Below are 71866 nucleotides of genomic sequence, written 5' to 3' on the forward strand. Positions count from 1 at the left end.
AGATTCGGAAATTTATAACTATTTCCTGGAATAAAAGGTGTTCCAGAAACCTACATCCTTTCTTAAAATCCTAAAATGCTAAAAACGTTCAATTCTCACCCCAAAGGAATTGAGTCTTTGTAACAAACTCAAATTTTCTAATCCCTATATCTTTGCAACCTTGCATACCTTTGAGACTTCAAACCAACCTTCAAACTTGGATTATTTGATTTAACTAACAAAATTCATAGTTTGAAATATCTAAGGTCTACAACATTGGGATATAAAAATATAGGGATTAGAAAGTCAGAGTTTGTGGCATAGACTCAACATGGACACAATTCCTTTTTCGATTCTTATCTTTGCAAGTAAGTTATAACGACCTCCTCAGCGATCAAATCCAATTTTAAACGGAAATAGTTTTTGGTGAGGGCTTCTGAACCTGGACACTCAGCTGTCCGCGTTCTTATCTAAACAAACAGAATTCTACAGTCTTATTCTTAAAAATTTCTCTCAGTTTCTAGTTAATTCGCCTCACATCTTAATCTACCTATAGTTCGCTATGTGAGTAACGATCGTACTTTTTGGGGTTGGATTAGTTTTCTCATCACTTCACCTTCCGCTTTAGTTTGGCGAATTTTCTCTTCTTTTTCTTTCCACTTTAGAAACTATATCCAACCTGAAACCAAATCTGTATGTTCGTAGATTTTGTTCTATTCGATTGTGCATAGTTCTCATAAATATAATTTTTATTAAGATCTTTATTAAATTAATTCTAGAGATGTTTCTTTCACAATGACAGTACGGAGCTAACAATTAGCGTTAATATTGTTAAGTAAAGTGCTAGAGTGGAACTAGAGTTAATCTGAAAAGAAGCCAAGTTTTAAATGCAATGTTTTCAACCGAACATGGAATAAAGTTAAAGAATAAGAGTGCAACAGGTTTACATCAACATGTTGCTATCTTTAAATCAAACCTTTTTTAGTTCTGCTAACCCTGTAGATTTAAAATCATATCAAACACGCTAATATCATTGATTTATCTAAAATCATTTATGTGAATTATTTAAAAAAAAATACAAAAACTTCAAATATTTTTAGAGGAAAAGTAAAAGAAATTTAAGAAAACAGAGAACATTCATCCAGATATCGAATCTAAAATTTTGAAGAATCTATAATATCAAAGTCCCGACACCGACAGCCTTTAATACCGCTAGGAGCAGACGAGGATTTAGAGATATTGTAATTGTAAAAAATGTCGAATTTGGGTTGTTATGTCAGACCGAATAACAGATACCCGATACAACAGTTAAAGTGATTAACAGATAATATTTAAGTTTTATTTTGTTAATTTTCTACAGAGATAAATTAAAAAATATTAGGGTTTAATTGTTTCTCCAGGATTGGATTTAGATTATCTCCAAGGATTGGATCTTCCTGGTTATATATTGAGGTAGAGAGAACTCAGATAGCTCTGCAACCTGTTCAATCTCAACCTGCACAACCAGATAGGATTAGTCAGAGTATACAAATATTTATATTTGCAATGTACAAAAAATTTCATGAAAGAAATCCAAGAAAAAAGACAAAATGAAGTTTTTTTATTTCAAAACATCAATGTATTTATAACATATCTCAAGATCATTATGTTGTTGGATTGAGAAAGAAAACAAAATAAATAATTTAAAAATCCAAACATGTGCATCGTTAAAAACCATAACTACAATGTCCATAATTTTTTTTTTTTTTTGGAGGGGGTCATTCATACATTATGCTATCAAACATTCAATTTGTACTCTAAAAAATTAAAAAAAAAATTTAATGTGTAATCTCTTTTCATAAGATTTTTAAAAATTCAAATACATTTTTATGTCCTTTATTTTGAAAAATTCTCTATTTAATTCTGTTGGATAAAACATAAAAGTAAAATTATGATTTAATTTTTTTTGAAAATCTTTAGAACACTGACCGAGCACATTTCCGAATATTAGACCTACTTTTGAAGGTTAAAACATTAAAGCATTTTAGAGAAAAATATTTAATCTACGACCCCCCATTTTTTAAAAATTAATCTGCTAGGGGCACTTTTTTACCCAATACAAAGATATTTAGTGGGCTAAAAAACCTAACATTAACTAGAAATATATGAAATGATGATTTTTTACATGTATGTTATTCTGACTGACGCGACGCAGCTGACAGAATAACTTAAAGATAAACAATGAGCAGTTCATTAACTCTATATGTTAGCCTGGAAAAATATATTATTAAATTTAATTGACATAGAACCCGGAGAAGATCAATCATTTCTTGACAGAAGAGAAATCATTCAGTTCTCAAACTTTACAATTCTAGAACAGCCTATTATTTTGTCAGGAATTCTTCAAATTTTGATGTTTTACAAAATTCTCTAAAACTGGGAAAAACAATCAGAAATAATTTGTAAAAGCAATTGATTCTTTGCTACAAACTCTGATTTTTCAATCCTTTTATCTTTGCAACCCAATGGGTTAAACCTTAGATATTTCAAACTATGAATCCTGTTAGATCAAATAATCAAAGTTTGAAATCTCAACGGTTTACACCATAAGATTGCAAAGATATAGAGATTAGAAACTTTGAGTTTGCGGCAAAGACTAAATTCCATTGCACAAATATTTATTTAAAATATATAAACATGTCCAAAATCCTTTCTTCAGGAAGGTATAATTAATTTAGATCAGAAATTGTATCTGATAAATTCATTTTAAACACAAAAATTTAGAACTTTGAAAAATATCTACAACATCTGTATTTACTAAGTAGAACTGTAAGTAAGTTTGTACTTAATAGGAAAAATTTAGCAAAACTAGTTTTTATCAATTTTTCACTTAGAACTTCAGCCTAAAAATGAGCCTAAATATCTTCGGAATGATAAATTTATCAAAATGTTTAGAAAATAGCGAGCTGAGAGCTATTTTAATAAAAAATAACATAAAAGTTACAAGTAAGAAAAAGTCTCCAAATATATGAATACTAGGCTTTTTCGCGTCCATCTTCTATTTAAATTGTGAACATGTTCTTTTTGTTTACATTTTAAAACAAAAAAGAAAAAATTTTTGCGGATTTTTAAAAAAAAATTCGCGGATTTTTAAGAATTTAATTTTTTTTTACAAAATTAAAAACCTTTAAAAGACATTTTTTTAATTTTTATAATTCATAAACCTTCCCTGTGGTCACGTGATGTCTCACAAAAAATTTGGGCCCGATCGGTTCAGCCGTTTTGACGTTTATTGGATACAAACAAACAAACAGACAGACAGACAAACACCCAGACAAGCCAAATTTATATATAGACTAGGCTTTTAGGGCGCTTCGCGCTCATCTTCTATTTAAATTGTGAACATGTTCTTTTTGTTTACATTTTAAAACAAAGAAGAAATTTTTTTGGCGGATTTAAAAAAAATTATTGGATACAAACAAACAGACAGACAGACAAGCCAAATTTATATATAGAAGATGGGTATTAAAAGATCCGTCTTAAGGCACTGAATTCAGAAAAGTTGATTTCACTGTGATTCGTTAAATATTAAACCAGTTCTTTGGTCTTAAATCAAGCATATTCATAATAATATAAATGAGGGGGATGAGGAGGAATGTTTATATGGGAGGGGGATGAGGAGGAATGTTTATATGGGAGGGGGATGAGGAGGAATGTTTATATGGGAGGGGGATGAGGAGGAATGTTTTTCTGATAAATTAATAGAATAAATAAACAAATGCGGGAAATGCAAGAACATTTGAATGTTTGATTGAACAAGGGATTCTACAAGCAAATTATCTTAAAGTACGTCCTTACAAAGTGACTAATATTTTGATTTTTTTTTTGTTTAATTTTTTTTAAATTGAGGTATTTTTAAAAAATATGAAACTTTTACTGTTACACTCTCATGTATTTTTGAAAACGAACTCACACGTTAACAATCTAGCTTGATTTATTAAAATTTCTCATGGGGTTTTAACATTATTGAATTAAAATTGAAATTATAGAGTTCAATTTTTGTGTTCAGAAAAGTCAGACCATATTTCGGTATCTTGGGTAATTCCATAATATTAACTTTACGGGTTGATTACCTCAAAGTAAGAAACATGTGTTCATGGAAGAAAAAAACATTAAATTGATCTCTATCTTCAAATCTTATGCTAAAATGAACTTGGGCATGATAGTAGTTGATTTAGAAAACATAAAATATGTTACAGGGCCCAAAAGGTTAAAGAGAACAAAAGGGTAAAGTATGGAATGGTATGGAAACAGTACAACAAAATGGCGGTTTTACACTTTTTTTGATTTAATTCCATTCTATATAAATATTCCCTTCACTGTGATTAAATCCATATGGCAGAGAAAATTTGAATTTAATAAAATATCAGATCCTTTCTTTTTCTTTTTAACCTACATTTCACATTCATTGAAATTATACATAAACTTTTGTAGCAGGAAATAGCTCTGAGAGATGTTGGTTTATAAAATTAGGTTTTAGATTTATGTTGGCATCTCTAAAGTTATCTAGATAATGAATATATTTAGATATGAAATTAATCCCACCTTATATCCTAATCTCCACAAGGTTTCAAACTCATTCACCAATCCAACCATAGACCTAGGAAACCAATCTTAATATATTCATACTTAATTTAGTCCAGAGGTGGAGGGTGGGGGGGATGAATCAGAGACGAAACAAATACTTGGGCGCGCTTGCGACGCCTCCAAATCTTTTATTAATAGTCGTTAGAATCTATTTATATATCTAGATTATCCTAAATCCGTTGTAATTTCTTGTTCATGTATTTTTTGAAGATTGTGACAAAACCAAACACCCTAACTTTTCCTTTTTTTCTTCATTTTTCCCCCAAAACCCAATGAAAGCTAAAATTTTTGCCGGCAAACGGAAAAATATACACCCCTGATCTCACTAGAAGGGATCATTCAAGTACTGTACTATACTATCCCGTTGTGCCGTCTATAGTCTGTAATCTGTATGTATACTATACATACTTTCTCTAGCTGCCTAAAAGTTGCTCTGGTACTTCAAATAAGTTGGAGTTTTCAGTGATATAGGCTTAGAAAAAAAATACTTTATAAAACTTTTTCATTATATTCATATAAATGGGATAAATAAATGTAAGGAACTGAAAAGAAATAATCCTCCTTTACAAAAATATTTATTGAAGAAGAAAAGATAACAAAATTCTTTTCTTCAGACAGGGATAGTTTATTTAGATCAAAATTGTTTTCGATAGATAGTTGCAATTTCAAAAACTAAGTGGACAAAGGGTGGGGGCCGTTTCCGTTTCCGTATTACGTCACAAGAACTCCATCCAATGAGAGTGCAGTATACTGGTCACATGATAAAGACAGAGACATGTGACCAGTATACTGCAGGCGGGGGAAGGCAGGCGGCCATGAGCAACCACTATTTCTCCTTCCATGCCACCATGCACATTGACTCTTCCGGGCAAAACTACTTTTTTAAATGGTATAGTTAGGGCCTTTAAAGTGTGATTTTAAAAAATCCAGCCGTGTCACGCAAAAAAGCACAACTCAAACCATTTTTTTCAATTCTACTTAAGATTAATATTTTGTGTGTTGAATTCTTAACCTGTTTTACAATGAAATTTTTGACAAATTTGACTGAGTATTGCATCTTGAAATATCACAAAGTTGGTTAATGAGTGATTTTAAGATGGATTTAGTATAATGAGTCAGTAATTGAATAATCATTCCTCTAGAATATCCTTGTTTTCAGATTGGTTGCGTATTTGCTGAATATGATCTGTTTAAACAGCTACCTTTTCTATACAAAATTGAATACATATATATGAATTTCCATATAAAATTGACACAGTTTTATATCAATTTCTCGAGACAGGAACTTCAGATAGACGTTTCATGGGTCGCAATTAAGAGGTTGTTATGCAAGCTCACGCTTCGTTATGAAGTCTATAATGCACCCTTGTTCTACCAGTATTCACCCCTGTTTTCAAGATGAAGATGCTGGAGATGAAACCAGATTTTTGCCGACAAATTATTCTATCTACGCATGCACGAGAAACTCGCGTGTTTTTCTTTCAGTTTTTTTCCAGTATTCCAGTAAAATTATTATTCGTGTCATGTTTTGCTGATTATCGTGCTAATATCGGAGGACTAATGTGGTAAATATCTCCTTTAAATATTTAAATTCTTTTTATGTTTCTTGTATGATTATATACGCGTATTTTCCAGCTTAATGCTACAGTTTTTAATGCCTGAGACATGAGATGGTTTGATTTATGTATTGGATGAATTGTATTGATCATGTTCCTCAAAGCTTTTCTGTAGTGTAAACAAGTTTTATTGTTTAAGATTGAAGATCTGTGCCTCAATAAAACTTGAAGCTTTCCTGTCTTTGATTCATTATGAGAAGGAATAAAAGTAGAGGATCTTACGGTCAGGCCCGACGAAATACAGCACGGTAGTTGTCTATTTATCATAAGGTCTTTAGGAAATCGCCGAGGTTGTGTATCAGAGGTAAAGTAATAAGCTTTCAGCATGTACCCCCTTTCATTTTTCCTTTACAATACCTTTCAGCTAATATTCTTTATTTTTCTAATTTGATACAGCCTTTATCCACCCAGAAATATTCTTTAAGTAATATATTTTTTATTTCTTCGTATTTTTAATTATAAACAATTACATGTATGTAGACAACCCTCTTTGTCTAAAAACTCGTACTTTGCAAGCTTTAACATTATCTAAGTATGCAAAAGCAATAAAACAATAGTCGAGAAATAAATAAATAAATAAATAAATAAATAAATAAATAAATAAAGTGAAACAAAACTCACCTTAAATAGGGTCGTTTGGATATATCCTTGAGCTTTTTACAGTCGGCCTGGGATAGTTGAAGACGAATTTCAGGGGGAACCTGAAATAATATCCTGATCTGTCAGGTTCCTAATATATATCCTGATCTGTCAGGTTCCTAATAAATTAATATCCTGATCTGTCAGGTTCCTAATAAATATCCTGATCTGTCAGGTTTCTCATTAATATCTGATATGCCAGGTTCCCAATAAATATCCTGATTATCAGGTTCCTGATAAATATCCTGGTTTGTCAGTTTCATCATAAATATCCTAGTCTGTCAGGTTCCTTATAATTATCCTGATCTGTCAGGTTCCTAATAAATATCCTGATCTGTCAGGTTTCTCATTAATATCCTGATCTGTCAGGTTTCTCATTCATATCCTAATCTGTCAGGTTCCTAATAAATATCCTAACCTGTCAGGTTCCTCATAAATATCTTGATCTGTCAGGTTCATGATAAATATCCTGACCTGTCAGGTTCCTCATAAATAACTGATATGTCAGGTTCCTCATAAATATTCTGGTCTGTCTGGTTCTTCATAAATATCCTGGTCTGTTAGGTTCCTCATAAATATCCTAATCTGTCAGGTTCCTCACAAATAACCTGATCTGTCAGGTTCCTCATGAATATTCTGATCTTTCAGGTTCCTCATGATTATATTGATATGTAAGGTTCATCATAAATATCCTGATCTGTCAGGTTCCTAATAAATATCCTGATCTGTCAGGTTCCTCATTAATATCCTGATCTGTAAGGTTCCTTATTTATATCTTGGTCTGTCGGGTTCCTCATTAATCTCCTCATCTGTCAGGTTCCTCATTATTATCCAGAGCTAACAGGTTTCTAATATATATCCTGATCTGTCAGGTTCCTCATGAATATATTGATCTGTCAGGTTCATCATAAATATCCGAATATGTAAGGTTCCAAATAAATATTCTGATATGTCAGGTTCCTAATAAATATCCTGATCTCTCAGGTTCCTTATTTATATCTTGGTCTGTCAGGTTCCTCATTAATCTCCTGATCTGTCAGGTTCCTAATAAATATCCTGATCTGTCTGGTTCCTAATAAATATCCTGATCTGTCAGGTTCCTCATAAATATCCTGATCTGTCAGGTTCCTCATTAATCTCCTGATCTGTCAGGTTTCTCATTAATATCCTGATGTGTCAAGTTCCTAATAAATATCCTGATCTGTCAGGTTCCTAATAAATATTCTTATCTGTCAGGTTCCTAATAAATATCCTGATCTGTCAGGTTCCTCATTAATCTCCTGATCTGACAGGTTCCTCATTAATATCCTGATCCGTCAGGTTCCTCATAAATATCCTGATCTGTCAGGTTCCTCATAAATATCCTTATCTGTCAGGTTCCTAATAAATATCCTGATCTGTCAGGTTCCTCATTAATATCCTGATATGTCAGGTTCCTAATAAATATCCTGATCTTTCAGGTTCCTCATTAATATCCTGATCCGTCAGGTTCCTCATTAATCTCCTGATCTATCAGGTTTCTCATTAATATCCTGATCTGTCAGGTTCTTAATAAATATCCTGATCTGTCAGGTTCCTCATTAATATCCTGTTCCGTCAGGTGCCTCATAAATATCCTGATCTGTCAGGTTCCTCATAAATATCCTGATCTGTCAGGTTCCTCATTAATATCCTGATCCGTCAGGTTCCTCATTTATTATTCGTCACAAAATAAAAATTGGGTGTCGATATCCACCCAAAACATGTCCATAATCTGACAAGAAAACTAGACCTTATCTGATATCAGAACTTATTATCATTCCTCTCTCAACCAAAATTTACGGCTTTGTTTCAAATCAAAAATCTGAAGAGGAGGATTGTTGACCGTTATTTACGTTAAAATTGGTTTCTTACTAGAATATTTGATTGAATTTAATGGGTCAGAATTAATGTAAAAAATATCCATTCCTGTTCCCTGGTTTACAATAAATATCCATTCCTGTTCCCTGGTTTACAATAAATATCCATTCCTGTTCCCTGGTTTACAATAAATATCCATTCCTGTTCCCTGGTTTACAATAAATATCCATTCCTGTTCCCTGGTTTACAATAATTATCCATTCCTATCCCCTGGTTTACAATTTATAGGAAACAAAAACCTTCCCTTCAAGTCTACAACATGATTGTACAACAGAGCGACATAAAATACAAATATTTAATCATAATAAAAATGTTTTGTCTATAATGTCGATTGAGGGCTTTTAGAAAAGTAGATTGACCCTAGGGAATACATTGTAATAGGGAACATTGTAACCCTCTGTCAACACAATACAGTCAATTATTTTAAACAATTCATGCAGATACTTATTTTTACTTAGCACAGCGGTCTAAACATGCATGAAAACAATGCATCAACTTTCAGAACCCTACCTGGAGCAAAGGAATATCACTGGGAAGAACCTCTAGTTAGAACCCTACCTGAAGCATAGGAATATCCCTGGGAAGAACCCGTAGTTAGAACTCTACCTGAAGCATAGGAATATCCCTAGGAAGAACCCGTAGTTAGAACTCTACCTGAAGCATAGGAATATCCCTGGGAAGAACCCCTAACCAGAACAAGGACGGAACTGCTAATGTTTCTCCACACAGTGCCATACTCCTTGATCCAAATCTATAGAAATATTAATGTTGCAGAATCTTGGAGTATATACTATAAAAAACATACAGTGACAGGTAAATTTGAAGTATTTAGAATATGTTTAGACCTTAAATGCAATAAGAAGGAGGTAAAATTTTCGAATCAGTTTACTAGGAAACTTTTTTTTATTATAGAAAAAATCCTCCTTTCTATTAATTAACAATAAGAAATTCTTTTTTTAACTTTTAAACATAATCTGATTTGTCTTCAAAACGATATATGGAGGACATCTGTTTTCTATTGCCTATCTTTTATATATACTCTAAGAGTAGAACTGTTGGGGGTTTCCTTGTTTATTGTCTATTGTTTATACAAACAAGAAGGGAATGGGAGGGGGGAGGGAGGACTAGAAGGAAAGTTGGAGTGTAAGGGGTTGTACAAGTGGATTTGAAATAAAAAAGGAATTATATCAAAAATCAGAAAATTAAAATTGTCAACCCTAGGTTAATTCCGTATAAATTTTGCTAGTCTGTCTGTTTGTTTCCAATAAACGTCAAATCGGCAGAAAGATCGGGCCTAATTTTGGCGTGGCAACTATCATGGCTCTAGAGAAGGCTGATCGAAATAAAAAATTATGTCTGGAAAAATATTTGGAGTTTTCGCAATTTTCAATATCCATCTTCACAGAAAAATCGCGAGATTTTGAATTTTACAATTATAAAGACAAAATTGTGGTCTGACACGCATCATTTAAACGCTAAAATGGTTAGTAGGCGAAAGACATTGTTTGGGTTGCAGGTCCCTTATTTCTGGGCAATTTTTTTCAGCTATACAGCTTTAAAAAGGTGCTATTGACTCGCATATTGGTTTATTTAAAACCAATTCATTTCTAGAACTATAACATCGATGTTTTCCCAAAACAGAATTTTTTGCACAGTTAAGCATTTTTAAAAAATATTAAAAAATGCTAAGAATAGCCATAAATGTACATAAAAGCTAGTAGTGACAGTTTTTATTTTTATTTGAAGTAAAACCTGTACGTACACTATACCACGTCTAACTAAAGTAAATTGCACTTTAGATTGGAATCTTATATGTTTCAATCCTTTAATTAAAGAGTTTTGGAGAATAATAAAAATGTTATGAATTTCTAATTTGTAACTTAAACTTGTGAATACAATCAAAACTACGAGGCGCTACTTTCTATTTTGTAGTGTACAGGGTATAATATACACTACGGTGTATATCCCTGTACAGTGCAGCGTACAGCAGTTCATATAATACCTGTACGTGAGCATAATCTCAAACCCGAATGGATCACAATCTGTAAGAACTAGAACCGGGAGCTGGAAAAGACTTGTTAATCTGTGAAGAAAACTCCTAAATCCATTTATTATTTCCTGGCTGAGATCTGGAATTTCAATCAGAAACTTGAAATGAACTTGGCATTACATTTACAGCTTCATTTGTTTCTTGAAACTAATGGACAATACACTCAAGGTTATTTATTAAAACCTTTTGTCTGATCTATAAGATTTTGATTTGATTAATAAAAAATGAATATATAAATATATATAAATATTATGCAAATATTTCTATTGACAGGCTAGAAGAATATTCGATATTTATTTTGTATATTTTACAGAAAATGTATGAATATTATAATTAAACTTTGTACAGAATGTACTCCTCAAAAAGATAAATACAAAATATTTAGTTTGGTCTCAATAATTAAAGGCGTCGTTTCAGGTCAGTAGTATATCACTTTTAAAGGGACCGTTCACTTATTTGGGTAATTTCAGGGTAAACTAAACAGCCTATTCGCTGTTGATTGGTATTACACTTACTTTTCAAAGACAACTGTGGCCGGAGAAAAAGCCGATTTTTCGTTCAGAAAGTAAATGAATATTCCTGGTTGCTAGGTCTGGAACCCCCTTTCCAGTTAGAAGAATTATATCTCTGCACACAAACAATAGTGAATGGAAACATGCTTTATATATTAGATTTTTCAGCTCTACAGATTTTAGAAATCAATAGAATATGGGGTTAGTATTACTACAGAAGTTGTGGAACCCCCCCCCCCCCCTCCCCCTTAGTTTTTGTTTTCAACCTCGCGTGATTATACTATTTCAGGTCAAGTTAGGTTAATAGATAGATAGTCACGCGAGGTTTTCAAGAACTATGAGACGGGGGTCCAAGTCACCTACATTCAGATGTTACCAATTTACGTATTTTAGTGGAATTAACCAAACCCTGGATTTTGAGATCAACTCACTAAAAGTTCTTGTTCCCAGGAAAACACCGTTCTCCAAGAAGAAATGATATCAAGGCAAAACTACATAATACTTTCTTTTTTATCTTTTTAATATATAACTTCATTATCTACTTTCTTTTTTATCTATTAAATGCCTTTGTTATCTGTTATCTTAATTTTATTAAATTTAGCTTTCTTTTTTTTATTAAATTACTTCATGCTTAATATATTATTCTATCTTGTTTAAACAAGGTAGCCTCATTAACGTATATCCAAATAGATTCTAGTACAATAGATGTCAACGTAGAATTTGTATACTCTCAGTACAGCTATTTACAAAATTGTTAATAATAGTGATAATTTTTTTTAGAATAAAGTGCTTATCTTACAGAAAAATAATTGCAATTTTTATGTGTTCTTTGTTTTCTGTTTTTACACTTTTTATCTTTTTAATGTGAGAAAATTTCATTTTCCCTGTTATATTTGACACTTGTGACGTCTTCTATAATTTCCATTTCTCTGTTGCCACTTATTGTACTTGATAATCTATATGCTTATATCTATCTTACTGTCTATTTCAATTAGATCATTTATTATCATAATATTATATATTTTTTTTTCATTTCTTCCCTTTTTCATCTATTTTCTTATATATGCTTTTTCTATTATCTTATTTTTCTTTACATTTCCTTCCATTGTGGTATTTTGAAAACAGTGGAATGACTGTCGTCTCTTTTCTTTCTTCCCTTTTTTAAAGGGAGTGTTCGCGAAAAATAAAAGGGGGTATATGATTATGACTAAAAATAAGCGCTATTGATCGCTACTTATCTTACTTCTATCTGTTGCGTCTGTCTGTAAGGAGAAAATTGTTAAAAACGACTTATACTGAAAAACGTAACTAACGTCCATACAAATTGAGTTAGTTTGAAATATTTAAGGTCTACAACATTTGGTTTGAACAATTAAAGGAATAGAAAATTAGAGTTTGTTGCAAAGACTCAATTCCTTTCTCCTTATAGACGCAACAGATAGAAGTAAGATTAGTAGCGACCAAAAGCGCTTTTTTATCGCATTAAGCCTATACCCCCTTTCATTTTTCGCGAACACTTCCTTTAAAAGAAAGTGTAAGTCAATTATGACATTTCTTAACTAAAAGATAAATAACACAAAAATCTTTCCATAGCTTCAGGTTAACACTGCACTGTAAAAAAAAACTAGAGTTGGAGTCCACCTTAACTAGAGTTGGAGTCCACCTTAGCTAGAGTTGGAGTCCACCTTAGCTAGAGTTGGAGTCCACCTTAGCTAGAGTATGAGTCCATCTTAGCTAGAGTTGGAGTCCACCTTAGCTAGAGTTGGAGTCCACCTTAGCTATACTTTTTTTCAATGCTCTTTTCATCTTTTCGACAATTTTCCAAATATTGTAGATAAATTTTAGATAAATTTTATCCTACAAGCAACCTTGAATATTTCAACTAGTTTAACTCAGCATCTGAATTCTGGGTTTATTCGTATCTTTCTTTTCAGTTATATTTGGAATAATTCTCCAGAACTTAATATATTTGGTTTGGTAAAATACATTCATCGGCGCCACGACATCTGATCCAGCGACATGTCATCCAACAACTAGTGTTCCAACAACATATGATCCAGCGACATGTGATCCAACAACTAGTGTTCCAACGACAAGTGATCCAGTCATTAATTGATCAAGACAAATAATCCACGTAACAAATAGATCAAATTTTGTTTTTTATTACTGGATCAAATGTCGACTTGATCACGTCTCGTAGGATCAAATGTCACGGCGTCACAATCACCATGTTTGCCTGAGTGAATCTTGTTTCAGGTATTCCTGGATCAATCTTTGGAAAACTGTATCCTTCTCCACCACCAGTATAAGCTGGGCTCCCGTCTCTACCCCTACAAATATCTGATACAAAACCTTCTCCACCACCAGTATATGCTGAGCTCCCGTCTCTACTCCTACAAATATCTGATACAAAACCTTCTTCACCACCAGAGAAGCTAGGCTCCATATCTGATACAAAACCTTCTCCACCACCAGTATATGCTGAGCTATCGTCTCTACTCCTACAAATATCTGATACAAAACCTTCTCCACCACAAGTATATATATTAGATGAACTCCCGTCGTGACGCTTATACAAATTTCTGATAAAACCTCTAGAAGTAGAAGCTAAGCTCCCGTCTCTACTCCTAAAAATATCTGAGACAAAACCATCTCCAACACCAGTATAAGCTGAGCTCGGCCGTCTCCACTCCTAAAAATATCTGAGAAAAAAACATCTTCACCACCAGTATAATCTGAATTTTAATCACTAAAATCTATATCATAAAGTAACTAAAGGTTTTAATTATCAGGTTGCAAAGATATGCAGATTCATTTAGAAGTCCATAACAAAGCCTGCTGAAAATAAAAATAAAAATACAATTTAACCCATTTTAATATTTTGTTCCCTAGAACTAGAATGTAAACAAAGGATATTGTTAATTAATAGAAAGGATTCTAAATGAATATTTATCAAACCTCTATTATTTTAATATCCCCCCCTGTTAAATACATTACCAACATTATTCATAAGTTTCACCCCACTATTTATATTGCTAGAATATTTTAGAATAAATTTAGGAAACTTTTAACATTTCACTTGTGGAGCCTATGGTAATAGTAATTACACAGGATATAAACTCCATATATTCACGCTAAACTTTTAACATTTCACTTGTGGAGCCTATGGTAATAGTAATTACACAGGATATAAACTCCATATATTCACGCTAAACTTTTAACATTTCACTTGTGGAGCCTATGGTAATAGTAATTACACAGGATATAAACTCCATATATTCACGCTAAACTTTTCAGAGTTAAATATTTTTTAACTTCATCGGATTAAACTTTGCAATAATTTTCTCAAACTAAGCTTTTCAACTAAGGCCGAGAGTTAAGAGTGAAAATAAAGGAATATTAAAGAATATCTCACATGTTTTATCGTTGCATAATCCGAACCTGTACAAGAATTGAAAGGCCTTGAGTAATCGTACTTTACATGCATTCATTTTATAATTCACGTTTCAACAATTGTTCCAGCCTTTCTCTCACTCAATTTCTAGCTTGCTTCTTGTTTTTTTGTAACGTCCAGAAAAACACTTAAATTCTTTAATATTATTAAATCCTATTTATAATTCTCCTGGCGACGACGGGTACCTTAAACATGTTTTAAGTTCAAATTTAAATCCACTAAATAATAATTCCTTCTTTACTATACTATTGGAGAGTTCTACTCATAACTTTTGCTTTAGATTTCTTCCCCATTTATGTAAAATGACTTTTAAACACATGTTCTCGACAGAAATTTATGTTCTATTGCAAATGATTGTTTTGTAAATCTGTGAAACTTTAGTTAAGAAACAATTGAAAATTTTTCCCATTAAAGAATGCATGGAAAGTTTCGATTTTACAAGAACATTTAAATACAAGAATAAACGATTTGTATGTTAAAGGATTTACTAACGATGTAATTACTAAAATGATAAAAATGTTATGAGAAGGAATACATAATTTTGCATATTTTTTTGTTTTGTAAAAAAATATTTTGGAATAAACCTTACAATTTCTATAAGAAAATATGAGATCCATGTCCAGTAGCCTACCTGATATCTGAGTTGAATCTGAAGGAACCTGTTCTCCGCCCTGGTCCGGAGTCAAAATCAAACTTAACCACAGAAACCAAAAAGAAATTGAGTTTTTGACAAAAAATCAAATTTTCTCATCCCTATATCTTTGCAACCTGATAGTGTAAATCTTTAAAGTTTAAAAAATCAAAGGTCTACGACATCGGGTTGCAAAGATATAGGGATTAGAAAATTTGAGTTTGTGATAAAAACTCAATTCTCCAAAAAAAGATGGCAGCGTACTTTTAAAGGGAAGAAAGATTAATTAAAATATAAAAAATGTTACCTTTTGAATACTTTTGATCTATTGTGATTTCATTCCCTATTGAAAACCTAAAGGTTTAGACATTTCTTTGGCAAACTTAAATATCAGGATTTAAAATATTCAGTTTTAGGTAGAAATAGATTAAATCTATTAACATAAAAATAAAATTGCTAAAAACAGTTTTTCTAGGAGGCAATTTTTACTAGTAGAACAGTCTTTCCAGGAGACAAATCTTACTATTGTAAACCAGTCTTTCTAGAAGGCAAATCTTACAAGTAGAACAGTCTTTCTAGGAGACAAATCTTACTAGTAGATCAGTCTTTCTAGAATGCAAATCTTACAAGTAAACCAGTCTTTCTAGAAGACAAATCTTACTAGTAAAACAGACTTTCTAGGAGACAAATCTTACTTGTAGATCAGTCTTTCTAGAAGGCAAATCTTACTAGTAGACCAATCCTTCTAGTAGGCAAATCTTACAAGTAGATCAGTCTTTCTAGAAGGCAAATCTTACTAGTAGAATAGTCTTTCTAGTAGACAAATCTTACTATAAGTAGAACAGTCTTTCTAGGAGACAAATCTTACAAGTAGACCAGTCTTTCTAGGAGACAAATCTTCAAAGTAGAACAGTCTTTCTAGAAGGCAAATCTTACAAGTAGACCAGTCTTTCTGGGAGACAAATCTTACTATAAGTAGAACAGTCTTTCTAGGAGACAAATCTTACTAGTAAAACAGTCATTCTTGGAGACAAATCTTACTTGTAGACAAGTCTTTCTACGATACAAATCTTACTTTAAGTAGAACAGTCTTTCTAGGAGACAAATCTTACTATTAGACCAGTCTTTCTTGAAGGCAAATCTTACTAGTAGCCCAATCTTTCTAGGAGAAAAATCTTACTAGTAGACTAGTCTTTCTAGGACACAAATCTTTCAAGTAGAACAGTCTTTCTAGGATACAAATCTTACTAGTAGACTAGTCTTTCTAGAAGGCAAATCTTACAAGTAGAACAGTCTTTCTAGGAGACAAATCTTACTAGTTAATTAGTCTTTCTAGAAGGCAAATCTTACTAGTAAAACAGTCTTTTTAGGAGACAAATCTTACTAGTAGACTAGTCTTTCTAGAAGGCAAATCTTACAAGTAGACCAGTCTTTCTAGGAGACAAATCTGACTTCAGTACACCAGTCTTTCTAGGAGGCAAATCTTATTTCAGTACACCAGTCTTTCCAGTAGGCAAATTTTACTAGTAGAAGAGCCTTTCTAGGAGACAAATCTTCATAGTTGGCCAGTCTTTCTAGGAGACAAATCTTTATAGTTGGCCAGTCTTTCTAGGAGACAAATCTTCCTAGTACACCAGTCTTTCTAGGAGGCAAATCTTACTAGCGGACTAGCCTTTCTATGAGGCAAATCTTAAAAGTACACCAGTCTTTCTAGGAGACAAATCTTACTAGTGGGCCTTTCTAGGAGGCCAGTTGATTTTTGGCGACAAAATCTTTCTACTAGACCAGTTTTTTCTTGGCGGCAAATTTTTACAGTGAACAAAAGGCAAACATATGTATATAAATAAAATCTTTTTGAACAACCATAAAGCCTTTATAGTGAACCAATCTTTTTAGTACACCAATCTCTCAGAGAAATTATAACCAAAACAAAATAATGGTTTTGTTTTTCTACATGTTTTCGCAGCAATGAAATTAAACAAGAAAAACAAGGAAAAGAATTATCACTTGTTTTCAGTGTAAGCTAACTTCTATAAAGGATGGTTCGTTAAGATAATAAAATAAATATAAAATCTCTTTATTCCTTTAAACCAGTCTCACCCACTTGATAAATACTGCTAAAATTCTAATAATCCTAATTCAAAATATCAAAGGTTTACATAATCAGGTTCCAGTAATATAAGAATTATAAAATAAAAATTAAATTTTGAGGCAAGACTTTTCAGGCGTTTATGTTTTTAAATATCTGGGGGAATGAAAGGACATCAAGTTTTTTTAATACTTTTTACCCAAAAAATAATTTATTTTTCCTTAAAAGTCATTTTACTTACCCAATTCAGCGAATAAAACCTAATTTTCCCCCCTGACTTCTTGGGGGAAAAAAAATTTCCAAAAGAGGGGTGAAAAAATGATTTTTCTTTAGAGATAAATCCATTATACTAGTACAAACTTCGGAACCACAAACGCCGGACGTTACAAAGGTCGGACAGTACAAAGCTCGGACTAGTACAAACGTCGGACTGGTACAAACGTAATTGTCACAAACTCTAATGTTTCAATATGCCCGATGCAACCCGATGTCGTATAACCTTTAATATTTCAATCTATGAAATCTATAAGATCAAACAGTTTAAGTTTGAAAGTATTAAATGTTAATACTATTACCAGGTTGCAAAGATATATGAATGAGAATATTTGAGTTGGTGGTAAGAACTCAGTTCCTTTGGGTAGATTTTTATTAGACCAGTCGATAAAAGGAAACAACTTTTCTCTTTAAATTTTGTGCTGAAAACTACCTTTACTTACATTCTCTTAAACTTTCAAAATTTTCATGTTTTAATAGAATTTAAAGCTTTTTGTTCAAAGCCCTTAAAAAAAACAAAATTTTAATTAAAGGCATTTTTATCATAAGTTTGATTATTTTCCTCTGCTAGAAGACAGTTAACTTCTACTCCGCTCTCATCTATATACTTTATATTACCAGCAACCAGACCCTTGATGGTAGCTACTATACCCAGCAGGGTTCTGGGTATACTCATGATACTGACAACCTTCTTCACTAGCTCATCCAGCTCACCCTGCTCAGAGAAGTTGTGTACGTTTTGGTAGTATAGATCTCTCTTGTTGGATCTCCTGCTCTTTAACAACCCGGAGAGGATCGTGTTTAGGACGAAGATAAACTTGTCAAACCTTTCTTTGTTCTTCTCCCGTCTTACTGTAGACAAAACCGGGTTATTTACTCTTCTAAAATTAATCTCAAATTAATCGTAAGATTTATGTTGACATTGATCATTAAACCGTTTTTCTTCTTCATGAAATTGGAGTTTCCGGCAGAAAGAAATTAAAATCAAATAATTTACTAAAACTGTGTTTGCCAATTTTTGCCAATTTGGTTTTTAAAATTCATTTTTAACTAACTATTGTGTCGCCAAGTTCTATGCATTTTGTACCTCTCTACGAAGAAATTAAAATATTTTTTTTCTATTTCAAACTTTGCGATAAAATTTGCGTTATTAAAGTACCTTAATCCGTATCCTTGAACGTACTCTACGTTATCTGTAAAGCTGAAGGATGGATACCGGATAACTCCCTCGTCTTGAACCTGCTCTAGGAGTGAAGCAACCTGCTCAGCCACCAGTCTCCGACAATCTTCAGATCCCCAAGACTGACGGAGCCAGGGGTTGGGTTCAGGAGGATATTTCTCGAGGTGAGTTTTACATTCCGCGTTTAGTATCTCCAAGGCATCATTAAACATAATGTATACTGCAATATATATGTTTAGGTTACAATTAAAATAATTTAAGTATTCGTACTTCGGGCCTTCGGACCGAAAAAAAACACGTTTAGACAATCAGAAATCAAGAGTTTATGTTTACAAAGAAAACGATAGCAATAGTTATGTTTACAAGGAATACGATAGCAAGAGTTTATGTTTACAAAGAATACGATAGCAAGAGTTATGATTACAAGAAATATGATAGCAAGAAATATGCTTACAAGGAAGATGTTAGCAAGAGTTATGCTTACAAGGAATACGATTGCAAGAAATATGCTTACAAGGAATATGATAGCAAGAGTTATGTTTACAAGGTTTACGATAGAAAGAGTTATGTTTACAAGGAAAACGATAGCAAGAGTTATGTTTACAAGGAATACGATAGCAATAGTTATGTTTACAAGGAATACGATAGCAAGAGTTATGTTTACAAGGAATACGATAGCAAGAATTATGCTTTCAAGGAATATGATAGCAAGAGTTATGTTTACAAGGTTTACGATAGGAAAAGTTATGTTTACAAAGTTTACGATAGGAAGAGTTATGCTTACAAGGAATACGATAACAAGAGTCATGTTTACAAGGAATACGATAGCAAGAAATATGCTTACAAGGAATACGATAGCAATAGTTATGCTTACAAGGATTTTATTATAGTCAGAGATGTTCTTACGAAATCTTTCCAAATTCAATTCAACGTTTAAAAAACTAAATTTTCCTTTCTTAGACGATTTTTAATGAATGACAAGTTTACTTTAAAATATTTAAAAATATATTTCTACTCTAAAGATTTAAAATTCCTTCTAGAATTTCAATGTTTTTATGGTTTTGAAGTAGAATTTAGAAATACTATTTATTCAATATAATTATACAGCGAGATTCAATAAAATTATACAGCGAGATTCAATATAATTATACAGCGAGATTCAATATAATTATACAGCGAGATTCAATATAATTATACAGCGAGATTCAATATAGCTGGAAACTTTAATTTTCAAGTCTTAAAGAGAAATTCTCAGATTAACAAGAAAACCGTCAGTTTTTACTCTTGACAATAACTAGAAAACTCCCAAATATTGATCCTACCTGTAAGAAAACTCCTAAACATTGATCCTATCCTAAAGGCAAAAAACAACCGAAGTAAAAAAACTTTCTCCATTATAAGTCGAATATCAAGTTTTTAAAATTGAATGTAAAATGTAATGATTGGTAAAAACCGACTAATCTTTCATTACTCAATCAAGGATCATCATTCAAACATTTGGAAAAACAATTCAAAAAATATTTATGAGAGCTTAATCATCATCAAAATGGATTGAATCCCACTGCTTTCTTCTTTACTTTAACAGTAATTTTTTTTTTCTAAGGAGAATGAATACCCGTAGTAAAATATGTTGTATTGTGTCTAAGGAGAATGAATACCCCTATAAAAGTATGTTGTATTGTGTCTAAGGAGAATAAAAACCCCTAGTAAAGAGTGTTATATTGTGTCTGAGAAGAATGAATACCCCTGGTAAAATATTCTGTATTGTGTCTAAGGAGAATAAAAACCCCTGGTAAAATATTCTGTATTGTGTCTAAAGAGGATGAATATAAAGTGTGTTGTATTGTGTCTAAAGAAAATGAATACCCCTGGTAAATAGTGTTGTATTGTGTCTAAGGAGAATAAAAACCCCTGGTAAATAGTGTTATATTGTGTCTGAGAAGAATGAATACCCCTGGTATAGTGAGTTGTATTTGGTGTAAGGAGAATGAATACCCCTGGTAAATAGTGTTGTATTGTGTCTATGGAGAATGAATACCCCTGGTATAGTGAGTTGTATTGTGTCTAAGGAGAATGAATACCCCTGGTAAATAGTGTTGTATTGTGTCTAAGGTAAATGAATACCCCTGGTATAGTGAGTTGTATTTGGTGTAAGGAGAATGAATACCCCTGGTATAGTGAGTTGTATTTGGTGTAAAGAGAATGAATACCCCTGGAAAGTATGTTGTATTGTGTCTAAGGAGAATGAATACCCCTAGTAGAATATGTTGTATTCTGTCTAAGGAGAATGAATACCTCTATAAAAGTATGTTGTATTGTGTCTAAGGAGAAAAAACCCCTGGTAAAGAGTGTTGTATTTTGTCTAAGAAGAATGAATACGGTAAAATATTCTGTATTGTGTCTAAGGAGAATGAATACCCCTGGTAAATAGTGTTGTATTGTGTCTAAGGAGAATGAATACCCCGGGAAATTATGTTGTATTGTGTCTAAAGGGAATGAATACCCCTGGTATAGTGAGTTGTATTTGGTGTAAGGAGAATGAATACCCCTGGTAAAGTATGTTGTATTGTGTCTAAGGAGAATGAATACCCCTGATAGAATGTGTTATATATTGTGTCTAACCAAATACAATAAACCTTTGTTTCTTGTATTATCTTCTTAATGGATGAAATAGAAGTTAGAAATACAAAAGCTAAATAGAATAATATTATCTCCTCAATATTTTGTTTTCTTAAAGTTTTCACACGCTAACATTTAGGGCTGTTTTTCTTTACCATAGTTTTTTTAAGTGGGCCAGCTGTCGATCCAATACACTACTCACAAAGTGTGATCACGAAATATAAAAAGGGGGTATAGACAGAACCAGAATTTATTTCAATATAAATGTGTTTATTAACAATTTCTTCCGTCTTTTTTCTTTCGTGGTCGCAATGAAAGTTCTATTAATTAAATTTGACATTTTTTTTAGGGAGCTCCGCGTCCCTTTTATAGTAACAATTTTATATTTTCACTTTTGATTTTCAAGCAAAAATTGTGACATGAATAAAGGTTGCATAATATGCTTACTCTCGATGCGCTCCAATGTACGGTAAATGTCGTTTCCTTGGCATAGATAGATAGAATTCGTATATGACGTCACTCTCACCTCTATAATCAGTGACGTCATATGAGGATTTTATCTATTTATGCTTAGGAGACAACATTTTCCGTACATTGGAGCGCATCGAGAGTAAGCAACCTTATTATAGAACCTTGTTTTCAAGTATCCATTTTTCCGTGATACTCCAATAAGCAAAGATGTTCACTGATTTTTTCGTTTAAATTAGTGCATTTTCAAGCCTCGTAGATGGTGAAATTTTTTTCTGGGAAAATTGTTCAAGAGAGACCAGTCATCCTCCTTCCCTGGGCCGAGATCATGTGCATAGTTGCCACCAAAAAATGGACCGGAGCGGGTAAGCCTTTTATTGGTTACAAGCAGTCAAATAAACAGAGAGACCAGTCATCAATAGTAATTGCATCCTTTCATCAGTTGTAATTGCATCCTTTCATCAGTTGTAATTGCATCCTTTCATCAATAGTAATTGCATCCTTTCATCAGTTGTAATTGCATCCTTTCATCAGTTGTAATTACACCCTTTCATCAGTTGTAACTAAATCCTTTATTCAGTTGTAACTGCATCCTCTTATCAGTTGTAATTACATCCTTTCATCAGTTGTAATTGCATCCTCTCATCAGTTGTAATTGCGTCCTTTCATCAGTTGTAATTGCATCCTCTCATCAGTTGTAACTGCATCCTCTCATCAGTTGTAACTGCATTCTCTCATCAGTTGTAATTACATTCTCTCATCAGTTGTAAAAGCATTATTTTATCTGTTAAAATCCTTCAATGAAAAGTTTTTATAACTTCACACCAGAATCTACTGTTTTCTGAAATATGTAGTTGACATTATAATTCTATATCAGTCGTAATAGTAGTGTTTTAATTTGTACGCTTTGGATCTTTCATAATTGTATTTTTTTGTAGTTTTCAATGGTATTGCATTTATTTCAATAGAGTTAATTGCATCTCATCGAGGGGTAATTGCTTTTACCATTTAAATTTTATAATTTATTTGTTGCAATTACAATTTCCGTGGAGTAAATTGTATTGCATCCTCTTCAAGTTTCCCTAGATTGTTTATTAAGCCAGGAAATGAACAATTAGAAGGATTCATATTACATCTTCAAGATAGTGTAACAGTAACAATAATTGAGATACCAATTCAAATTATAGGGGTTAAACCGTTTGTATTAAATCTTTTCAATAAAAAGAGAAGCGATTTTTTCTTTAAATTAGTTTTTGTTTGTCTATTTGTGAATAAAAAAGATATATAAAGATGTATTCCAGAAAATATTGCACATTTTCTTACTTTTTTCTTTCATGAGTTGGGACTACAAACCCTTAAAAAGAGAATGGTGCATCTTACATTTATAAAAACAAACTATAGTTGTAAACATCATAAAAGAAATAGTATTCACACTTATTTTCATATAAATCTATTATTTGTTTAAAAGTTTTCAAAGTATTTCTTGAAATAAAATGAAGCAAATCTAAATCGCTGTAAAAATCATTTCACCATTTGCTAAACTAAAATAAATATTGAAAAGAATGAACTAGAATTTAATATAAAATTGTAAAATATCACATCATTATTTTTTAAATACATATATTTCCCTAACGTTGGCTGGGAAATCCTAACTGGAAACTAAATGAAGCTATGATTAAGGTACTTCACATAAATAATACAAAAAGCTAGTATTTGAAAGTATAAAGTTAAGAGAGGGTAAGTAAGTAATTTTATTTACAAAACGTGATTAAAGGGACTGTAACCGTAATTTTAAGTAAACCCTCCATGAAAAGGTGGCATTTTCCGATTTCTAACGGTATCCTTGAAACCTTAATATGATCAAACATGTGAAGATAACGTCGTTTTTACATGAATATCTATTTCAGACTTGATCAGACAAAGTAAATAGAGAATCGCCTTCTTTGCATGGAGGGTCACTTGAAATTACGTTTACAGTTCCTTAAAGATGGATTCATTGTAGTCAGTTTGCTTACAACACAACGCAGTACTGATAAAAGTTGTACTGCAACGTGTTAACATGTAAACAAACAACCAGAAAAACGCCATTTTCTACCGACTCCTTACTTTTACAAACCTTGGTGGAAACATTAAACTTTGCTGATACAGAGGAACAAAAAAGAATCACAAATTTAATATCAAAAGGTTTAGAAAAAGCTCTAAGAAATGATTTCAAACTTTCAATCTGATTTCTTTATTTTCTTTCTTCTCTTCTGCTCCTTCTTTTCAATTTGCTGACTGAGCTTCCAGGAGAGATACGCGCTCAAGCAGAACAATGGGGAGAGCATGAGGAGCACGTAGTAGAGGAAGGAGAAGGGTTCTCTTGCTGCGTAAATCAGCAAGGATTCAATCCAGCCTATCCCAGGTTCAGTCTCCATATCACCGGCTTCGTGACTGTCTCCTATATTAAAAATAGTTAACGCCTTTCCGCAAAAAATTCATTTTGCGGATTTCCTGCATTTTATATAAGTAACAGACCAAATATTGACCCACGAAAAAAAATTGACCGCCTCAAACTAAAAGTTTTAAATATTTAATTTGCAAGACTGAAAAAAACCCCAATTTTTTTCTTAATGTGAATTTATGATTTACTGTATATTCGTGAGTATACAAGATATTAATTAAGATGCATTCAAGAAAAGACTTTTTTATAACAATTTATAAAATGGTTTTTCAATTTCGTTAGTATAAAACCCTTTTTAAACACTGATTTTCCACCTGGTTTGAAGAATAAACTAAGAACTGAGATCTGTCCAACATTTAACATATTTTTCTGAAAATATTATTACTGTAGAAAAATACAAAAAATAAATAATAAACAAGGCATATTTAGACTAATTCTGTAAAATAACAAGTTATCTGAAACGGTTAAAACGAAACAGTTTTATTTAAATTAAAATTAAAATGTATTAATCATTATTTGAGGTTTCAAATTTGTTTAAAACCAATGATCAGTCATGAATTTAAAGCTAGATTTTTCAAATAATTCTTTTAAAAAATATTTTTTCAAAATATTATTAAGAATAATTACAATTACAAACTATTATATAATTTTACTTGTATTATGTCCAAGAGAAACTTGCCAGGAAAAAAGTTTTTTCTTACGAAGAACCTCCAAAAATTTTACAAATTTATACTGCTTGTATGTATTTAGTTCCACTACATATATGCAAATCATTCAATCTAAAAGCACTTTTAAAAAAAAGTTTAAATATTTACTACACAGCATCTGACAAAGTATATAGATTTCACAAAAATTCATGGGGGGGGGGCAGTTGGAAAGTTAAAACTAAAAAATGACGAATAAACAAAAAATATGGCATTTTGTTATTTTAAAACTGATAATTATTGTTTGTTTTGAATAGGTTTCGTTTCCAAAAAAATCCAAAACAACTTTTGCTGTAGTCTTAATTAAGGTGTGGGGGGGGGGGGGGGAGAAAAAAAAGAGAAGGCACTTTATACAAAAATGTTTTTTACTGTAGCACATTTCAACATCACTTTGGAGTGTGGGAAGTTAGTACTAAAAAAAAACAGCAAAGCAAAGATTATGCGATTATCTAACAGATGGAATCATTTAAATGGAATATTTAAGATGCAAATAAAATGTCAAAATAAAGGCAAACTTATTGAAAGACATCACATTTTAAACTCCAATGGAAAAGCTATGACTTTGGGGGAGTACTTAGGATCTGAATCCGCAACATTGTGCCTTCCTAAATCCGGATCCGCAAATATATTTAATAAAAACTTTCTTATCTCTGAACGGTTCTTTAAGTTTCACCAATATGCGAAAAAATAAGAAAAATTTTCATTTGTTAAACAATCTGTTAATCTTGAAGAAATGTTCAAGGCCGGGGTTCGGGACCATTTTTTCCAGGGCAAATCCAGGATCCAGAACCACATCAAAATAAAACTATATTAGATATATAATAATCTTGAATTTTTACAGTTTGTGCGTTCAAATATTGAAAAGGTTTCGTACTAATTAAAGCCTAATAGTATGGGGTTTAGACTCAAGACCAAAAGTAAACGTTGTAAAGTGAAGTTTTTAAATATTCAATTTTGTCAGAATAAACCCGTGAATGAATTTGAATGACATAAAAGTTTTTTGTCATGATACAAAAGACAATATTTGAGAACCGAAACATCTCCATTGTGATTAAGAGCATATACAGTTTTCAAGAGCTAAACTGAGTGTTAAAAAAGGGGTGTAAAAATATTGTAATAAATGTTCTTTACAGACTAGAATATCTTCGTCTGTGCTGCACAGCAGGCGGTACACGGCAGTTCCAGTTCTACTATTATATTTATCCGATCTGTGGAGAACGTTTTACATCAAATTCTCTTTAAAGAAACATTGGATAAATTAGAAAACCAGTAGCAAAGTATAATCATGGTTCATCCTACACCCACTTTTTTAATAACCTTCCCTTTAACCTTTCATGATTGTAAAAAAAGAGATATCCGTTCACGCCTGAATAACAAGAACATTTGGTCTGCAAACATAACAATTTTTTCGTTTTAAGCTGGCCCGTGGTCCCAGGAATAACTCATGGCAGCATAAACTGGGCCCTGAACTTTACTATAGAGAAATGTTTAAGGTCTCCATGACGAAGCTGATAGATGTGACGTCATTTCATAAACTGGGCCCTGAACTTTACTATAGAGAAATGTTTAAGGTCTCCATGACGCTGATAGATGTGACGTCATTTCATAAACTGGGCCCTGAACTTTACTATAGAGAAATGTTTAAGGTCTCAATGACGAAACTGATAGGTGTGACGTCATTTCATAAAACTCTATGGCACGCCGATCATGACGTCAGACTTGGTTTAAGCTCTCTACTGAATTATAAGCTTATTGGATTTAAAGAGAGTTATCATAAAGGCAAGATCAAACAAATTCAAATTCAAAATTTGAATTTTCCTAAATTTTTGGTAAGAATCGAACATGTTATGTTTGCAACTTACAGGTCGGAAATATGGTTCCAAGTAACAAATATTATACAAGTTGCAGCCCAGAGTTGGACAAACAGAACCCAGTACACAGACTTGAACGGAGACATATGATTGTTCTTCACTCCTACTCCCAGTGCTCTTCTCGACTCCTGGAGTAAACAAACAGCTTTATTTAATTTTATATAAATTGTGGATGGTGGAACCTTGACAGACAAGATGAACACCACCTTTTTAGTTATTACATATATTTCAATATTTCTAGTTTTCTTATCAGTAAGATAGATACTGGTCCACTTAAAATAATTTATAGCATTATAAAGATTAAAAATAATAAATCCAACCAAGATTTAAGTTTACAATAAAAATCCGTGAAAACTTTTCTAGTCAGAAAACTTCGCGAATAAGTTTTAGAATTAGAAAAAAACTACGTACCTTGCGTGCATAGTAGACGAGGGCAGCTGGAACAATATACTGAATCCCTGCACCAGCATAGCTGCCTGTAATACCAACCAGGAACTCCAGGGAGTTCGTCGTCATCGCTACACACGTTGGAGGTATCAGAGCTAGTAGGGGGAAGAGAACTGTTCTGGTGAACCAATTGTGGGATCTATGTTCGGAGAGGAACAAGGACTTCAGGTTGTTCGAGAGCGTAAGAGCGATGATGGGGAAGTTGGTGGACAGCGTAAAAACGGGGAACAGAGAAAGAAAGAAATGAAGCGCGAACATGAACCAGTTATCCGACATCGAAGGCTGAAAAAAAAATTCAAATGGAAATCAAAGACAGAAACTGGAAAAAGGATGAATTAGACGTTTACAAATTGACAAACATAAGTAAAATAGAATAAAAAAATTATTAATTTGTATTAAATGTTTGATTTATGTTACCTGGAAGTTGAGTGTGTAGAGATCATTGATCTCCCTGAATGCAAAGACCCCGGTGAAGGCAAGAAGGAAGTAGAAACAGAGAATAAGAAGATAGTCTCCGAGTAGGAGACGGAACAAGTTCTGCTTCTGAGATATCGGAGTAATCAAGGATGGAAGACTGTGATGACACATGAAACTGTAAACACAAACTCCGAACAGGTTCGGTACTCCGGATATTATTGAAGGTTGGGGAGTAGGACGGTCAGATCCTTCCTTAGTTAGGTTCATACATGCCAGCACAACCATTACTATAAACGCCAACCATCTGAAAACAAGAGATTAGAAATTGCTTTTATTCTACATGATAAAACCACATCGCAATAAAAAAGGACGTTCAGGTGCGTTAATTCTTGAAATATGAATTTTATAGAAAATACTTGTGATAAGTTTCTCTGCTAAAGAATATCTAATAAAATGTTTACTAAAATATATCCGACTGACCTCATGATTGAAGTTGCAATCTGTAGATACTTTGTCTTGCTCACATTACAGAAGACAAACTGTCCTATTGTACAGGTAAACACGGCGAGGATTATCCTGTAAACGTCCAACCTACTCGTTTCCTTCCACTCCCAACATTTCTCATTCTCGGAGATATTGAGCGGAGAACTTGTGTTTCCTGGTTTGTATGAGCAAGCAACGTCTCGAACGGATTTAGAAACAGCAGCTCCGTATATGGCCAAATCTCCGTACAGATAGATAGCTATACACGCGTAGAATAGGGTACTTCCGGTTTTGTTAAAGAACATGGAGGACATTTTACCCATTTCCGTTATCTCGGTTATATCATAATAGTTTGAAGTTGTTGGAAGAACCTGTTCCACGTTCTCTATAAGAGGATGGTTTTCATCCATCTCCTCCTGCTCCGGGTACCCTTGGGGACTTGAAGATATTGGAGAAGGAGAAATTACAACAGGTCCTCTATGAAGGGGTGAGCTGACGACCCTGTCCGAAGCTAGAACCTCAACCTAATATACGCATTATTAAATTAAAAGGGTTAAAATATTATAAATTATTTCATATATTATTTAAATAGTATGCATACATACACATTTTCTATGAAATAAAACATTTATTATTATTCAAACTACGTTTACCAGGAGCGTCTTGTATTTTTAAACGTTGTTTTACAATTTTTTTCATGAAATTATTTTTTTATGTCGATATAAAAACAAGATGCTCACTAAGATCAAGAATAATTTTTAAAATATTTTTTTACAAATAATTATAAATGCTTACCTGTATATTTTTATCCACATATTGGTTCTCTGAGTTGGATCCTGTCCTCCCCCCTGGCCTCTTCAACCTCTGCAGCCGTCTCCACCTTCCTAGAGCATTCGCCGAGGCCATGGTTTCAATAACGAAGGTTGCAGTAAGGAACGACATGAACGCGAGGAGTATAAGTACAGCTGATGAAAGTGCCCAACCAGCATCATGGAATGCTGCCGGGAGGGTGAGTGCTCCGGTTCCAACAATCAGGTTGAATATGTAAATAAGTCCCGTAATCCGGGAATATTTAGCACCTTCTGCTAGATCACCTTCAACCATCTTCAACCAAACTTTATATTTTTATAAAAAATATATAAAATTTAGTTTGAAATGTCCATCTTCAAGATTTCTGAAATATAAAAAATGTTCTAAAAATTCCGTATAAAAAAAAACTCTTTTTTAACCGAATATATCAAGATTTTGTGTTGGAGGTATTAAAAAATATTCTTCAAGAAATGTTCATTGTTTTTAGATCAAGCAATCGTTCAAATACATGATTTTAACTCAAATTTGAAATTTCAATCATTGTTTCTTTTTTAAAACACGAATTTTCTCCAGTAGTTTAAAAAACAAAATAACTTTGCAAAATTATTTATCTATCTCTGCAAAATTATTTATCTATACAGAAAAAAAAGAAATTTACTGTCATTGCAGGTTTGATAAAAATGGACATTTGAATTTTTTCATAGCTTGTTATCAAAAAATGCGTAGCCTTACAGGAGCAACAATAGACAAAGAATTTCTTTTAATTTCTGGAATAAAATATTGTTATGTTGAATTATTATTATTATATAAATCTTTATTGGGTCTAGGCGATACAACGAGTAGTAAAACAGGAGTAAAATTACAGGGTTTTGCATAAAGTTAATTATTTATTTTTTTCAGAAAAATCATACGTGTTTTGATGTATGATGAATAAGCAAAAGTGTTTTTAAGTGTTTTTAAGTGTTTTAATTTTTAGGAAGTCGGCAGTAAGCAACAGGAAATAAATTCAGCAAAAGACATCTGCACAAAATTGACCAATCATCAATAGCTTACATAGAGGAAAATTGCAATCGAGTGGATCTAGGCTTCAGGTCCTTGAGGTGTTAAAATAAAAATGCAGAAAATGCACATATATTGCGTACAATCAAACAAGACTAATTCATGTATCAGTGACAAACAAAATCAAAAAGCATTAAATCAAACTAAACGGGCGTTTCATCACAAATTGATTAGTATAAAATCATATTTGTGGGAAGTTTGAGCTAAGTAGTTTTAAACTATGTTAGTGAGAGTTATATTGAATTATGACTTATTTCTATGAGCGTAGATAAGAGTTATTGGGATCGGAGGAGGAGGATGGGATGTTGTAATTAAATAAATAAATTCTAAACATCATAATCACAAAATATATGCTTTTATTTTAACATTTAACTAAAATAATTATTAAAGTAATGGTTGTTATATTTCATATTGAAAAGATAATGGTAACTTCCTAGAGAACGATTTTTGGACCCCCCCCCCTTCTTTAAATTCTGTACATGGATAACAAATGGATATAATTGATCATTTGGACGCAGCGCCCGGCCCCCTAGCCTGTCCTAACCGCGGCGCTGGGCCCCCTAGCCTGTCTTAGCCGCGGCACTGGGCCCCCTAGCCTGTCCTAGCCGCGGCGCTGGGCCTGTCCTAGACGCAGCGCTCGGCCAAGAAATTGTCTTAACCTAACCTAAAATAATAAAAAAATAATACTTTTGCTGAAAAATGAAAAATAAGTCATGTACAACATTGATAGGAGGGGGAGGGCCCGGGGATAGGGGGTCCAAAAATCTTTTTCTTATCAAATTTATATAACAACAAAAATAAAACAATAATTTATTATATGTATTGAGCTACTTTTCGTAGCACTCTCCAAGAATTGTGAAATGATACTTTTTAGCAAACAAACAAACGAGATTCCTTGATAAATGATGAAAATATGTGGCCTAATTAGAATTAGAATTTGGCCCAAATTTAGACGTTTCATCGTAAAATAAAACAAAAATGAAAAAATGTATTAGTGGTTTTTGACTTTTTATCTAAAAGAAACAAAATTTAAAAAACAAAAAAAAACAAGGAAAACAATTAAAGAAAAATAGAAGAGAGGAGCTCTAATCATGATTATGTCTGTAAGAGAAATGAGCTTTAAACACGTTTATGCTTATCCTTAAATCGTTCTCTAGGACGGACCCAAGTTAATAATGCAAATGAGGGAAACAATTGTCTATTCATTTTTATTTTTATTTCAAAGAGGCCCAATTCACATAGTGGATTTGTGACTTATGTTGACAAATTTACAAAACTTTAAAATCAGCTGATAAATTTACGCTTCCCTAACAGGGAAATATTTGTCATGCATATTTAAAATTTTAAATAAAAAATGTTTCACAATGTAATAATAGAGTTCTTTTTAAAATCCAGATAGTTTTTTTTTAAATTTTTTTTGTAAACTACATTTGCCCTTATCAGCATTTGTACAATGCCGCGGCCTGTAATAATAACATAAATCTGAAAATTTTAAGGAGGAAGGTTCTGAGCTTCTGTCAAGTCAAGTAATTAATGAAAATTGATTTAAAGATTTCCCTGTTACCTGCAGTTTTTTAGAGTTATATTTCTTAATAAAATTGGTCTAATCGTAATTAGTGATTTAGCGTTATCTGTTCTCTTCTGATCAATTTTGGATGATTAAAACGTTTAAAGAAAACATGTTATATTGAACTAAAGTAGGTAATTTCCTAGAGAAGGATTTTTGGACACCCCCCCTTCATAAAAAAATTTCTATGGTCAAAGTAGGACATGTGGCCTTAGCACCCGGCCCCCTACCCGCGGCGCTAGGCCCAGAAATTCAGCAATTTAACCCTCAGAAGCAATACAAAATATTTCATGTACATTTCTTTTATGGCGGTGGGGAGATTGTCTTAAGATTGAGCCCTAACGTATAAAGCTTATCAGGTGGTTGATTTAATGGTGTTATATACTTACCGTATCCTTTGAATACAGGCCCGGCATTTTGAGATTTCAACTTTCAAAATCGACGAATTCTTCTGAACATTTTAATCTATTCACACACAAAAGTCGGTATACGCTGTAAGTTGTCATTTTTCTACTTATAGACTTAATTTTTCAGTTTTTGTCCAGCTACTTACCATATCCTTTGAAAACAGGCCAGGCATTCTGAGATTTCAAGTTCGTTCATCGTCAAAATCGACGAAAAATAAGTTTACAAAGGATAAAAAAATCAGGATATATGTAAAAAATAGATGATGAAGTTCTTGATATTTTGATTTTCGGTGGCTCTCTTCTCCACTGCGGTGATCTTGATGGGGCTCCTCTGCGCGTCCACATCGACCACATAGTTAAGTAGGATATCTCTGAAAAGCCTTTTTTCCGGAGGATTAGTAATTAGGAATTGGATTTTTCAAAATAAAGTTGCTCAAAATCGTTCGACCAGAAAAGATACTACCAGAAAGATTTGATTTAATTAAATACTGAGTATCAAGAACTTTCAAGGAAGAGTCGCAAGATTTTGGCATATTTCTGCATACGGCAAACTTACACGGCCACCAATAATATGTTCAAATCATAATATGAAATCTTTCACATATTCAACGACCTTAATAATCATTTCACGTTAAAAGGGTGCGTTTGAATGGAATCAGAACGTCAGTTAAAATATGATTTGATACCTAACTTTTTCAGTAACTAATTTTTTGATCTTCAGAGGAGGTCATGAATAGTTGGAGGTCAACTAATGCTAGGGTGTAATAACATTCTTTTACAAAATAGGATTCTTCAAATGAAATCAAATCAAACACTAAACCTGACATTATACTTAATCATATTCAAGAGCATAATGGAGAAGAGGTTAAACCGGAGGTTGGATATCCGTGTTTATGTTGGCACATGTTTTATGTGCTTGCTTAAAGTATTAAAGCAAGCATCCTGAAATGAATGAGTTGGTGTGAACCAATTGGTAGTTTCCCATGTTTATGGAAGCCATATTAGAGGTCGTTAACCTCCGACCCCAAAGAGTGTTCTTGATTCGTATTGTTGATCACATTAAGATGCATGCAAAATTTCAGCCTTCTATCACAATTTTTAAGACCAAATGCAGCCTGTACAAAATTCGGTGTCACAAAGTGTAAAATTTACCCCTTTTTTCGGCTATGGCTGCCGAAAAAGGCCTTTGCGCCTAATGCCATTTTATCACCATCCCCTATTAGGTGTTTTTAAGCCTTATAAATTCAATGTGTATCAGAGGCTCTCTTGAACCAGCCTTTAACATTCATTTTAAGACAAAATGCAAATTTAGGTCTGAAAAAACTTAGGTCAATTTCCTCCAGGTCGGATGACCAGGTACCCCTAAAAGCGTTTTTTATGACATACCCAAAATATGGACAGATTAACTTATATTTATCCCGAATGCACATTCTCCTTTCAGATCATAATGTTGGCCTCAGGAGCTAAACGTCCTGCTCCTCCTCCTAGAAAACCCTCTCCGCCCAGACAGAATAACAAGGAGGAGCAAACCTTTAAGGAGAAGCTTGAAGAGATCAAAAGAATGCGTTCTGGCAAAGGAGATACGACACCTTCCACCCAAATCTCTCAACGAACAATTAACGAAGAACCAATTATTCCGAAGCAAGTTCAAACTCTGACAGGATTAAAAACATTTTTAAAATCCTTCGGAGACTGGATGGAAGTTGTATCCAAGACAGGGAAGGTTTATTACTACAATAAAAAGACTAAGACAAACCAATGGAAGAAACCAGAAGAATGGGTGGCGGAAGAACGCCGGTTAAATGCTCCGCCTCCTTTACCGGAGGCAAGCGTGTTTATTAAGCCAGAGGAACCTCCGATACCCATGGAAGATGCCCCGTTGCCTCCTGAGGCTCCAAAAGTGAAAATGAAACTGAAAATAAAGAAAAAGGTGACTAAAAGACTGAAGAAAGAATTAAAGCTGCCTCTGTCCTACCAGAAGAATCCAGCAGTCCGACTCGATGATAGTAGCGACGAGGACGAGAACAAAGCCAAATTAACTATGGAGAACGCTTTTGAGGATCCGGAGGAGGATAGCACAGACTCATCTCTCAACAAGCTAGATAAAGCCGATGAGATCGGACACATTGATATTAAACTACCCGAACCTAAATCTGATAATATACCAGATACTAAACCTGACCCTACTCCTAATTCTAAGACAGAACCCGGAGTTAAGACGACGGAAGTAAATACCTCCGCCCGTAAGTTTACCTCCTCAGCTCCGGGAAAGGAAAGAGCACAAAACTTACCCAAGGGTTCGGCAGCCGAGCTCGCATTTCTAAATATTACAAAGATATCTGAAACCACTGCAATCTATGGGGACGGGGTGAACACACTCACTACTATAGAAACTGGAAATCCAACATTTTTTACCGAATATAACCTACCCTGCTGCCTCAGGAGATGCAAGTTCCCGAAGGAACAGGTGAGAACAATTTTGAGTTTAATTTGAAATTATTATAAAAATCTAATTTTGTATTTTCGAAAAAAACTACTCTTACTTATCATTCTAAGAAGGTTAAAAAATAAACATAGCCTACAGGGCATTGACTCTAGCTGAATGATGATAATAATACCACTAATAATAATAAAAATAATAATGCTTCTCATTCTAAAATTGGAAGATCATTAAAATATTTGTTATTAAATTACGTTTTAACATTAAAATTTATTATTTCCAGGATGTTCTGCATGAGTTGAAAATAAACAAACTAAAGAAACGAATTTTCTCAAAACAGTTTTCAATTCCTGGCCTGGATCCTAAGGAAGGGTTTTATCTCAATATTAATCTTATTTGTTGATTGTTAATTCTGAGCTGAAAACTTTTGAATGGGATATCCTCAATCCCGATCAGTTAATTAATCTGGAGATTAATAATAAGAGGAGAACAAGCATTATTAAATCTCGAGATAAAGAAAAAGAGTGGATCAAGCATTAATCTCGATATCCAGAAATCAAAAGTACCCAGCTCTGATTTAACATTTTTCTTATCAATAATCTCAATTTTGATTTAAACTCCTGTAGTTAGCACATTTAGCAGAGGAGGCAGAACTAGAACAATTCTTCATCGAACTAAAGGAAACAAAACAAGATTAGAAATTATTTTCAAAATTATTTCTTTTAGAACTTGTATCTTAGATATGTACAGTTTTATGTTTTTAGCTTACCTTGTAACGTCGAGTGTTTACCGTAATTTTTATGTACATTACTCCAGGGCCCTATGTTTTTATCTTTCTTTAAAATTACGCGTTTTTATGGTATTTCTTAGTATTATATTATATTTAATTGGTTTGATTATTTTGTCGTTTTCTTCATTTGAAATTAAAAATGTTGGAACAGGGGAGTACGAGAGCATTTTTGTGCACCCCCTTGGCAACACTGTGACCCCCCCCCCCTTTAAAAACCCCTATTTTGAAAAAAAATTGATAACTTTAACTATGTAAACTATTCGATCATATACACATTTCATATAACAAGTGTTAATGAATTATTTATGTAATTTTCTTAAGTGAACTCATTCGACACTTCTTCTTAATACTGTGGTATAAGCTTCAATGGGTGAAAAATAGAGATGGAAACGTTTCTTAAAAAAATCTATATTTTCATAGAAACGATACATTTTGTATAATTATAAATAATGATATCAAAGATATATTTACACTGAAGACAGTATTGATTAAAGCTTTTTTAATGAAACTGATTTAGTTAAGGGAGATTTTAAAGTATTTTGTATATGGTTGTCCCCCCCTCTCAGGGGGGGGGGGCTCTCTTAGATGGGGGCCTCCCCCTTCGTACGCCCCTGTGTTGGAAGGTTTAATTATTTTATTATTTATTTGGATCAATATTTGAACAAGCACGAGATAATTATATTTCCCCATTTAAAGTTTTTTATTAAATCTCTTTCCATGAAAACTACAGTTTAAACTTTTCTTATTCAAAACTTTTTGGAGCACCCGGTGTTGCCAAGGTTTATATTATTATTCATAGTCTCTCACTGTTCACCCGCGCTTCCTGTTTAATTATGATTTTAGCTGAAGTGCTCAGCGTTGCCCGTGGAATCAAAAACAAAATTGGCTCCCTTAAAAGATGTCAGTCAATTTGATCCAGCCGTTTCACCATCTATAGCGAACATATATATCTGAGCGAAGAGCTTTATTTTATTGATTGTTTAGCTTTTGATCATCGTGTGGTACACATTCTAATTTATTGATTTTTATCATTGTATGATCATTGATAAACTTGTGATTGTCCTGAATAGGATTACAATCATCATGATCGACTGCTTACCTCCAGGATGGGTGGAACTCTAGTTTATAAGGTAAGAAGTATATTTACATCGATTATTTATCAATCATCATGTAATTAAGTTTACAGTTTCTTTTTGAGGAGTGATGATTATTTTTATTTTTCCTATCTCTTGATAATAATAACAAGCAAGAGGGTTGGATTAAAAGGACGGGATTTTTTCATTTTGTTAATTTTTTGTTTATTTTTTGTATATTTGAATCATTTTATATAAGAGAGAGTAGGCTTAATTTCATTTGCCTTTTTTTATAATTTATGTCGTTTTTTGGTACTGAGTTACTTACTTGTATACTTGTAGAGTAGTTGGTATAGCTCCGCTAGGGTCATTTAGCAATATCTTCTCCCCACAGTCTTCTTCTAAAAATCTTATCATTCTCTCAGGATCAGTTCATCTCAAAAGAAGATAGATATTCATTTAGAATTCTTTTAAATATCTTCATATTTTGGGACTTTTTAACTGTGGTGGGGTAACTGGTTCCAATCATCAATGACTCTTTGGACAAAGAAATTACATCTGATGGTGGTGTTGGTTCTCTGTTTAGTCAGCCAGGTTCTGTCACCTGATTGTCCGGTGGTTCTTACATATACTTGATTAACTCTTTTAAACCAGAGTTTATCTCCTTCAACTTCCAGGGTTTTGTAGGTTTGTATTAGATCATATCTAGTTCTTCTTGTTTCAAGGGAGAAAAGTCCTAGTTCTTTGAGTTTTTCAGTATATCCAACTGATCTCAATCCACTTATCATATTCACAGCTTGTATTTGGACATTTTCTATAGACCTAATATCCTGTAGTGAGGTTGAAGCCCAGACTGGAGTAGAAAACTCTAGATGATGTGCTATCTAATTTTGAGATACTCTAATGTGATAGCATAAACATTATTTGCACTGGTCAGAAGACTGCCACCCTTTATGCACTACATTAGATGAACAACTTGTTGGTTATAATTTATTCATCTTCATCCAGTGAAAAACTAAAATATTTACTATTAATTAGATTTACAAGCAAAACATTTATATAAAACTAATTACACTATATATCTCTAAAATGGGTTGATAAAATTGGTTTCAGATTTCAGATCTTCGGGTTATCTGTCTTCTGAATTGGTTACAGATTAACCTAAAATAGTAGTTGTAGAAATGGTTGGTTTTACAGGTGACATAGGTGGTGAATAATTTGAGAAATACATTACTGTCTCTAAAGTGAAAAGATCTAGATAACTGACCTAGGACCATTTAGCTCTATTAACTGATACTTCACATTGTCTACTGGGTTTTAAATCTTTGTTGATCAACACTCCAATATCTCTCTCCTCCTCAACACTGCTCAGAGTACAGCCACTCATGGTATAATTAAACTCAGGGTTTCCACTTCCAAAATGCATTATCTTACATTTCTCAGTTAAAAACCATTCCCCGCTTTTCAGACCACTCAACCAAGATGTCAATGCAGTCTTGCATTACTTCTCTATCCTCCAGAGAAACAGCTTTATTAGCAATTTTGCTGTCATCTGCCATTTTCTTAGTCATCAATTCTCTTCTTGCTGCCTCATCTAGATGATTGATTTAAATTATAAAGGGACCTAACACACTCCCCTGTGGAACTCCTGATACGACTAAAAGAGTTAATTTTAAATTTTTATAACATTTTTTCTTTCTTCATTTACCTTGAGGTTGTGTTTTTTACGTGTTTTTATTTTATTGGGCGTATACATTTTTAAATCGGTATAACGTAATATAACTCAATCGTTTGGTGCAGTTTCATAGTTCAGGGATTTCTTCTATAATGGAACAGTAAATTAAAAACTGTTTGTATTTGTATCCATTATCCAGGTCCAGGACGAGGTGTGGGACCGATATTTTCACAAGTTTCAAATAAAGATCTTCTCCGGAGTATACCTGGAGTGTAGACCCTCAGGGTACTCACACAACAACGAACTTATTTATTCCAGGTAAGTTTAGAACCGGAGAAGTAGTCAGTTCTTCAAGCTTAGGCAACACTTGACGTATTGAATGTATTGCCTACTATCCAAGGCGTACACAGGGAATGACTATGGGATTTCACAAGCTTAAATAGGAAATTTTTGCATTTTACAATAATTTTCCTAAATGGCAACAACACCTAGTTTCAGATTTAGTTTCAATAATTATCCCATCCAGACTAAAGTTTTATCACTAGTAAATACCTTGTGGAATATCATGCACAGTCACTAATATCAAAAAACTCCTTTTGTTGAGTTTTGTGGCTTTCCCGCATTTTCCCCACAATCAAAAATGCCCGCACAAAATTTCATATGTTTTTTTCAAGACTGTCAAAACATTTTCAAATAGTATGATGTTTAGTTTAAAAAAAAATACTCTTTACCACTTCCAGATGGAGCTGACAAAAGGTGTAAAAAGACGTGATTTTTTACCTTTTTCTAAATATTTGACCACCAAAAATCTTTAAAAAGATTGTCAAATATCGTCATAACTCATTACCAAGTTAAATGATTTTCAAAATGGTATCACACACCAAAATCCCTTAAAAATTGACAGAGTTAAACCAATTTAGCCGCGAATACTTAAAAAAAAATCCCGAAATATCCGGAAAAACAGTAAAATGGCTGGGCCATTTAGTAAAATTATTTTTAAATGCCAAGATTTCGTTTTTGAGCTAGTTTTACCCTATTGCTTCATGAAAAATGTCTCACACCCCCCAGGACAAATTACTATCTGCATCAAAAGATAATTTGAAAAAAAAGGAGATTTTAAAGTATTTTGTATATGGTTGTCCCCCCCTCTCAGGGGGGGGGGGCTCTCGTAGATGGGGGCCTCCCCCTTCGTACGCCCCTGTGTTGGAAGGTTTAATTATTTTATTATTTATTTGGATCAATATTTGAACAAGCACGAGATAATATTAATCCTAAAATATATATAATAAATATAATAAATGATAAATTCTTCAATTAATTATCCTGTTCAGAACTGGGAAGGTTTGCAGTTACAAAACATTTCCTGAAGACGAGGTTAGATGTCAGGCAGTTCTCCAGGCCTGGAATATGGTAGGCGGCCATCTTGAATTTATTTTCATTGTTATACCTTCCATAAAATTAATTAAAATATACTAGTGTATTAGATGTATAATGATTGATAATGAATCATGTTTTAGGATTACTGTCTTTGTGTCTACGCTAATAAAACCTTCACTGTGAAACGTGACGATAGAGCTTGGGAAGAAGATCTCCGAGAGGTTCGGAGATTCCTGGAGAAGCATGGATACTAGAATACCTAGCGGTTCTAGTCCTTCAAGATGAGGGGACTTTGAATTTCTTTCCTCCTGTTCTCTTTCTGGAATACAAAATAGTTTGGAACTTGCAAAAAAGCTGTACTAGAAACCCTGGAGATTCCTAGATAAACCCTGAATACTAGATTATCTAGAGGTTTAGAGATTTCTAGAGAAACCAGGGATACTAGAATATCGAATATCTGGAGGTATAGAGATTCCTAGAGAAACCAGGGATACTAGAATATCTAGAGGTTCAGAGATTCCCAGAGAAACCAGGGATACTAGAATATCTGGAGGTTTAGAGATTCCTAGAGTAACCAGGGATACTAGAATATCTGGAGGTTTAGAGGTTCCTAAAGTAACCAGGGATACTAGAATATATGGAGGTTTAGAGAAACCCTGGATACTAGAATATAATTACAGTTTCAGAGATTCCTTGAGAAACCAGGAATACTAGAATATCTGGAGGTTTAGAGATTCCTAGAGAAACCAGGAATACTAGAATATCTGGAGGTTTAGAGATTCCTAGAGAACCCTTGGATACTAAAATATCTGTAGGTTTAGAGATTCCCAGGGAAACCAGGGATACTAGAATATCTAGAGGTTCAGAGATTCCTAGAGGAACCAGGAATACTAGAATATCTGGTGGTTTAGAGGTTCCTAAAGTAACCAGGGATACTAGAATATCTGGAGGTTTAGAGATTTCTAGAGAAACCAGGGATACTAAAATATCGGGAGGTTTAGAGATTTCTAGAGAAACCAGGGATACTAGAATATCTAGAGGTTTAGAGATTCCTAGAGAAACCAGGGATAATCGAATATCTAGAGGTTCAGAGATTCCTAGAGGAACCAGGAATACTAGAATATCTGGAGGTTTAGCGGTTCCTAAAGTAACCAGGGATACTTTAATATCTGGAGGTTCAGAGAAACCTTGAATACTAGAATATTAGAGGTTCAGAGATTCCTAGGGAAACATGGGATACTAAAATATCTGTAGGTTTAGAGATTCCTAGAGAAACCAGGGATATTAGAATATCTAGAGGTTCGGAGATTCCTTCAGAAACCAGGGATACTAAAATATCTGGAGGTTTAGAGATTTCTAGAGAAACTAGGGATACTAGAATATCTGGAGGTTTAGAGATTCCTTGAGAAATCAGGGATACTAGAATATTTAGAGATTCCAAGATTCCTAGAGAAACACGGGATACTAAAATATCTGGAGGTTCAGAGATTCCTAGAGAAATATGGGATACTAGAATATTTAGAGATTCAGAGATTCCTAGAGAAACATGGGATACTAAAATATCAGGAGGTTCATAGAGTCCTAGAGAAACTAGGGATATTAGAATATCTAGAGGTTCGGAGATTTCTAGAGGAAGATTCAGAAATATTAAAACGAAAAATATGAATTCCTAGAGGTTTGAAGATTCCAGAAGAAGCAAGGATTCCAGATTAAAAACTGAATCTGGTTTAAAACATATCAGATAGTGATTGTTCCGTAAGAGGCGTAAATGTCAAAATCTTCTAATTTAGATTTAAACCCTCCTCTGATATTATCAACGCCCACAAGGATCTGAACTGGTATCTTCAAAGAAAAATACCTCGTTCTGGCTGAAAATTAGGAAATTCAGTTTTTAATTTTTAATTACTAACACTTAAATTTTCCCCTTAGTTGCATTTTTTACTTCCAAACCCCCGAGAATAAAAGACCTAGATTATTAACATTTGTAGTTAGCATTAATATTTTTGTTCTTCCTCTAGAATACAACTAAGGACTTACCATGTTTTAGTTTATTTTATGCAAGAATTTGCTCATTTTTACATCAAATATTCATTGTATATTCACATTCATTGTTTTGTATATTTATATTTTCATAAGAGATGCAATATGGAGGGTAGACCTGTAATCAGCTATGCCGGGAATAGAAAAATATTCAAGAGGTTGGAATCAGGTAAGGAAAGATGATAAATATATTCTAAGCGTCTCTCCCCACCCCAAACCACCATGGTTTTTAATAACCACTGGCTATATCAGTTAAAACAAAAACTTATATAATAACTAGCGGAAGATACCGGCATTGCCGGTGTAATTTTAAGAACCCTGGGTGGAAAAATCAAATTTTTAAGAAGAAAAAAGATTTGAAAATTTACCCCCAGGCCAGCTACATCAAACATATTATATATGAGCAAAGGGCTTCATCAAAAATCTAACATATATCAAATGATTTCTGAAAATCTAATGAACCCCGCTTTTATAAAATGTATTGTTTAACTTGATACTCCTTGATACTACGGTTATCTCATAAATAACACGGATTTCTTTGAAGATATTTTAAAATATGAATTATATACATAATATGAGGTCCTTGTAATCCCTGACTTCTTGAATTGAAAAGAATTGAATTAAGTGGGAGCCAAAGTTATTAAGATTCCTGTATATAATCCTAAATTTACTTTCCAAAATCAAAATGATCTTGAAAGATTTGGTGCAAGTAAATGAAAAGAAGTCTTGTGTAATAAATTAAATGTATAAGGTTTGGTATCAAGTCTACCAACTGAAGCTGTTGAATGGAAGCGAAGCTATGGAAGAACTTCCAAGAGTGTTTATGTTGAGGCAGAGTTTCATCCTATAGACGTCGAAGCTCTACTTAAGGTCAGTTTCAACATTGAGATGCACAAGCTATACAGTAATCATAAAAAGCCAGAGAAGAATTTGTTGTAATTTTTTTTAATTTATTGATTATTTAATATTAAGGCTAAGCGTAGCTTGAATGGACAACAGGTATTGCATACCTTCTGGACGGACTGCTCGGATATTGAGACCTACAAGGTAAACAATAAACATTTACAAGGAGTTTATCATTACTCCACTATGTGAACTCAGTGACGTATTTGTTATGCAGTTCGCGCTGGTCTGGCGGTCTGGGCGTTTCATTTTAGATCTTAAGTTATTATTTTTTTTTATTAATTTAAGTTTCGTTTAAGCCAAATATAAAGTTTTTTGTTAAACTAATACTAACTTTGGTGGAAAGGAATTGAGTCTTTGCCACAAACTCTGCTTTTCTAAACCCTATATCTTTGGATTCCAATGTCGTAGACCTTAGATATTTCAAACTATGAATTCTGTTAGATCAAATAATATAAGTTTGAAATATCAAAGATTTACGATATTGGGTTCCAAAGAAATAGGGATTATAAATTCAGAGTTTGTGGCAAAAACTCAATTCCTTTGATTTTAAAATCACCATGGTTTTGTTCACAGAATTCTTGCCCCAAGCTTGCAAGATTTTTACTCCAAAATAATTTTCCCGAAAAATCATTTATTTTCCCCAAAAGTCATAATTCTGCGATAAAATAAACCCAATTTCAAGAAAAATATGGACCTCAGAAAATCTTCCATTTTAACTGATGTTTAGAGTTCCTTGAAAGATGAGATATTATCCTGGCAGAGCACTCTAAAGAAGGCTGGGAGTAGCTCGGACTGGTTGATCGTGGTGGTGGAGACCCCGGACTCCAGGAGGGCGAACAAGCTGCTCACCAGGACCACAGTGCTGGACAAACTGAAGCAGGATATTGCCGGGAAAACAACCGATAGATGTCTCTCAATCATTGATCCGACCAAATCAGATTCAAAGGTTGTATTCTCAAAGCTTTAGGGATCAAAGTGAAAAATGAAATTACTAACTATAGGTTTCCCACTTTCGGATATTTTTTATTTAAGAATCTTTTTTGGGGGGTAACATTGGTTCTTAGCAAAATGTATTTTCGGAATTTTTGCTGTAAACTGATTTGTGGACCCTTTCTATTCTGATTTATTGATTGGACTGATTAATTAACTGATTAACTGATTAACAGACCATGTTACCAGTACTCAATTCGAGATTATAATCCTGTTTACTAAAGGGTCTAATTTAGGCTGCTGAGTCAATGCAAAATTTTCTTCATAAGCTCCGACTTCTATTCCTCCAATCATACAACAGAACACTTAATAGATTCGAGGTAAGAAAATAACCAATGATCATCCATTTTAAGAATCCAGCTTTTTCCAACTTTAAAGGGACTTGTAGCTCTATATCCTTCTCCTCGTTTGTAGACTCAAGAACAGTTCCTCCTGGAGCAAAACCTCCCATGGTATATGAATACTTGGGATTCTCTTCCTGCTTTCGTGTGGTCAGCAAATTTTGACAGTATCGTAGCTAATTGATCAATTATTCTGCCTTGTGGATTAATAAAAATAACGAAACGAATTAAAATTATGAAGATTGATATCGAATCTATACTTGATCAGACAAATCTTTAAAGGGTACCGTGGCCATCTTTGCTTGTAGGGTCATCTGAAATTACGCTTACAGTCCCTTTTTTCAGGACTGATCCATAACATAAAGTAAATACACTTTTATAAGTTTTTATCCAGGAGCTGATCAGGTCTGAGCGTGAGAAGAGAAATGAACCAGGTTGGAGTTTCTGCAACTACTTTCTTCTCCAGGAGCAACTTGCATTCGTTTACGAGATCATGGGTCTACAGGTCTTCATTTTTACAATTTATAAGTTTCTCGTTCCAGGGTTTGTATTTTTTAGAAAAATCATCCCCCCGGCCACCCCCCTCTCATTCAAAATTTGTTACACTATGTAAAAAATAAGTGCTGTGCGTAAAAAACTAATATTTTTGTGGGATGGGGTCATTGCACAATTCAAAACTTTTTGGGAAAATGATTTGTGGAGAATTTTAATAGACAATTCGTGTTCTTTAATTTTGACAAAAATTTTTGTTGTCGTTTTTAAATTAATTTTCTCATTAGCTTCCAACATTTATCATTCCTCATTACTCTTCATTCCCTACACTTCATTCTTTATTCAATTCCGCACCTTACATTTATTTTGCATCTTTGAATACCAATTCTTTTATTTGCATTTCTTATCCTTCATTCTGATTTTATATCTTCTTTTACTCCTAAACTTTGATAAATTAAACTAAATTTTGTTTCAGGACGAATCATTAATCCAATATGATGAGCTGGATGCTCTGTTTACTCAGTTTGTGTTGAACAGTAGTGTCGGAGCTTCTCCGTCCTGGCTTTCCGGGTTCAACTCTACACTACGAGACTGGACAGGGTTTACTCTGGAGAAGAATATTAACAACAGGTTATAATCTGATCACCATTGTGACAATATACAACATTAAATTTTAATTAGAACATTAAGCTGTAAACAAAGAAATTGAGTATTTGCTACAAACTCAAGTTTTCTAACTTATATATATTTTAACCTTGATAGTGTAAACCTTTTTTTTTATTACAAACTTAGATTATTAGATCTAACCGAATTCAAAGTTTAAAATATCTATGGTCTGTCACATTGGTTTCAAATATATAATGATTAGAAAATCAGAGTTTGTAGCAAAAACTCAAGTCCTTTAATCTGAATTTAAATGGAAGGAATCTCAAGTATGACCTCAATGGATCGAGGCTTGACCACAATTAATATTGGTATTGTTCGTAATTAACACAATGCGAATTAAGTGTTGCGATTTTATCTCTTCAAAATATTTGTGATATTTCCTTTGATTTATTTTTTCGTTTTGCTTCTCTTTTCTTGCTCTTCTTCCAGTCCAATCCTTACTCATGAGAAAGTATAATTCCTTACTTCTCCAGGTTGCGGAGTAAGATAGAACGAGGTGAGCTATCTCTGCTAGATCTACGGAACTACCTGTTCTCCAGGCAGGCTCTTCTACTGATCCAACTCAAGAATGAGGATGAGCTCGCCAGAAGATGTTTATCCTTTCTATACAACACTCTCCAGGTTCTCATATATAATATATATATACATTGGAAACTAATTGAATATTATTCTTCAAAATATTCATGTTGATTTTGTAGATATTTCCGAACTTTTGTATTTACTTTAGTTATTTTTCAACAATGTTTAAGGACAACTCTTTTGTTTACTACGATTTCTATGATCTACATGTTATCGAAACAGTAAAAATGTTTTTAAAAATCTTTTTATAGGAGATAAAAATCCTTGAGATGGAGTGTATAGAGGGTTCCACCGAGATCTGGGTTTGTTTATGTTCTCTGGAGGTTCTCCGGGTGTGTAAAGGAAGCAGTCTCCATACAGCTGCCCTGTGTTCCTTCCTACGGGAGAAACTTCTCCATCTCGGCAGATTATGCGGTCTAATGCCGGGCAGAACTCCAACCAGTCCCCAGCTCCATCTAGTGGTATATAGTATATATCAAGAATTATTTATTATGTTTAATATTTATACTACTCAAAGGTGAAAAAAAAACAAAAAATTTAACATAATACAAAATTTTTGTTTGTTCCATATTTTTTTGTTCAACAAAGATCTGTTCAAAATTGAGGCTCTGTCATCAACAACTATATTTTGAAAGACACCCTGTAGAGTTTATATACTTTTCTGTTTATAAATATTAGATTGTGTTTATGGACTGTGCACTTTTAGGTTAGTTTGTTCGGTGGGCTTCGAGATGATCTCTACCTTAAACTTGAAAAAGATCAAAAGGAAATCAAATAAGCAATTAGTTGATGGTTAATTTAATCAATCGATCAATCAAATATACATTTTCACGATAAAGTTATCATTCTTAAAGGGACTGTCTATGTGATTTATGGTGTTCCACTTTTTATACACCTTTTAAGATTTACAATTTCAATTTTTTTCTTAGATTAAGATTTAAGTGGCCTGAGATGGAATTTAAAGAATTTGAGCCGCGGTTTAAATCCGCCAAAACCCGGTTTAAATTAAGCGCCGGCTTAAATCTTGAAACATTTAATACAATTTTAAGTGGAACCAACCATATTTAAACCACGGCTTAAATTTAAACCGCCGCTAAAATTCTTCAAATTCGGCCACTGAGGTCGGATAATTTTTGTAAAGTATCGTTAATCTTGAATGCTTAAAGCTCGATATCCAATGTGGGCACTTTTAATTTGAGAATAATGGCTCGATCCTTTAATTAATGTTATCCCTGCGGGGTATGACAACCATGGTAAATCGGAGATGGATTAAATATTTCGGTAGATCTGTATTAGATGAAGATCATTTCTTGATCCCGAGATTCTCATTGATTAAAGTTCTGACATTTAACTCTAGACTTATTTTAAATTATTTATCTGTTTATTTATTGATTATTGTTAAGAACCCAGCTGAGAAATTAAAGGATGCCCTTTCCTCCCAATCTAGTTTTGAGAAAACCTATCTAGAGATGGCGGAGATGGCTATCTCGACATATAAGCATATAGGACGGATTCGATCCGCTCGATTTATAGGTATTCAAGATCAGAGTTGCATATTTCATAGAAACATCAATTCTCAACATGTAAATTGTTTAACGGCACATTTTTGGAAAAGGAATTGAGTTTTTGCCACAAACTCGAATCTTCTGATCCCATTATATTTGCAATCTGATGGTGCAAATTTTTGATATTTCAAACTTAGATTATTTTATCTATAAGTTTTATCTATAAGTATTAATAGTTTGAAATATCTAAGGTCTACGACATTGGATAAAAGGTATAGAGATTAGAAAATCAGAGTTTGTGGCAAAAACTCAACTCCTTTATCATTTTTTGGTGGGGCGTCTTGGGGTTGATGCATCGAAAGTTGAACTTCCATTTTTAGTTGAGCTTATTAAGAATATTTATTTTCATAACTTGAAAATATGTTATTTACTATAAGTAACAGTCATTTTCTGTGGTGAAAATGCTTAGAATGATAAAATGATTATTATTCCTGTACCTAAAGTGGAACTGGAAAGGCTGTTAAATGTCGTCCTCATGAAAGTTCTATTTCAAAACGGAATTTTGTCAATCCTGGTTTTTATTCCGAATACAAGCATAATTCTGGTATTTACTCCGAATACTAGTCTAATCCTGGAATTTACTTCCAGAAACTAGTCTAATCCTGGTATTTACTTCTAGAAACTAGTCTAATCCTGGTATTTACTTCTAGAATCCTAGTATTTACTTCTAATCCTGGTATTTACTTCTAGAAACTAGTCTAATCCTGGAATTTACTTCCAGAAACTAGTCTAATCCTGGTATTTACTTCTAGAAACTAGTCTAATCCTGGTATTTACTTCTAGAATCCTAGTATTTACTTCCAGAATCTAGTCTAATCCTGGTAATTACTTCTAGAAACTAGTCTAATCCTGGTATTTACTCCTGATACTAGTCTAATCCTGGTATTTACTCCGGATACTAGTCTAATCCTGGTTTTTACTCCGGATACTAGTCTAATCCTGGTATTTACTCCGGATATTAGTCTAATCCTGGTATTTACTCCGGATACTAGTCTAATCTTGGTATTGACTCCAGATACCAGTCTAGTCCTGGTATTTACTTCCAGATACTAGTCTAATTCTGGTATTTACTCCGGATACTAGTCTAATCTTGTTATTTACTCCAGAAACTAGTCTAATCCTGGCATTTACTTCCAGAAACTAGTCTAATCCTGGTATTTACTTCCAGATACTAGTCTAATCCTGGCATTTACTCCGGATACTAGTCTAATCCTGGTATTTACTCCGGATACTAGTCTAATCCTAGTTTATACTCCGGATACTAGTCTATTCCTGTTATTTACTCCGGATACTAGTCTAATCCTGTTATTTACTCCGGATACTAGTCTAATCCTGGTTGGTACTCCGAATACTAGTCTAATCCTGGTATTAACTCCGGATACTAGTCTAATCCTGATTTTTACTCCGGAAACTAGTCTAATCCTGGTTGTTACTCCGGATACTAGTCTAATCCAGGTTTTTACTCCGGATACTAGTCTAATCCTGGTTATTACTCCAAATACTAGTCTAATCCTGGTATTAACTCCGGATACTAGTCTAATCCTGGTTTTTACTCCGGATATTAGTCCAATCCTGGTCGTTACTCCGGATACTAGTCTAATCAATAGGACGGATTCGATCCGCTCGATTTATAGGTATTCAAAATCAGAGGTGCATATTTCATAGAAACATCAATTCTCAACATGTAAATTGTTTAACAACACATTTTTGAAAAATTTATCATTTTTTGGTGGGGCGGCTTGGGGTTGAAGCATCGAAAGTTGAACTTCTATTTTTAGTTGAGCTTAATAAGAATATTTATTTTCATAACTTGAAAATATGTTATTTACTATGCGTAACAGTCATTTCTCCGTGGTAAAAAAGATTAGAATGATAAAATGATTATTATCCCTGTACCTAGAGTGGAACTGGAAAGGCTGATAAATGTCGTCCTCATGAAAGTTCTATTTCAAAACGGAAATTTGTCAATCCTGGTTTTTATTCCGGATACTTGCATAATCCTGGTATTTTCTCCAGATACTAGTCTAATCCTGGTATTTACTTCCAGATACTAGTCTAATCCTGGTATTTACTCCGGATACTAGTCTAATCCTGGTTGTTACTCCGAATACTAGTCTATATCTGGAATATGTTTAGGTAGAGAGCTGGCTGAATTCTACCTTGAAGCAGGACAAGTTCAACAAGCTGCTGCATTTCTCTTAGATTCTCTTAAAACATTCCAGGTTATTTTTATCTTTAATTTCATAAGTTTAAAAAGTTTAGTTTGAGAAATAGTTTTCAATGTGAGACTTTTATTTAATTGTTTGGCTGTATGTATTTTGGCAGAGGTTGGGTATAAGAATTCTTCCAATATAAAGAGTTTAGTTTGAAGAATGGCAGAGGTTGAGTGCAAGAACTCTTCTAATATAAAGAGTTTAGTTTGAAGAATGGCAGAGGTTGAGTGCAAGAACTCTTCTAATATAAAGAGTTTAGTTTGAAGGATGGCAGAGGTTGGGTGTATGAACTCTTCTAATATAAAGAGTTTAGTTTGAAGGATGGCAGAGGTTGGGTGTAAGAACTCTTCTAATATAAAGAGTTTAGTTTGAAGGATGGCAGAGGTTGGGTGTAAGAACTCTTCTAATATAAAGAATTTAGTTTGAAGAATGGCAGAGACTGAGTGCAAGAACTCTTCTAATATAAAGATTTTAGTTTGAAGAATGGCAGAGGTTGGGTGCAAGAACTCTTCTAATATAAAGAGTTTAGTTTGAAGAATGGCAGAGGTTGAGTGCAAGAACTGTTCTAATATTAAGAGTTTAGTTTGAAGAATGGCAGAGACTGAGTGCAAGAACTCTTCTAATATAAAGAGTTTAGTTTGAAGGATGGCTGAGTTTGGGTACAAGAAGTCTTCTAATATAAAGAGTTTAGTTTGAAGGATGGCAGAGGCTGGGTACAAGAACTCATCTAATATAAAGAGTTTAGTTTGAAGAATGGCAGAGGCTGAGTGCAAGAACTCTTCTAATATAAAGAGTTAATCTTGTAGGATGACAGAGGTTGGGTGTAAGAACTCTTCTAATATAAAGAGTTTAGTTTGAAGGATGGCAGAGGTTGAGTGCAAGAACTCTTCTGATATAAAGATTTTAGTTTGAAGGATGGCAGAGGTTGGGTGTGAGAACTCTGCTGGATCTGGTTAACTGTTATAAACTTCTAGATGATGGTGAGAAATATCTGAGGTTAGAATAATTTATGTTTCTCATTTTAACTTCTTCTAAGATTCAGAGTATCAAAAACTTTATATTGTTTCATAATTATATTATTAAAAGAACTAATCTCCAAAAACAATATTTATTTATTTACTTTAAAGAAAAAAACATACTCTCGTATAACCCTTGAATTATGTTCTAGAACCTGTGTACAGATTGCAAGCTGTGGAGGAGCGACACAGGAAGAGAGAAACCTGTATTTTAGGTACAATGGGTGATACAATCTTTGCAGGGTTTGGATTTTAGGCCAACTACTTGGTCCTCTCTGGGAAACTATTTTCCAGCATACCCTCTGCACAAGGGGAAATGGGGGGGTTTTTAATCCGACCAATAATGAATCTTCCTTGGGTTCATGTGAGTTGGTTCAGTCGTTTCGACGTTTACGGGATACAAATAAACCAACGTATATAGTCAACAGTGTTATAGATTGCAGATTTTCTGTTTTATTGGTAATCCACCAATTTTATTTTTAATCATTTATCTGAGGTAAAATTTGTTTAACAATTTCACCCTTTTGACGTTTATTGGATGCAAACAAACAGAGACAGACAAGGGAAATATATCTATAGATATCCTTGATACATTATTAGACCTATCATATTTTATTTCAAGTTTTTCTTTAACAAATCTTACCGTGATTTATTATTTTAGGGAGATGAATAAAAAACTGGAGGAGTTGCCAAAAACAGAAATTATTACTTCAGCTGAGGACATCATACTTTTCCACTCATGCACTCAGGTTTAGAGTTATACTTTTCCACTCATGCACTCAGGTTTAGAGTTATAGTCTAGTTTCAAAGTTTGTTTTGATTTTCAAAAAATATATCCATTGATCTAAAATCTAATAAACTTAAATTTTAAGTGTAAAATCTTCGTGTATCTGGAAATGTTAATTTAAAGGCTGTTTAAAAGATAATATTAAAATGGAAGGATTTATATTATAATTACTTAGATAAAGGAGAGAACTGATGAGAAGACTGTACCCGGAGTATCTCTTAAGTTCAACCTGGAACTAGAGAGTAATCTCCCTGAGGTAAGTTTTATACTAAATTGTATTTTCAATTTTTAATTGGATGTAGTTTAAATAAGATTATAACCTTTTTCATCATTTAACATTTATCAACAACAATCTTTTCAGGATGTACTTTGTGAGAGGATTGAGATCTCTCTACTGTATGGGGACCTGGAGCCTGAAAAACGTCGAACCTCGTCAGATGAGCGTAAGCCTTCAAGGAAAAGTGTTCAAAGATCTCCTAGTGTTGCAAGTTCTTCTCCCTCAGTTTTCAGGTTAGTTTTCTTTCTCATTTATTTAGAATCCGACCAGTACTCTTATAAACCTGGATATTGTTTAGTATTGGAGAACAGGATGAGGAGCTAGGAGAGGATGGATGCAGGGATCCGTCTAAACTTGATCTAATGGAGAGGTTGGAGTATAAACAGGATAAAAGCCTGTGTGCTGCAAGGTAAGAATATTTCAAGCGGCTTCTATTTTCTTTGCATAGTGCACACATCATAAATATGAAGGAAAAAAACATTAAAATGGAGAGAGAAAATCGTTGCATCAATTTCTATATTTATAAAGTAGTTATCTCTATATATCTGTTTGTTTGTATGTATGTCCGATCATAACTCAGGAACCCAAGGACCAATCATGAAATATAATCAGGGGAATTTCTTTGCTTGGTTAAAAGAAATCAGTTGATTGGGTTGAGATTTATGGGGAAAACTTTGTTTCCAGGCAAAGCTGGGCTCCCAAGCTAGTATATATAAGTCCTGGTGTACTACCGAGTTTCCCCGATATAAATTTTAATCACATCGGTCAAGAGGTTCATGAGTTATGAACGGAGATAGAATAGAAAGACGAACAGAGATGAGTTCCACTAAAGACCAACTAATCAAAGTAGTACTAAAATAACTTTAGATCCCCTGATTCATACTGTAGATTGTTTACAAACAAGAGCTGAATATGGTATGATTAGGTTGGTTTGTAGAAATGCAACTAAGTTGTTGAAAAGGAAGGATAGCTCCGGAGCAATTTTGAAGGATGGACAACTTAAACCTGCAGACTACTCACACTCTCTCTCATTACAAAATGTAAGGATTTTCTCAAACGGCATGTTTTAAAATTCAGCTGTCGCACATAAAGACACTTACGGATAGCATTTTGTAAGTCTTCCCTTTGTATCAGTAATATTTTCAACTGCTTACTGCACCGAATTGGTTCAAACGTTTTGGCTTTTTTTTGAAAAAAAACTGAAAACAGAAATCAAGTTGTTTTCACTTCCTTTAATTTGATTGTTTTATAAAAGATCCATTTTATATTCCATTTTGTAGGTAATGCTGAACCCTGGTATAAACAAGTATATTATTTGTGGTGTTGCTGCCAGTGTAGGAGTTTACTCACTTAATCAGGTCAGGACTTTGGAGTTTACTCACATAATAGGTCAGGACTTTGGAGTTTACTCACTTTAGCAGGTCAGGACTTTGGAGTTTACTCACTTAATCAGGTCAGGACTTTGGAGTTTACTCACATAATAGGTCAGGACTTTGGAGTTTACTCACTTAATCAGGTCAGCATTAGGAGTTTACTCACTTTAGCAGGTCAGGACTTTGGAGTTTACTCACTTAATTAGGTCATGACTGGAGTTTAATCATTTAATCAGGTCAGGACTTTGGAGTTTACTCACTTAATCAGGTCAGGACTTTGGAGTTTAATCACTTAATTAGGCTAGGACCTAAGTTTAGTCACTTAATCAGGTCAGGACTTACTAGTTTACTCACTTAATTAGGTCAGAACTTAGGAGTTTACTCACTTAATCAGGTCAGGTTTAGGAGTTTACTCACTTAATCAGGTCAGGTTTAGGAGTTTACTCACTTAATCAGGTCAGAACTTAGGAGTTTAATCAGGTCAGAACTTAGGAGTTTACTCATTTAATCAGGTCAGGTTTAGGAGTTTACTCACTTAATCTAGCTAGGAATTAGAAGTTTACTCACTGAATCAAGTCAGAACTTAGGAGTTTAATCAGTCTAGGACTTAGGAGTTAACTTACTTAATCAGGTCAGGTTTAGGATTTTACTCACTTAATCTAGCTAGGACTTAGAAGTTTACTCACTGAATCAGGTCAGAACTTAGGAGTTTAATCAGGCTAGGACTTAGGAGTTTACTTACTTAATCAGGTCAGGTTTAGGAGTTTACTCACTTAATCTAGCTAGGACTTAGAAGTTTACTCACTGAATTAGGTCAGAACTTGGGAGTTTACCCGCCTAATCAGGTCAGGAGTTATGAGTTTAATTACTCGTTCAATAGATGATATTTTCAGATATCTGTTCATGTAGCGCAATTAAACATGCTCCAGAATATACCCTATCCTGCTCCGTCCTTCACAGTTGCCAGGGAGGATCCAGTTATACTTCTAACCAAGGGGGAGGGAGAACTCTTCTCAGGAGTAGAAAACAAGGTTGCAATCATTTATTTATTCATTCATCCGTTTATGCACTAGTCCAGGCGCTGTTTGTGTGCAGTGGGGAGGTGACTTCTGTCACTGGCCTAGACCTCGATGTCTCGATCACACTAGACTTATGTCATAATCGGATATACATTAATTTCCATCCTTTGGTGGTTATTTTTGATGGGGTCTCGGCCTTGATTTCCACGGAATGATGGTTGATCTTTTATTTATTTATTTATTTATTCATCAATTTATTATTTCGTTCTTCCTTCCTTTAGTTCTTTTATTCGTTCTTCCTTCCGTTCATGTGTTGCTGCTTTTTATTCATCCGTATTACGTAATCTTGAAATTCATGTGTTTTCTTTTTTCCTATAAAATCTTTTTTCTAAAAAAAAACTCTACTTTGATTTTAGCCTTTGATACAAAAATACATTAATACATAATAGATTCAACAACTTTCGATTAATATTTTCTGGTTTTAGTTGAGCCTAAGTGTATACTGTGGTAGTGAGAGTATAGTCTCTGGAACTGAACTCCAGCTCACCTGCTCTAGGGGGGTACAACTCCGCAACCCGGAGCACAACCTGGAATATTCATCAACTCTTTCAGTTCAGTTCCCTGCCGGAGAACCATTCCAAACCGTAAGTGTTGACCTGATGGTTCTAGCAGACCTGGAGAATAAGAAGGATGCAACCTCCTCCCCTGTATCTATATTTGTAACTAATCCCTGGAACGAGGAAAGTAAGGAAATTTTTCTTCATTTTGTCCCTGTTATATTCTCAACCTTTTCTCTTCTCACTGCTATGTCAAAGAAGTTTCTCCAGGTCACCGTTCTCTCTCCTTCTTCAGGAAACTACGTCCTTAAGAACGGAAGGATGGAAATCATTAATGTTCAACAGATATCAGGGCTTAAACTTACTCCTATAAACCAGAAGTATCCGGAGATAGTGATTAGTAAACAGTTTGAGGGTTCATTCCTCTGGGAGCTGGATATAGGAGAAGTGAAAAATGACGAGACTCCGGCTAAAGTCAAGTTTACTCTTGATTACGTTCCTGAGGATAGATCTGAACCGGAGCGTTCCTTCTCCGCTATATATCAGTTCCAGGACTATAGAACATTGTATACCATACACGCCAAGGTTGAACCTGCTAAAGGTAAGACTTCTATTAGTCTAATCTTAAATTTATCTTGGGACTGATAGTTTCAGAATACATATCGGAACAGGTTCTGATATTTTCCAGTTTTGCATAAAGTTTCAAACTTGTATTTTAATTTGTAAATATTGAAGGTAATGAATTCTGTCGAGCGAGTACACTGTGCCCTATGACGATACAACTAGAGCAACTAAACACAGCTCCACATACTTCTCTTTTCTACGAGGTTCAAGTTCTTATCATGGTTTAAACTTACAGTAACTGTATTGTTAAACTTCTACCAAGATTATCAAACTTGAAAATGAGAAAATATTTTTGAAGAAGATAAGAGAGGAAATACTTATAATCTTGATATATTTAGGTTTTAGCAGATCAGACACAGTGGGCAGTTTGTGGGAGACAAGGAGCAGTTATCAATCTTCAACAATCCTTCAGGTTTTAATCAGAAGTTATAATTTCTAGAATCACCATCTCCAATCTTGGGTCGCTATTACTCCTTATAGTATTAGATGTATGTTAATTAATTCTTTCAAAGAAGAATATTTGATTTTGAAAAAAATTGACAAACTAACAGTTTAACCCCAAAAGTTGTAGATTATTGTTTATGATTTCCATCATTTCTTTTATATGCATCGCGTAAGTAAAATTTAAAATTAAGGATCTCCTGTTTTAGGCAAAATATTATTGTGGATGTGATGCCCTTGTCCGGAGGACATCTGCCCCTTCCAACTGTCCGCCTTAGTAAATATATCCCTGCTGAAGGACGAGGCGGAGGTTTGGGCGGAGCTAGACTAGATCCATTCTCTCCGGGTCAGGTTTATAACATGTCCAGAGCTCAGCAGATTCATGTTCTTCCGGCTTCAAACCAACCAGAATTCGTCTCTCTTCCCTAGATATTCTGAAACTGAAGTCATGTTCATCCTTCATCCAACCAACCCTAGTTCTTGTGGCTATGCCCTAATCATTCTATTACTAGATTCTTGGTCATCCTTCATCCAACCAACCCTAGCTCTTGTCTCTACTCTGAAAATCCTGTTCTAGATTCATATTTATCTTCTATCCATCCAATAGTTCTTGTCTCTACCCTGATCATTCTGTTCCCGGAGTCATGTTCATTCTTTTTCCAACCAACCCTAGTTCTTGTCTTTACCCTGATAATCCTGTTCCTGGAGTCATGTGCATCCTTTATCCAACCAACCCTAGTTCTTGTCTTTACCCTGATAATCCTGTTCCTGGAGTCATGTGCATCCTTTATCCAACCAACCCTAGTTCTTGTCTTTTCCCTGATAATCCTGTTCCTGGATTCATGTTCATCCTTTATCCAACCAACCCTAGTTCTTGTCTTTACCCTGATAATCCTGTTCCTGGATTCATTTCCGTCCTTTATCCAACCAACCCTAGTTCTTGTCTCTACCCTGATAATCCTGTTCCTGGAGTCATGTTCATCCTTCATCCAACCAACCTAGTTCTTGTCTCTATCCTGATCACTATGTTCTATCCTTTATATTTGTCACAACCTCCTCATTTGTTATTCCTGTAATTAATTGATATCTTTCTATTTTTGTTTTTGTTTTTATTTACAAGCTTAAATATTTTCCTATATTACCTTTACTTACGTCTTCTACATTTAGAATTGATTAGATCTGTGATATGGTCAACACATAGATAGGATAAGAAGATAGTTGTTCTTTTACGTGGTAAAGTGATTGTGCATGATAACCCCTGAAGAGTAAAAACATATAATCCCTACACAGGATGGGGTAAAAAAAATAGAGGTTTAACGAGTTTAATCTAGAGTTTAAATATCAAAATCCACTGATCAAATCAGCCTATCTTGTCCTTTCCGTGTAATCTGTGATCAATTCGTTATTTTGTTTTATAATTGTTAAAGCTCGCAATCGCATATTTATTTAAAATGAAATAAATTTAAAAGATTAGAAAAGAATGCTGCTGACATTTGTATTTTGACATTTATTGATGTAAAAGTTTGCTGACTTCTGTTTTCTGATCAGAAAAGTTTTGGTAGTTTTTTCTGCTTAGTGTTTCAAGAATTGCTGAGTTAGGAGTTTTATTCCGCCAGTCTGTTGGGCTTTTGTATTGGTCGTTGCAATATGCGCTGGGTTAGACTATAATGGAATAATGATAGTTGAGGTTTGAACGAACTCTCATCCCAAGATTGCAACCAAAGTTCCAATTTGGGAATTCGTTCTCGCTCCCAACATACCGAACTTTGGTATTGGATTATAGTCGTTGTCGAGGGTCATTACGTTGAATGACATAAAATGAAAACCTCAGAAGGCAGGGTGGTGTAATAATTGGTTGGGCTCCATGAGTTATTCGATTCTTGAGATATCTTCTCAAGATCAATGACTGTAATAACAAATGTTCGCTATAATATTATTATCCACAATAGTTTTAAAGAAAACAAAGTCTGTCAATATTTCTCGAGAAAATTAATGATATCTTTGTGGTGCTAAAATTGAGCCGGGATCCAGTAGACAAACCCTGATTGGTTTTATATTAAGTTTTGCCTGTATCTCATGTTTTATAAATTCATATTGGAGAAAATGAGAAACTGCTCTCTTGGAACATTTAAGCAAGGTTGATATATACAAAAATGTAATCAAACAGTGAGTAGCAAATATATAAATGGTAGTAATTTTATCTTTAAATAAGAATATTTCGATCAGCATCTTACCGTTTCACTTTTAATGAGGAAAATCAATCCAGGATACCTCCATCAATTTTGCTCATTAATATGTTTAAATGGTACCGTTTTGAAGCAGTTATGCACTGAGGCCGTTAATTCCATAAACTACATTGGTCGACAACTTGACGTCTCTTATATTGGTCGTCAAATGTACGGAGAAATATCTATCAGATACGAATTTAGCATGAGACATCTAGCGGCCAACATATCGTCCCCTAAATTACGTGAACTACACGACCACTTTCTATGGAGAAAACGGGTTCTGAAGTTTCAGATTAAATTGCATCAACAGACTCTTTCATGAGATGTACAATATACATTTGTTAAATGATACGGGTTTAAAATATTCAAATATATATGGTTCATTAACCTTTCACAAGTTTTCCCGAGTTTTCAGCACTTTAATTAAAGTTATTTTATCTCCCCTAAACTTTATATCTTGTCTCTAGACAAAGTTTAATCTTTTAAACTAAATTCTAGAAGTTGATAATACTAATGGAAGAAACCTTCTATAAAGTTTTTAATGATAGCAAAAACCCAGAGCCAACATATACTCGAAGTAGTTCAAACCTTTGTTATAAAGTAGTATTCCTTCAAATAGTTGCTACTACAGAGATCTTTGGAATAAATAAACATTAAAGGGAGGGTTCACGGAAATTAGAAAGGGAATAGGCTAAACCATGTTAATATAACTTTCATCTCTATTCCTTTCTTTATCTTTAATATCTTCACCATGAGTCGTTACTCTTCATCTTGTTCTTGAGACTCGAGTAAAAATAGCAGACATCTTGGGATATGAATCAATTAGACTTTTTTCCTAAACAATGGAAGCGTACACAAGTCTGATTTACCGGTTTGAATGGTCATATTTCCAATAAATATGATTTTCTATTGTTTATTAAGGTAGGCTATAATATTGTATATACATATATACTGGCACTGCTAGATAAAGTAATATATTTTCACTTTTGCAATATTCCACTAATGGTATATAACATATGGGTCATATCAGAACCAACCATTAAAGATTATTCATGGGTTAATGATCAGATCGAATCCAGGCGACGAATTTCTTTTCCGTAGAAACTTTATATACTCTGTAAACATACAGTCGCGATAATGTTTCGAGTGTCCCAATAAACGCTGGAATTGACACACTTACACAAGAAATACAGTATTCTACCGATCTTGAGATAATGTCTATACTGTTAAGTGTAGTTTCAAAAATTGACGAAGAAATATTTTTATTTTTTTCTCAGAAGCCCTGAAAGTAAAAGACAAAGTAAATTTTATTACTAAAGGAATTGAGTCTATGCCACAAACATAATTTTTTGTATCCTTATATCCTTGCAACCTGATAATGTAAAGTATGATATTTCAAACTTTGAATATTTAATCTAACAAGGTTCATAGTTTGAAATATCTAATGCCCACGACATTGGGTTCCAGAGATAAAGAAAATTGGAAATCAGAGTTTGTGACAAAGACTCAATTCCTTTCATGTTTAATGAGAAAAGTTTGTTTTGTATTGTAAATTCAAACATGAAAGCTCTAAACTGTATTCATTTTTTATCCTCTCTCTTTGGAAATGATTTTTAATTTTCTTAGAAATTCTGTTTTAATTCGATTTAATGGATATTTTAAACTATCATTAATCAGATTATTGTTTTATAATGCACGGAGAAAAATAGTTTTACAATCCACTTTTTCTTCTTCAATTTTACAACAAAACATAGATTCTATTGAATAGCGAGAACTCCATTGAAACTTACAGTTTTCATGTTCAAGTTTCTCGGTAAAAACTGAATGAATTTGCCAACTTCTCTGTTAATAAAAAGTCAATCTGAAAATCAGCAGATTTTGACATAGGTCCCTGGGTTCAATGAAATTTTGCAAGAAAATGTAATAATACCTCATCTTCTACTTTAATTTACCTCCATTCTTCATTTTTTGTTCCTCTACTATAACCCCTCCTCTTCTCCTTCAATTTACCTACATTCTTCATTTTTTGTTCCTCTATTATAACCCCTCCTCTTCTCCTTCAATTTACCTCCATTCTTCATTTTTTGTTCCTCTATTATAACCCCTCATCTTCTCCTTCAATTTACCTCCATTCTTCATTTTGTGTTCTTCTATTATTACCCCTCATCTTCTCCTTCAATTTACCTCCATTCTTCATTTTTTTGTTCCTCTATTATAACCCCTCCTCTTCTCCTTCAATTTACCTCCATACTTCATTTTTTGTTCCTCTATTATAACCCCTCCTTTTAATCAAATAAATGTTCCTAAAAAAATTTTCTCCATTAATTTCCCTCCAATCTTCATTTGTTAGTTCCTTTGTCACTTAACCACCTCCTCTTCTTTTTTAATTTACCAATTTTTTGTTCCTCTTTTAATCCCCCCCCCCTAGTTTCTCCATTTTTTTCTTTCATCTATCCATTGAATCCTCAACCCCCCACCCTAAACAGGATGAGTCAGAGAATTCCAGATCTTTAAATTGGTCTAATAAATAACGGTAGATTACTGAAGAACCCATATATATGTACAGCTCCTAGATACAGAAGATAAAACATATTGCCGTATATTTGATATATATACGTAAGTTTGGTTTTTTTTTTACTTACACTTTCTATGTCTTTTTGTATTATTTTTGGTTTTATAATTACTGCAATTATAGAAAAAAAAACACTCAAAAAAAGAATTAGTGGGCGTAACTCTAATCAATGCATCCTATCCAATATATTGATATTGATTGAAAACTGAGATGAATGCATCCTATAAAATAGGATAAACCATAACCCAATTGTTTAGATATTTCAGCATATTTTTGTATTTAATGCTATAAAGCAAATACTTATAATAATAGTTTGAAAACCAACGTATTTGCTGTTTTTAATGTTCATTGGCCTATTTAAAATCATAATTTGATTCTAACAGTCGTTTTCTATTCCTCAGTATTCGTCTCATTATTCTGAACAGTTTTAATTTGTTTGGTTTGCTCAATGTCCATTTTTGCTTAACACACGATAAACGTCATTCATTTTTTTTAACTCTAAAATAAGACCTTCATATCATATTCAGATGGTTTTAGGTCTAATGCTTAGAAAAACATTTTAAATTGCGTAGATATTTTAGCATATTTCCCCTGGATATTTATGAAGCAAGATTATATAAATGGAACCAAAATGGAATCTAATGCATAAGTTGAGTGAAGTAATTCCCTTCCCAATCTTCTGTACAAGAAAATATATAAATTATGTATTCTATTCATGTACAATGTACAGTACTATATTTACATACGGAGGGAATTCAGCTGTACATTGTACATTCTAGAAAACTGGTTTAGTACTTCTTGAATTGAAATAACTCATATAAAGTTCCATAAAGGAACTGAATACTCTCCTTGAGCTCTTGCATAATCCTTATATCTTAGCAACCTGATGTCGTAGATTTCGATACCTCTATATTATGTTGGATTGAACAGCAAAGGGTAAAACATGAAAAGTTTACACCATTATTGTGCATGGATATACGTATTAGAGTTTCAGGCAAAAATAAGTTCATTTTCAAGATGTTTAAAAGACTCGGTTAAAATGTCAACTTTATGGGCAGCAAATCAGTGTAGTTTTGAATAAATACACAGTTCATATTTCATCCTTATTCCTTTTGGTGTTTCCCAAAGGCATTTTCCCAAGTGTGACTACCCAAGTGACAATTTCCCAAATGTACATTTTTCCAAGCGGCAACTTCCCAAAGGTTAGATTAGGCCTTCTGAGGTGCTGCAGGCTACAAAGGGGCCGAGCGGTGTGGCTAGGATGGGCTAGGGGGGCTAAGCGCTGTGGCTAGAAAATGCTAGGGTGCCGAGCACTGTGGCTTGGAAAATTGAACATTTGGGAAGTTGCCACCTGGAAAAATACTCTAGGAAAGTTGCCACTTACATATCCTTTTTTCTTAATCATGAAACTATCCCTACGTTTGTCTTTGGAACCTAATGTCGTGGACCAATGATATTTCAAACTATAAATTCTGATAGATCAAATAATCATAGTTTGAAATATTTAATGTGTATTCCATCAGATTTCAATGATATAGGGATTAGTATAATAAAAGTCCCCATTCCATTAGATTAAAGCTTACCATAATAATTCAAATTTTGTAACAAATAATTATTCAGGACACTCTGCATGGAGAAAATATGAATTTGAATTACATAATTTGAATTTATATTCTGAATATTCCCCCCCTTATCATATTCACAAGAATCTTCATTAAACCTTCTCTTGGTTTCCATTAACGACTCTATATCCGACCCCTTCATGGATATATATTTCTTTAATGTTAATGGGCTTATAGAGACAGTAAGTGTAATTTCAAGTGACTGTTCTCTATGCAAAGATGACAATGCCCGATTTACAACGGTACAGTTGAAACCTTTGTCTGATTTAGATATTAGAAAGATTGGATGTCCATGCTTTTGTTATTTCAACTGTTAATTTTCTTTTGTGGTTTCATAATCATAAGCTTTTAGTCTAATGTTTCTTTTCAGATCTTTTTCTCTATTGCGATAAAAAAATAAATTTATACAATTAAACATTGCTTAACGTTTAAGCTTTTTTGGGATAGCCAAAAAACCATTGTGTGCTAATCCTAAAATTGGATGCAAAGATCGTGTTGTAAACCCCGAGCTTTATTTGGTCTACAGNAAGAATATTCTTAGTCCCAGAAATCAATATCCAACTCAAAAAAGGGTTCTGTATAAGAATATTCTTAGTCCAGAAAAAGTGTAACTTTCTCTGATAAGTTTTCGTATGATACACAAAATTAAAATTATTTTTCATAACATCAATGTCTTTAATTAAGCAATAAAAAGAAATCTTCAAAACAAAGTAATTTTAAATCTAAAGTTTATCTGAATAATATAAAGATTTGTTTGCATCATAAATCTTCATTATTATTTATCTTTTTTATAAAAGTTTTTGAAAATGTAATTTTTAGAAAATCAACATCCTGTGCAATTTCTATAACTTTTTTGATTACACTGTAAAAGTAAAGTTTTCTGTATAGTTTGCGCACTAAACTGTTAAAAAGTTTGATTTTTGAATAATATTCTAGAATCATCTTTACTTTTTAGGCCAAAAAATGTGTTTTCATTCATTTTAAATGATTATCGATTCTCATCAACTTAAAGGGCGCACCATGAGAGTATGCAGTGGATCAACAAAATCTCTTTGCGCTAATCATTAAACCTTGTCCCTGAGAAAATGGAGATATCGACTTCTGAGCGCATTTTTTGTTGGGTTAGAATTTCTTAGAATGATTTTAAAACATGCTTGATTACTGCATGCAGTTTATATAACTTGTTTTGTTTTGTTATGCCAGCTGGGTGCCAGTGTAGTTATATAAACTTATTCTTTATATAAGCAAGGTACGGAAATTTCAGAAACTTGTTTGGTGCGGTTTTCTAAACTTGTTTGGTTACTTACCGTGTAGTTTCACAAACTTGCTTGGTTACAGTGCGTTTTTATCAAACTTGTTTAGTTACAATGTGGTTTTCTAAAACCTGTTTTGTTACAGTGTGGTTTAATGAAACTTGTTTGGTTCNATTGTGTATATTATAAACCTACTCCGGTTTGTATTATTAGTTTAAAACTTGTGTATATTATAAACCTACTCCGGTTTGTATTGTTAGTTTAAAACTTGTGTATATTATAAACCGACCCCGGTTTGTATTATAAGGTTAGATTGTGTATATTATAAACCTACTTCGGTTTGTATTAATAGTTTAAAACTTGTATATATTATAAACCTACTCCGGTTTGTATTATTAGGTTAAAACTTGTGTATATTATAAACCTACTCCGGTTTGTATTATTAGGTTAGATTGTGTATATTATAAACCTACTCCGGTTTGTATTATTAGACCCTGTTGTTACCTGGGTGGCACATACTCTTCCCTTGCAGAACAATTTGCAAAAGAGGTTTCTCCGGACATAGGTATTTTGTTCCACTATTTACTTGCCTAGGCTGTATTTATACTTAATCAGAGGTTTAGTACACAAATATTTTCATGGAGCGAAGAAACTTAACATTTTTAGATTAACACACTTTTATTTAAAAATATGATTTTTACGTTAAAAATAAGTGTAAAATTTGACAATCATTCAACAAAAATAACTTTTTTCGAAAGATATTTCATCAATTTTAGAGGTATGTTTTATTTTGAAAGGAAATTCTTTATTGCGAAGACTTTAATACCGGTTTCAGTACATTTTACGCACTTTTGTATAGTCTAATGCATCTTGCAGACACTTTTGCCAGATATTTTTTTTGTGATTAAAAAGCGTCTATTATTTCCTCATCTAAAAACACAATTTCACTTTTTTTTGATATTGAATAAAAGAAATAGTTATTAATATTAATATCAAGCATTTACAGCTTTTAAAAATTCTTAAATGGAGATTTTAGCCCCTTAAAAAAAACTTTAAATGCTTATTTGACACCCAAATGAGAGAGAGACACCACGTCTTTTTAAAAAACAAAAAAGTTTTTTTTTCAATTATTTTAACGTAGTATCTGGGGTTTCACAAATTATATTAAACAACATTCCAAGTCAAAAACTAAGTTTATTATGAACATTTTAAAAGTGCAAGCTGAAAATGTTTTAATACGTCATCAAAATTAAAAAGAAAGTTTTTGAACTGTTAATAAATCAACCAGTTTTGAAGTGATTTCCAAAAGCAGGGACATTTTAGAATAAGAATAGCATATAGAAACCAAAACAAAACAAAATTTTTATTTTTATTTCTAAGGTCCAATACGCATCAATAAAATCGATGATTTTGGCGCTAAGTTTGCTAATAAAACTGTGAATTTTCAAAAATTTTGAATCAGTTTGTTTTATCTTTCAGCTCATGGCCTGGGATTTAAAAAAGATAAAAAACATCATTCTCAGTCAACAATTTAGGATTTTAAGAAAGTTTTAATAAATAAAATCATAAAAGTTAAAAAATGGCCAAAACCTCACTTTTTTTTCTTAGTTTTATATATATCTACTCAAAAGAAAAAGAGCACAGCTCTGAACAATTTTTACAGGGCCGCCCCCTCCCCTCTTATCCCGCAATTCTCTTGAAATATGGTTTTGCACTCAAAATCAAGAAAATAAAGTTATATTTGCACAATGCAAAACTTTCACAGTTTTTTTATATTTTGTATTGATGCAACGATGTTAAATCAATAAAAGAATCAATCAATCAATCGATTATCAAATAAATTTTAAAATACTTTTTTATCTAAAAATGTCAACTTAAGAAGGGAAATAATATTAAAACCCAGATAAAAGTCTTGAGGTCCGTTATTTTTTCGAGAAGTTGAATTCTGGAAAATAAAGTACATGGGGTGTCCAAAAAAGGGTATTTTAGGTTTTTGAACGTTTTAATGCATTTAAAAGTCTTAAAGGAATCAAGTCTTTGCCACACACACAAATTTTCTAAATTTAGAAAATCGGGGTTTGTGGCACAGACACAATTCCTTTTTATCATGAGATCTAACTTTTAATTCTGAAGGTGTTTTTTCTAGTTTTCTATTCGAAGCCTTGTTTCAGGTTTATAATGAAGGTCAAACTATCAGAGTTATGATTGCTCTCAATCAAAAGGCAATAACCAAATTTTCTTCAAAAAAAAAACAGACAATATTCTATAAAACTCTAAAAGTACTTTTTTCTTCCATGATAAATCGAGGTGAACAGTCCCCACTTAAAACCACTATTTGATGTTTTTTTCAGTAACAGCAGCCATTTAAATTTATTATATTTTAATGTCATTATGTGTTCGTTATTATGTAATAAAATATGAAAACTTTTGATATTTGAGTTAGCGAGAAATTTACGTTTTTCGTTTTAAAACATGTAAAATGTGTATACAAAGACGACGTCTCTACGATAATCAATTAATCATTACTCGTATTTTGGTTCGTAGATTTTGTAGATTTTTTTCCCGTATGTGCACAACTTTTCATTTGTATGCCGCGTTCATTTCAGCTTTTACACGGGCAATACACAATTTTGAATGCAATAAAATAGTGTTATTTTAGAAATAGAAAGTTAAAAAACAAAAAAAATTAAAAATAATGACATTTACAATAAACGATTAGATACTACAGTTTGATTTTATATTCGAAATATATTTTGATCCACAAAATACTGAAATAAAACATCAAATAGTGTCTATAGAGAGGGACCGTCCCTTTGCGCTCGAATTCTGAACGAAAAATCGGCTTTTTCTCCAGTCACAGTTGTCTTTGAAAAGTAAGACTATTACCAATCAACAGCGCATAGGCTGTTTAGTTTACCCTGAAATTACCCAATTAAGTGAACGGTCCCTTTAAAATGACGAAATTCTATCATTGCCATATCTGAAAGTTACATTGTAACTTTTTAAATTGTTGTTCAAATTTGAGAACAACCATGAATTCTGATAATTTGACCCCCTCCAGAAACAAGACTCCAGATAAAAAAATCCCCTCTAAAATCAAAAGATACATCCGGATAGGGGGACCAAAATTTTAAAGCTTGAATGCCTAAAAAAGCCCCAAACCTCTAAAAATAACCATTTTTTTGGGACACACCGTCTTTAAATTGTAGAATGGTATACGGGGAAGGGAACGGGTCCCAATATACTCCAGATAGATCCCTGGGTGTTAAACAAACATGAAATGATGGAAAGTCAACAAGGTTCTCCCCTGGGTTCCATTCACCTTCATTAACTTCTCAACAAACTTTATATCTCAGGGTTCAGAGTTCAGAGTTGATAGGAGTACACTTGAAGTGGTATCCTAGTACCACTTATAGAAACTTTTATCATTGCCATCACACAGAAACTGATTACAGGCCTCAAACTCTGAGTTTACAATCCTTACATATTTGCAGACTGATGGTTTCTAAACTATGAATTCTACTAGTTTCAAAGAGTCAAAGCTTCAAATATCAGGTTGAACAGATATGGGATTTGAAAATAAGAGTTTTTGTTGCAAGTGACCATTTCCTTCAGAAACCAAGGTTATTAAAACAATCAAACCCTTACAATTATCTCAGTACTTTTTTGTTTGTTTTTGTAGGATACTATTAATCTAAAACAATCTTTGAAGTCTTACCATTTGTGGTTAACTTTGCATATACATGGTGTCCCACGAAACATGACATTGGTGAATAGTTTAGAATGTCTTCTTCCATAATTTGTTAAGTTGTTTGACACCATAGACAATAATATAAATATTATATGAGAGTCATGTTGTAGTAAAATTGGTTTCAAAATAAAATAAGTTTCAGAAAAAGATTTTTTAACGAAATAAACTGCTAAAAGCCTTTAATATCTAATAAAGACGACTTCCAGGACTATTTACCAACTGTCATGTTTCGTGGGACAACCTGTTCTAGAATGATCCCAAATTTAAGCAGTACAGATAAATGTTTATTCCCTGCCCTGCTCCTGTCCTTGCAGCTGTGGTACAAACCTATAACTGGAAAATAAATTATTCTCCTCAAGATGAATGTGACGGTTTATATTAAATTGTTCTCTCCATTCAACCTAGAAGTTTCAGAGTTCAGTTTTCTGGTTTCGGGATTCCAGGTTATGTAGGGGTTAGGGTTAGGTTTTTGGTTTCTGGGTTTAAGATTTGAGGAATTGATTTCTGGGATCCAAATTCAAGGTTTCAAGGGGTTTTGGTCATAAGAGAGGAGAAGGGCAGGTTTGAGAAAGAAGAATAAGAATACAACCTAAAATGAAAGAGAAAGAATGGGAGAAGGGAGGGAGAAGTTAGAAGGTTCAGAAATAGATTGGAAGGGAGAAGATGGAAGGTTCAGAAAGAGATTGGAAAGGAAAGAGGATGGAAGGCTCAGAAAGAGATTGGAAGGGAGAAGATGGAAGGTTCAGAAAGAGATTGGAAGGGAGAAGTTGGAAGGTTAAGAAAGAGATTGGACGGAAAAAGTTGCAAGGTTTAGGAAGGGAATGGAAGGGAAAAGTTGCAAGGTTTAGAAAGGGAATGGAATTGGAGAAGTTGGAAGATTTAGAAAGGGAATGGAATTGGAGAAGTTGGAAGGTTTAGAAAGGGGATGGAAGGGAGAAGTTGGAAGGTTTAGAAAGGGGATGGAAGGGAGAAGTTGGAAGGTTTAGAAAGGGAATGGAAGGGAGAAGTTGGAAGATTTAGAAAGGGAATGAAATTGGAGAAGTTGGAAGGTTTAGAAAGGGGATGGAAGGGAGAAGTTGGAAGATTTAGAAAGGGAATGGAAGGGAGAAGTTGGAAGGTTTACAAAGGGAATGGAAGGGAGAAGTTGGAAGGTTTAGAAAGGGAATGGAAGGGAGAAGTTGGAAGGTTTAGAAAGGGAATGGAAGGGAGAAGTTGGAAGGTTTAGAAAGGGATTGGTAAGGAGGAGGAGTAATCTAAAAAGAAAGGGAGCATCCAGGGGAAACTCATGGTTTGACGACGGCAGAGGGGGAAATTATGTAGGGAAGGGGGGGGGATGATGGAGGGAATGGGTGATTATGGAATGCCGGGGAGACTCAGAGAGGGAATTAGGAATTAATTTGAGTAGGATCTATTGTTGGTATAATGTCTGTAATACCTTTCATCCTTATTGATATTGGGGAAACCTCCCTGGCTTCCCAGGGCGCAATATTTTTATTTCATTCATCATTGTTTAGAGAATTTAGAAGTTAGATTTCATATTCATAAAAATTTTCTTTCATCTTCGTTGGAAAACTTTTTTCTTTATGATTTTAAAACGTTGTTACAAATTTTTCCCGCAAAACAACCAAATTGTTAAAACGTTAGATACTATTTAATTATTTTAACAGAATTGTTTTGAGTTTGAGAATATTAATTCTCACTAATTATTACATTAATTAATTAATTCCTTTATTTCTACTCAACTCATCTTATTCTGCAGAATGAAGGGAAATATGATTTTCACATTTTATAATTATATTTTCCTGGTTCGTAGATTTAAAGGGACTGTAGATGTAATTTATAGAGTGGAATGTCCGATTTACAGTGGTACCATTGATCAAGGATAAATGATACAAGGTTACCAACAGGATGAGACTGTAAAGACGACCTGAAGCTCTGACAACATAAAGGTTTAACTCTTTCAGATAATTCTTCTGCCGCAACAATATTCATCCAGTGTCTTATATAATGATTTGCCAAAGTAAAAATCATAAATATAAGATAACGGACAGTATTAATTCCGACCAGTCGTCTCTGAAGTCTCATCCTTTGTGTATAACCCTGTATATCCATGTTTTCTATTTGAAACTGATTATTTTTAATTGTTTCACTGTTAAAGTGAGTTGACTTGTACATCTATGGAGGGAACCAGCATTTGTTAGTTAATGACTGTATTTTCCATATTGTAACATGGATTAAGGTTTAAAGGGAATCATATTGAATCGGATATTTTCCTCTTTAAATGGAGGGTCACTTAAAACAACAATTCTTTTGAAGGAACTGAAAACTCTCCGTGAACTCAAATTATCCAATCTTTACAACCTGATGTCGTAGACTTTTAATTTCTATGAATTCTGATAGAGCTGAGCAGTCAAAGTTTAAAATATGACAGATTCACACCATCAGGTTGCAAATATATTAGAGTGAGAAAATTAGAGTTTGAGGCGAGTAATCAATCAATACCTTACCATAATAGATAATTGGAGAGGACTGAAATGCTAAAGATCTTTACATTATATTAATTTTTTGATCTATATATGTATACTTTGCAAAGTCTGTTTGTCTGCTTGTTTGTGACCGATAAACGTCAAAATGGCTGAACCGATCGGGCCCAATTTTTTGTGGGACCTCTACGATCCCAGAGAATGTGTATAGATGCTCAGAATTACAAAATTTGTCTTCAAACATTTTTATTTTTGTAAAATTATGAAAATGCGCGAAAAAACAGCATTCAATCCGCGAACGTTTTTTTTGTTATTGTATTATATTATACAAAGAGAAGATTCATGGAAGATGCTCACAGATAGAAACACATTTCAAAGTTGAAATAGAAGATTGGCGCGAAGTGTCCTAAAAGCCTAGTGTTCTAAAATTCCTTCAATTCAATATATGTATGTGTACGTTCTAGGAAAATTAAATTTATAGATTAGCAGAAGAAGGAAGTGAAAATACTTCTTCAATTTAAATTAGGATAAACGGATAACTAGGAATACATGTTCAATAGTTCTGCATTTTGATTAAAGGCCCTGCGGCTGAGGTATCAAAGTGAATTCCCAAGCACTGCTCTAACATGATTAACCCTAATTAAATCCTAGAACTAATTTATTACTCCCTGCTGTCTACTGCCTGCGCTGAATAATGAAGAAAAATACTTCTAAAGGATTTACTGCTCGCTATATAAAGGGACTGTAAACGCAATTTCGAATGACCCACCATTTATAGTGTGGCATGTCCGATTCACCACAGTTTCCTGAAAAGTTTGTATGATCTAGAATGAAGGAGATATCCATGATTTCTCTTGAAACTTATAACTTATTTCTAATCGCGGTTTTTCTATAAAAGTGACTTGCTACAGAAACAATGAAAGAAACTGTTAGAATTAAAGTTAGAAAAGTTTTTAAAGTTAGAAAAAGAACGATCTATTCAAAATTATTGACCAGATAAATATTTAAATGGTTAATCATGGCATGAAACTATTTCAAGAAACGGCGTCTTAAAACTTCTTTAATTCCCTTTTAACATCGAAAAATCAAACAACAAGGAAGAAAAAAAGATGAAATTGTTATGTTCAATGCAGTTTAATGTTATTTTAAGCAAGGAAACCTGTACATTACAAATCTGATATTTCATTATTTATTCAAAATAAATAAATTTTATTTTAAAATGGACGATTTTTTATCAGAAAAAAATAATTTGGTCAATTAGGCATAAATTACTTGAAGGAATTGAGTCTTGGCTACAAACTTCGAATTCTGTTAGATCAAATTATTTAAGTTTGACATATTAAAGTTTTAAACCATCGGTTGCAAAGATATAAGAATTAGAAAATTTGAGTTTGTGGCAAAGACTCTAATCCTTTCGGCTTTAATTAAGAATAAACTCAATATTATTTGCGCCTCCACTTCGGATTGTTTTTTTTATTAAAACATTTATCTTTGCAGTCAGTTTATTTGTTTTACGTTGTCTTAAAGTAAGATATATATCTCACAAAATATTAGAATACTCTTGTCTGTTTTGTTTGGGTGTCATCTGTTTAAAGAATCATATGAATGGAAAGAGAACAATAAAATATTCTAATATGGCAGCTGTAAACCTCCATAAATCATTTTCTTATTTTATCCTTTTATTTTATCTGCAGACGATATTAAGAAGGAAGGAGTAGGGNGTCTCTGTCCAACTCCGACCAGGAAATAAGCTGTTCTCCGATAAAAATAACACAGTTCTCAGACAAAAAAAAAAGATTGTTCTTAGACCAGGAAGAAGGCTGTTCTTAAACCAGAATGAAGACTGTTCTAAGACCAGGAATAAGTTTGTTCTTAGAACAGGAAAAAACTGTTCTCAGGCCAGGAAAGAAACTGTTCTTGGACCAGGGAAGAAACTGTTCTTGGACCAGGGAAGAAACTGTTGTCAGACTAGGAAAGAAACTGTTCTTAGACCAGGTAGGATACTGTTCTTAGAACAGAAAGGAGACTGTTCGTAGAACAGGAAAAAAACAGTTCTCAGACCAGAAAAGAAACTGTTCTCGGATCAGGAAGGAGACTGTTCTTATACCAGGAATAAGACTTTTCTTAAACCTGGAAAGAAACTGTTTTCAGACCAGGAAGAAGAGTGTTCTAAGACCAGGAAGAAGACTGTTTTTAGACCAGTAAGAAAGAAGAATTTTCTCAGACCAGGAAAGGGACTATTCTCAGACCGAATAAAAACTGTTCTCAGACCAGGAAAGAAACTATTTTTTAGACCAGGAAAGAAACTATTTTTTAGACCAGGAAAGAAAATGCTCTCCCACCAGGGAAAAAGAATATTCTCAGACCAAGAAGAAGACTGTTTTTAGATTAGGAAAAAGACTGTTCTTAAACCATGTAGGATACTGTTTGATGAGTGCAGAATTCGACCTATATCAGATCTGATATATATCTG

At 33.3% G+C, this 71866-nt stretch overlaps 6 protein-coding genes across 7 annotated transcripts; 3 read left to right on the forward strand and 3 right to left on the reverse strand.

The window, feature by feature from the left end:
• Positions 1-1304: 1304 nt before the first annotated feature.
• On the reverse strand, positions 1305-19240 carry LOC111703105 (meiotic recombination protein SPO11). The gene is made up of 10 exons (XM_023474967.1): positions 18928-19240; positions 18331-18649; positions 15407-15446; positions 13558-13651; positions 11389-11436; positions 10762-10857; positions 9414-9510; positions 6843-6922; positions 4564-4618; positions 1305-1474 (listed from the first exon to the last, which is right to left on the reverse strand). The coding sequence occupies exons 1-10, from the start codon at positions 19158-19160 to the stop codon at positions 1388-1390; spliced, it is 1149 nt and encodes a 382-aa protein (XP_023330735.1). The 5' UTR covers positions 19161-19240; the 3' UTR covers positions 1305-1387.
• Positions 19241-19266: 26 nt separating this feature from the next.
• LOC111703104 (putative eggshell protein) lies at positions 19267-19885 on the forward strand. Its single transcript, XM_023474965.1, has one exon. The coding sequence runs from the start codon at positions 19274-19276 to the stop codon at positions 19883-19885; it is 612 nt and encodes a 203-aa protein (XP_023330733.1). The 5' UTR covers positions 19267-19273.
• A 3703-nt stretch (positions 19886-23588) lies between these two features.
• On the reverse strand, positions 23589-24873 carry LOC111703113 (small integral membrane protein 15). The gene is made up of 2 exons (XM_023474975.1): positions 24793-24873; positions 23589-24475 (listed from the first exon to the last, which is right to left on the reverse strand). Exons 1-2 carry the CDS (start codon positions 24839-24841, stop codon positions 24255-24257), a joined length of 270 nt encoding a protein of 89 aa, XP_023330743.1. The 5' UTR covers positions 24842-24873; the 3' UTR covers positions 23589-24254.
• A 611-nt stretch (positions 24874-25484) lies between these two features.
• LOC111703112 (transmembrane protein 104) lies at positions 25485-29570 on the reverse strand. Its single transcript, XM_023474974.1, has 6 exons — positions 29196-29570; positions 28398-28924; positions 27918-28221; positions 27465-27782; positions 27045-27181; positions 25485-26548 (listed from the first exon to the last, which is right to left on the reverse strand). Exons 1-6 carry the CDS (start codon positions 29502-29504, stop codon positions 26515-26517), a joined length of 1629 nt encoding a protein of 542 aa, XP_023330742.1. The 5' UTR covers positions 29505-29570; the 3' UTR covers positions 25485-26514.
• Positions 29571-33654: 4084 nt separating this feature from the next.
• LOC111703107 (WW domain-binding protein 4) lies at positions 33655-41273 on the forward strand. Of its 2 annotated transcripts, XM_023474969.1 has the most exons (7): positions 33655-34710; positions 34967-35050; positions 35310-35363; positions 36544-36603; positions 38421-38539; positions 39553-39631; positions 39739-41273. In XM_023474969.1, the coding sequence occupies exons 1-7, from the start codon at positions 33691-33693 to the stop codon at positions 39850-39852; spliced, it is 1530 nt and encodes a 509-aa protein (XP_023330737.1). In that variant the 5' UTR covers positions 33655-33690; the 3' UTR covers positions 39853-41273. The 2 variants fall into 2 exon arrangements, with proteins under 2 accessions (XP_023330737.1, XP_023330738.1); XM_023474970.1 differs by lacking the exon at positions 38421-38539 and having other exon boundaries at positions 39739-39831.
• A 430-nt stretch (positions 41274-41703) lies between these two features.
• On the forward strand, positions 41704-56962 carry LOC111703106 (trafficking protein particle complex subunit 10). Its single transcript, XM_023474968.1, has 25 exons — positions 41704-41807; positions 42390-42508; positions 42611-42685; positions 43272-43490; positions 43771-43854; positions 44270-44380; positions 44843-44997; positions 45507-45654; positions 45864-46073; positions 46319-46378; positions 47016-47145; positions 49314-49399; positions 50298-50386; positions 50559-50621; positions 51068-51155; positions 51369-51449; positions 51555-51703; positions 51769-51879; positions 52396-52510; positions 52751-52828; positions 53737-53874; positions 54348-55020; positions 55155-55246; positions 55382-55455; positions 55694-56962. The coding sequence occupies exons 1-25, from the start codon at positions 41744-41746 to the stop codon at positions 55911-55913; spliced, it is 3432 nt and encodes a 1143-aa protein (XP_023330736.1). The 5' UTR covers positions 41704-41743; the 3' UTR covers positions 55914-56962.
• Positions 56963-71866: the final 14904 nt, after the last annotated feature.

Source organism: Eurytemora carolleeae, unplaced genomic scaffold (genome assembly GCF_000591075.1).
Source record: "Eurytemora carolleeae unplaced genomic scaffold, Eaff_2.0 scaffold533, whole genome shotgun sequence".
In the NCBI taxonomy this organism is placed as follows: domain Eukaryota; kingdom Metazoa; phylum Arthropoda; class Copepoda; order Calanoida; family Temoridae; genus Eurytemora; species Eurytemora carolleeae.

Coding starts and splice junctions, on each gene's coding strand:
- LOC111703113 (XM_023474975.1), bottom strand. CDS start 24,841: ATGTTAAATGTTGGACAGATCTCAGTTCTTAGTTTATTCTTCAAACCA. Junction 24,476..24,792: donor TAGTTTATTCTTCAAACCAG/GTGGAAAATCAG, acceptor TTTTTAATATAG/GAGACAGTCACGAAGCCGGT.
- LOC111703107 (XM_023474969.1), top strand. CDS start 33,691: ATGTTGGCCTCAGGAGCTAAACGTCCTGCTCCTCCTCCTAGAAAACCC. Junction 35,051..35,309: donor TTCCTGGCCTGGATCCTAAG/GAAGGGTTTTAT, acceptor AAACTCCTGTAG/TTAGCACATTTAGCAGAGGA. Junction 35,364..36,543: donor AATTCTTCATCGAACTAAAG/GAAACAAAACAA, acceptor TGTCCTGAATAG/GATTACAATCATCATGATCG.
- LOC111703112 (XM_023474974.1), bottom strand. CDS start 29,504: ATGGTTGAAGGTGATCTAGCAGAAGGTGCTAAATATTCCCGGATTACG. Junction 28,222..28,397: donor ATTGCAACTTCAATCATGAG/GTCAGTCGGATA, acceptor TCTTGTTTTCAG/ATGGTTGGCGTTTATAGTAA. Junction 26,549..27,044: donor TGGAACCATATTTCCGACCT/GTAAGTTGCAAA, acceptor CTTGTTATTCAG/GCGTGAACGGATATCTCTTT.
- LOC111703106 (XM_023474968.1), top strand. CDS start 41,744: ATGGAGGGTAGACCTGTAATCAGCTATGCCGGGAATAGAAAAATATTC. Junction 44,998..45,506: donor GAGAAGAATATTAACAACAG/GTTATAATCTGA, acceptor TTACTTCTCCAG/GTTGCGGAGTAAGATAGAAC. Junction 51,880..52,395: donor AAAAGCCTGTGTGCTGCAAG/GTAAGAATATTT, acceptor TGGTATGATTAG/GTTGGTTTGTAGAAATGCAA.
- LOC111703104 (XM_023474965.1), top strand. CDS start 19,274: ATGTTTACAAAGAAAACGATAGCAATAGTTATGTTTACAAGGAATACG.
- LOC111703105 (XM_023474967.1), bottom strand. CDS start 19,160: ATGTTTAATGATGCCTTGGAGATACTAAACGCGGAATGTAAAACTCAC. Junction 9,511..10,761: donor GAGATTATGCTCACGTACAG/GTATTATATGAA, acceptor ATATTTCTATAG/ATTTGGATCAAGGAGTATGG. Junction 4,619..6,842: donor TCCAAACGACCCTATTTAAG/GTGAGTTTTGTT, acceptor TTGGTTTCCTAG/GTCTATGGTTGGATTGGTGA.